General features: G+C 59.7%; 2 protein-coding genes and 1 long non-coding RNA gene across 3 annotated transcripts; 2 read left to right on the top strand and 1 right to left on the bottom strand.

The window, feature by feature from the left end:
* Positions 1–20,490: 20,490 nt before the first annotated feature.
* Positions 20,491–33,211, bottom strand: GRIFIN (galectin-related inter-fiber protein). Its single transcript, XM_041746969.1, has 5 exons — positions 31,969–33,211; positions 21,589–21,668; positions 21,333–21,492; positions 20,851–21,017; positions 20,491–20,631 (listed from the first exon to the last, which is right to left on the bottom strand). Exons 1-5 carry the CDS (start codon positions 32,053–32,055, stop codon positions 20,616–20,618), a joined length of 510 nt encoding a protein of 169 aa, XP_041602903.1. The 5' UTR covers positions 32,056–33,211; the 3' UTR covers positions 20,491–20,615.
* Positions 33,212–44,652: 11,441 nt separating this feature from the next.
* LOC121486182 lies at positions 44,653–53,610 on the top strand. The gene is made up of 3 exons (XR_005986564.1): positions 44,653–44,760; positions 51,163–51,367; positions 53,489–53,610. It is a non-coding gene; the product is annotated as an uncharacterized LOC121486182 (long non-coding RNA).
* An 850-nt stretch (positions 53,611–54,460) lies between these two features.
* Positions 54,461–63,102, top strand: LFNG (LFNG O-fucosylpeptide 3-beta-N-acetylglucosaminyltransferase). Its single transcript, XM_041750465.1, has 8 exons — positions 54,461–55,031; positions 59,451–59,499; positions 60,004–60,103; positions 60,227–60,380; positions 60,480–60,565; positions 61,033–61,198; positions 61,658–61,743; positions 61,954–63,102. Exons 1-8 carry the CDS (start codon positions 54,594–54,596, stop codon positions 62,018–62,020), a joined length of 1,146 nt encoding a protein of 381 aa, XP_041606399.1. The 5' UTR covers positions 54,461–54,593; the 3' UTR covers positions 62,021–63,102.
* Positions 63,103–68,599: the final 5,497 nt, after the last annotated feature.

Below are 68,599 nucleotides of genomic sequence, written 5' to 3'. Positions count from 1 at the left end.
TTTTCTGGGGTACCCACTGTGCCTCTCTCAACAGTCGTCAAGAGAATGAACACATTTAACATCCATACAGGTGAAGGAAATATTTGGGTGGGAGGAGCTCTTGGTGTCACCACGGAGTCCACGGCAGCCCCACCTTGCACACTTGCCATGGCAGGGGGCTCACTACTTCACTGCCCCTCCCTGGTGGGATAATCGGCTGTTTACAATCTTTGATTAATGCTGAGCCAGATCTGCCTCCACTGAAGTTGGCATCTGCGCAGAACAAAACAGTGGCTGCATCCACATTAGATGCGTTTGGATCTTGAAGACTGTGGCTGAGTCTTGTCTCCCTCAATTTCCCCAAGAAAAACTTGCACGAAGCTGGCAAGAGTGGAAGTCACGGCCTGGCCACCAATGCATCACTGCTCTGGGGGATCGACAGCCCCATGCCTCAGCCTCGGCCCCCACTTCCTGAAGAACTTTCCAGATGGGCAACAAGGGGTAGCCTTTCTGTGGGGGGCCTGAGCCCATCGGAGTCCCTCAGCCACTGAAGGCGCTGAAGTCTGCTCTGCTCAGCAGACGGGTCATGTTTTGAATGAAAATGTGTTCTGTCTTGACGGGACACTTTGTGTATTATATAAGAATTGGCCACTGGAAGCAGTTTTCCTAGCCTTTCCTGAGCCCTGTGTGCTAGCAGGGTGTGAAGTCAGCCCCTGGGCATGCAGCCTGGCCACAAAACTCAGGAGTATGTATGTGTGTGCGCATGAGTGTGTGTGTGGTGTGCATCTGTGCATGCATGTGTGTGCATGCATATGCATGGGTGCACCTGTGTGTGCAAGTGCGTGCATGCATGTGCACATATGCGTGTGTGGTGCATATGTGTGCATGCGTGTCTGCATGGATGTGCACATGAGTGTTGCATGGTGTGCATCTGTGTGTGTCCCTGCATACACATGGGTACCCCTGTGTGTCTGCATGTGTGCACGTGTGTTGGTGCGTGCATGGATGTGCACGTGTGAACATGTGTGTGCATGCAGGTACATGCATGATGCATGTGTGTGTGCATGCCTGTGTGCATGTGTGTGTGTGGTCCAGCTAGACAGAGGGGGGGCTAGTTGGCGGACTCCTGGAAGTGCAAGAAAACACAACCCCAGGTGGCAGCTGGTGCCTTATGCAGCTTGTGGTCAGGGAAACAGAGAGAGAGCAAGCAGATCCTTTCCTCAGGCACATGAATGAAGGCTTGGAGTGGACCGTGTGCCAAGGGGGGAGGTGCAGTGTCGAACACAGAGTGAAAAGGCAGCTAGAGAACAGGAGAAAATATTTGTAGGTCGTAGATCTGATAAGGGAGGCGTATACAGAACAGAGAACTGAGGTTCAAGAGAAAAACAAACAACCCCATTCAAAAATGGGCACAGGACTTGAATGGACATTTCTCCAAAGACAGAGTGGTCCACAAACACAAGAAAAGCTGCTCGGCATCACCAATTCGTCAGGGACCAGCAAACCGAGACCCCAGTGAGCCATCCCCTCACCCAGCAGGATGGCTGTCATCGGACCAGCAGGTGTGGGCGAGGTGTGTTGTGGGGGCCAGGACCATTGTGCGCTGTGGGTGGGAGTGTCTGAGGGTGCTGAGCTCAGCGGCCTGGCGTCCAGGGCTGGGACAGTTGGGTGTCCTCTGCGGCTCAGCCCCTTGGTTGGGGAGGATGCTCATCTCCGGCTTCCCTGGTGCCCGGCCTCCTCTGAAGTGTCTGGGGGGCTCAGCCAGTGGGAACAGGCGGGGTGCCCAGGGAGGAGGGCCTTAACCATGCAGGCCTGTCTGTGGAAGCTTGGAGTGTGTGGGGGAGCGGGGGCCCAGGGCAAGTCACCTTCTCCGGGATGGGGATATTGTCACCAGGCTGGCTGAGCTCACATTTGGCAGGGATGTTCCTGTGTGTGATGAAGGCTGGGGCTTGGGCAGGGCCCACCGGTTTGAGACCTCGCACTCACAGAGGCCATATGGCCTTGAGGTGTGCCCGACCCTCCCCACTGCCCCCGGCCACTAGCCCTGTCACCGACCCACAGATTCAAAGCAGGCACATCTTTCTCAGCTGGTGACTTTGATCCAAGTTTTGTTAAGAAAACATTTTGTTGGGACGCCTGGATGGCTCAGCGGTTGGGCGTCTGCCTTTGGCTCAGGGCGTGATCCCGCCGTCCCGGATGGAGTCCCACGTCGGGCTCCCTGCATGGAGCCTGCTTCTCCCTCTGCCTACGTCTCTGCCTCTCTCTCTCTCTGTGTCTCTCATGAATAGATAAATAAAATCTTAAAAAAAACACACACAAACATTTTGTTTTTCGTGAAAAGGAGCACAGATAGATTATAGAGGAGAATGCAAAATTACTATGAGTTTTTCAGATACAATTCCTCCTTTTAGCGATGACTCTGTGCTGGTAACAGCAGGATTGGCCTCCCTTTCTCACGCTTTACAGATCAAATCCTCCACAACGCTTTGAGCTACATGGTGATTTCATATTTGGGCGGGGGGTGCTGCCTTCAAAAGCAAAAAGCAAGAGGGGAAATTAATTTTGATTATGTACTTGACCCAGTATATCCAAAATATTGTCATTTCAACTTGTGAATCATATCAAAACTATCTGTGAGATATTTTATATTCTGGGTGGTTGGGGGTTTGGGTGCCCCAGGTGCATTTTACACTTGTAGCCCGTGCTGGGTGGGACCAGCACACCGCGAGGGCTCAGCGGCTGCGTGCCTCTGAGTTCTGTATGTGGAGACTGAGGCTTGGGTCACACAGTGAGGCCACTGTCCAGCACCTGCTCCAGGGTCTTGTCCTTTGCTGGGCCGCCCTTCCTGGGGACATAGTCCTGGTCCCTTTGGTTTCCCTGGGAATGACCTCCAGCGCTTCCACAGAGCCGATGCCCCCCTCCTGCTGGCCACTGGGGCCCCTGCGGCCTTGTGCACAAGGGAACATGACGAGGTGGGGCCCTCTGAATGGGGGGTGGTCAGCAGACCCGTGGCCTCGGTCCTGGGAGGGGCCTGTGGAGCTGGGCTGGCCGGTGTTGGCGCTCCCACCAGGGGGCAGCCTCGGGTCAGAAATGCGGCCAGTCAGGGGCTCTGCTGGGGTGCCCAGGGGCGCTTCCACAAGCACAAGCTGTGTGGGCTCGCTGGTCAAGGGCTGGGCAGTCACACCTCCTGGTGAGTCTTTCTGGAATGATGAGCTCAGGGCCTAGAGGCTCCCCTGGAGGAGCAGACCACAGCCTTCTGGGCGGAGAGCCTGTCGGGGGCCAGTGAGAGGTGCCCAGCCTGGCCCATAGAGCCCTGGGTGGCTGAGCGAGGACGGCCCGCACGGAGGGCAAGGCGTCGGTCACCCCGGGCCTGGAACACCCCCATGGCCACCATCTTCACAGTGGGCGCCCCAGGCCCCTTACCTACAGTGTGAAGCAAGCAGAGGGAGCCTCCCCCCAGGCCAGCCCCACACTGAAGGGCAGTGCAGGGCTCACACCCCAGGTTCAGCTCACTTGTCATCACTGAGGAAGGGCACTCTCTGCCCTGGGCTCCTCATGCGGGGGTGTCCAGGAGATGTGGGGCTCAGCCTCCACCAGGCTCTGAAGCCCTGCAGACGTGCCCCCTGGACCACCACCCCGAGTCTGTCTTTGGGCCTTCTATATCCTGGAGGTGGCCCTGGGTCATCCTGGACACATGTGGTTACAGACATGTGCTGTGTCCGCGCCGCCGCCCAAGTATGGCAGGACCCAGCCCCTGCCCAGCCTGGCTGGGGGGTTCGTGTCCACCCTCCAGCACACCCTTGTCCACCTAAGGGACCCCCAGGGGCAGATGCTATTGTACCTTCCCACGAGTTGCTGCCTCTGCCTGGCCTCTGACCCTCAAATCCCATTTTCACGCCCCAAGGAGCTGCTGCTAGAAGCCCCCTTTGGGGGATCCCTTTGATAAAGCAGAGGGTCCTTTTGTTGGGGGAACAAAGGCCTGTCCCAGCTTCCTGGGGCAAGGTCCTGCTGCACTTCAGGGCTATGGTCTTGGTGTGGACCTATCAGTTCTGTGTAAGCAGTGTCTTGTTTCTAGAATGTTCTGTCCTACTTCCCTGGGGCTTCAGCCCACTGGCTCCCAACCTGTTTTGCTCTCTCGCAGCCACGGGTCCTCTCCAGGCCCCCTCTTCCAGGCAGCCTTCCCTAAGCACCTCTAAACTCCTGCTACACTTGAACCTGGCCCAGTGGCTCTCCCACCCTGCATGAATTTATATTCACCTCTTGCCCGGGGCTATTTGCAGTATTGTCATTACTTTCCAATTGAAGGATCATGTCCATACAGTTCAGTGCAGAAATCCCAAATGCTCAGCCCAATAAGTTTTCACACACATGTCTACTGTGTAACCACCACCCAGACCAGGATACAGAACGTCCACAGCTCCTGGGTGGGGGTGTCTCCCCTGGGGTCTCCTGCCTCCTTCCTCTCCCCTCTGCACACATCATTTCACTTGCCTCTCCTATAGCTGGGTTCCGAGCACATGTTCCTTAGATTTGCAGAGACTCTTGGGTGCCTGCAGAGCCCCTGACATCCTCAGCCTGACTGCCAAGGCCTGGCCAGATTATGCCCACACAAGCTATCCCCTGCATACGCTGACCGTGCCAGGCACCACGCCACCGTCTGTGGGGTCTGCCCACCCCCTTACATCCATTTCAGCTCATCATTCAGGAGCAGCTCCCAGAACCAGGGACCAGCCCTTTCCTCGTGTGACCCACCCCAGCTCACCATCTGGACCTCCCCCTCCTGTGACATCTCTGCTTGTGTCCTTGGGCCTGGTGTGGAGTAAGTGCTCTCTGAGCTCCTGTTGGAAGAGCAGATGTGGGAATTTTGCCTGGATCAATCAAGGTTACAAACAACCCAAACTGACTGTAGCAAAATTTAATTAAAAAAAATTTTTTTTGATGTCTGGGGTACAGATGGTGATTGAACACGTGCACCTGTTCTCACTCCCTTTGCAGCTTCCCATGAATGACAGTAATAAGATATTTTTACAGGCATAAATCCACAGGTATCAGGGGACAGGAGAGGATGTGACAGCAAGCAAATGTTAGAAACCAGAGCAGAGGCGACAAATGGTAATGACACGCCCCCTCGACAGAAGCAAACCCTCAACAGCCGTGGGAACATCGAGACCAGCCTGACTTGTCCCCCAGATCCTCAGAGGGGCTGACAGGAGGTGTTGTCAGGGCATGCAGGGGGTGAGATTGTCCCCAGACGCCCCTCCCCAACCCCATGCAACCTCTTCCCCAGCCCAGCCCTGAGAGGGAAGGAACAGTGCTGTGTGCTCCTGAGGACCCCATGCCCCAGTGATGACAGACGGGAACAGGCTTCCTCCACGTCACCCAGCATCATCTCTGGGAACAGAGTAGCCCCAGAAGAGAGACCCAGCAAAAAGCCCGACAATAGAGCTCCCCGGTCAGCTGGTCCCTCCAGCCCCTCCCAGGGCTCAGAGCACCCTGCAGCCTGCTAGCCCCCCAGACAGTGGCTTCGTCCTTGCTCTCTCCCAGTCACTGACTCTAGGGGAAGCCAGCATATGTCAGGACACTCAAGTGGCCCTAAGGAGGGTCACCGGTCGAGGACCAGAGACCTTCACTAATAGCCAGCAGGAATCAGGGCCTCCTACCCCAGTTGGACCTTCAGATGACAGCAGCCCCAACCAACATTCACACCCTTGTAAGGGCAGCCTCATGAGAAACCCCAAGCCAGAGCCACCACGTGACATCACTAGAATTCCCGGGCCACAGAAACTGGGATAATCAGGGATTGCTTTGTCACTGTTGTTCTGATCTCTTATTTTGAAATAATTACAGATTCTCGGGAAGCTCCAAACACAGCACAGAGAGGTCCTGTGTTTTCCCCCAATGGCTACCTCTCATGTGTTCATAGTATCAGATCTAAACCAGCAGGTTGATGTTAGTACAACGGGTGGGTCTCCTTCCATGTCCTGTGATCGCACGTGTAAATCTGTGGAGACACCACCACAACCAAGACCCAGGACACTCCATCCCCGTGCGGACCTCCTTCGTGTTGCCACTCTGTTGTACAGCCAACCCCTCACCCTGGTGACCACAAGTCTGGCTTCCATTTCTGTGGTTTTGTCATTTCAAGAATGTTACCTAACTGGGATCATACAGTATGTCGCCTTTTGAGGTTAGCGTTTCTCACTCCACATAGTGCCATAATGCCAGGAAAAGATTCATCCTTTCTATCCCCAGGCTCTATTCCATGGGATGCCCCACGGCGGCATGGGTGCTGCTTGTGGTCACATGCTGCATTTCAGCTCTTGTAGTGGGTGCAGAAGCATGCTCTGGTGCTCTCCATCTGCGTTTGCCCAGTGGCTGGTGCTGTTTGCTTGCCATCCTGGCACCGTTTGCCACATCCTCTTCAGTGACACATCTCTACATGTTTTTTTTTGCCCATTTTGTAATTGGATTTTTTTCATTTGGGGTTTTGTGAGTTCTTATATATGAGTCATTTGTCAGATATGTGGTTTGCAAATGTTTGCTTCCAGCCTGTAACTTCAGGCGGGTCCTCTGCGGGGCAGCATGAAAGACAGAGAGAGAGAGAGAGAGAGAGAGAGAGAGGCAGAGACACAGGCAGAGGGAGAAGCAGGCTCCACGCAAGGAGCCTGACACAGGACTCGATCCCAGGACTCCAGGATAACGCCCTGGGCCGAAGGCAGGCACTAAACTGCTGAGCCACCTAGGGATCCCCTTGAGTTGGTTTTCTAATCAAGTTTGATGTGTGGATTGAAGTTTGCTTTTTGCCTGTGGGTATTCAATTGCTCCAGCACTGTTTATTGAAAAGACAATGTTCCCTCCACTGAATTGCTCTTGCACTTTTGTCAAGTCAGCTGGCCATACTTACACGGGGCTTTTTGTGAGTTCTCTATCCTGTCCCATCGGTCACTATGTCTGCCCTCTGCCAATCCCACACAGTGTTGGTCATTGCCACTCTCTAGTAAGGATTAAAATCAGGTAAAGGGGCTCATCTCACTTTTTTTGTTGACATTTGTGTTATCTCTTCAAGTCCTTTACCTTTCACTGTCAATTTTAGCATAATTGTGTCTGTATTTACAAAAAAAATATAGTATTTCCAGAATTTTTTATAGGAATTGCATTAAATCAGTTTTGGGAGAAGTGACATCTTCCCTACATTGAGCCTTCTAATCCATGAACATTGTATGTCTTTCCATTTATTTTATTTATTTCTTCACAGTTTGCAGTTTTTAGCATAGAAATCTGTACATGTTTTGTTAGATTCACATCTATGCATTTTGAGGGTTTTTTTTTTGAGTGATTGTAAATGGTATTTATATATTTTTTAGAGAAAGAGAGAGAGAGCACATGTGTGAGCAGGAGTGGGACGGAGGGGCAGAGGGAGAGAGAATCTTAAGCAGATTCCATGCTCAGGGTGCAGCCTGATGCAGGGCTCAATCTCATGACTCTGAGATCATGACCTGAGCCTAAATCGAACACTTAACTGACTGAACCACCCAGGTTCCCCTGGTATTGTATTTTTAACACAACAAAATGACACAACAAACAGATACAATAATACTACAAAAATAATCAATGTTTACTTTTTTAAAAACAGTTTTGTTGAAATGCAATTAACACAACATAAAATGTACCTGTTGTACATGACTTATACCAAATTTACAGGATTGTGCAACCACCGCCATAATCCAGTTTCAGAACATTTCCATCACACCAAAAGCTTACCCCACCCCATCTACAGCCAGCCTCTGCTTCCACTTGAGCCCCTGGCATTTGTGTCCATAAATCTGCCTTTTCTAAACATTTTTATATATGGAATCCTACAATAAGAAGTCCTCCATGTCCAGCTGCACTCAGCATCACGTTCTTGAGCCTCATCCATGTCACAAGGATCCATACTTCATTCTTTTCTTGTTGAATAGCATTCCATTGTGTGGATGGGCTGCATTTGGTGCATCCTTTCCCCAGTGATGGATATTTAGACGGTTTCCAGCTTGGGGCTGTTATATAGATACTGCTGTGAACATTCATATACTCGGTGTGTGGACATATGTTTTCATTTCTCTTGGGTAGATTCTTGAGGGTAGAATTGCTGGGTCATATGATTACTTCATGTTTAACTTTTTTAAAGAAGCTGCCAGGCTTCTTTCACAAAGTGACTGACTGTCTATGTTATGCTGGCAATGCATGAGGGTTCCAACTGCTCCCCATCCTGCACTGAATTATTGTCTTTCTTGACTATAGCCCTTCCAATTGGTGTGTCCTGGGATCTCATCATGGTTTTAATTTGCTTTTCTTTAATAAATGATTATTCTGAACATCTTGCTTTTATGCTTGTCAATTCATATATCTTCTCTGATGAACTATTTAGGTCTTCTGCCCATTTTTACATTAGGTTATTTTCTTACTGACTTGTGTTTGTTTTCTATTTATAAATGTGTATGTGGACACGAGTCTTTTATCAGATGTACACTTTACACATATTTCCCCATTTATAGCTCATCTGTTCTTTTTAGTAATGGTGTCATTTGAGGTGATTTTTTAAACTTATGTTGAAGTACAGCTTATCAATTTTTCTTTTATGGACTGTGCTTTTTTTGGTGGCATGTCTGACCCAAGATAATAGAGATTTCCTCTGTTTTCTTACAGAAGTTTTATAGTTTTCACTGTTACATGGAGCATTTTGAGTGATTTCTTTTGCTTGGTGTAAGGTTTATCCTCTCTGTTTGCAATACCCAATTGTTCTAGCTCCATTTGTTGAAAAGACTATCCTTTCTCCATTGAATTCTCTTGGTACTTTTGTTGAAAATCAACTAACCAGGGCCACTTGGGTAGTTCACTTGGTTAACCGTCTGACTTCGGCTCAGCTTATGAACTCAGGGTCCTGGGATCGAGTCCCGCATCAAGCTCTCTGTTCAGTGGGGAGTCTGCTTCTCCCTCTGTCCCATCACCTTGCTCATGCTCTCTCTCTCTTTCTCTCTATCTCAAATAAATAAGTAAAATCTTTAGAAAAAAAAAAGAAAATCAACTGACCATAAATACAATGGCTAATTTCTGGATTCTCAGTTCTGTTTCACCTATATACCTGTCTTTGTGCCAGTGTGATGCTGTCTTGATTCCTGTGGTTTTATCACAAGTTTGAAAGTTGTGTAGTGCCAGTTCTCCAGCTTTGCTCTTCTCTTTCAAAATTGTTTTGGCAATTATTCTAGGTCCTTTAAATTCCCATATAAACTTTGGGATCAGCTTCTCAATTCCTACCCCAAAAAGCCTCCTAGGATTTCTATAAAGATTGTGTTGAATCTATAGGTCGCTCCACGGAGAACTGAGTATAGAATGTCTTTCTATTTACTTAAATATTATTTAATTTGTGTCAGTGATGTTTTGTTCTTTTCAGTATGGGAGCCTTACTCTTCTTTTGTAACATTTATTCTTAAGCATTGTGTTATTCTTGTGCTATTGTGAATGGAACAATTACTTTCATTTTCAGAATGTTCACTGCTTGTATATAGAACTATAATTGATTTTTGTATATTAATCTTATATCCTGCTACCTTGCTAACCTGGTTTATTAGTTCTGGTAGCTCTTGGGGGGGGGGATTCCTTAGGATTTTCTACATTAAGGATTATCCCATCTGTGAATAAAGATAGTTTTACTTCTTCCTTTGAAATCTAGATTTATTTAGTTTCTTTTGTTTTAGTTCATTTTATTTGTTCCTTATTCCACTGGCTAGTGTCTTCAGCAAAATGTTGAACAACAAGGATGATGGATATCCTTGGTTTGTCCCTAGTGTTAGAGGGGGAAAATTTCAGTCTTTCATCATTACAATTACTAGCTATAGCTTCTCATAGATGCCTATATCCATTTGAGGAAATCCCCTTCTATTTCTAGTATGTTGTGAGTTTTTATTATCAATGATGTTAATCTTGGTCAGATGCTTTTCCTACATCTAGGAATATAGATGACATGATCATCTGGGGTTTTGTCTGTTATTCAATTAATGCAGTGATCACATTAATTGATTTTTTAATTTTTATTTATTTATTCATGAGAGACACACACAGAGAGAGGCAGAGACACAGGCTCCATGCAGGGAACCTGATGTGGGACTTGACCCTGGGACTCCAGGATCACGCCCCGAGCCGGAAGGCAGTCACTCAACCGCTGAGCTACCCAGGCGTCCCACATTAGTTGGCTTTTGAACACTAAGCCAACTTCGCATTCCTGGAACAAATTCCATCAGGTAATGGTATAGGATTTTTTACATGTTGCTGGATTCAGTTTGTAATATTTTGTTAAGGATTCTTACACCTGTGTTCCTAAGGACATAGATCTGCAGTTTTCTTGTGATGTTATTGTCTGACTTGAGAATCAGGGTAATGTTGCCCTCATTCTTTATCTTGTGATGGATATTATATTATTTCTTCTTTAATTATTTGGTAGAATTTACCTGTAAAGCCATCTGGGCTGGACTTGCATTTCAGGGATAATGTTAATGTAGTCATCCCAGCTGTTATCACAAGTTTGTGGCTGTTGTTTACATATCCATTTATCTTCATCTGTTTGTGTCTTTAGACAGCATAGAACTGGATCTTAATTTTTTTAAGTATTAAGAAAATATAGCCTGAAGTCATCTCCTTTTGATTGGGGTGGTTAAGCCCCAATTTACACTTAATGTAATTATTGACATAGTATCTATCAACCTAATTCTGTGATCCTCCAACACCAACTGAGTGTACTACAATTCAGTTCAGTTCTGACAGTAACTACCTGGAGTTAGTGCAGGCTCCATGGGTGAGGGGCTCATTCCCATAAGCTGCCCCCACTTCAGACATTAGCTTCAAATCCAGGGTCCCCAGGCTGCCTGCATGCCCATCTAAGTTGGCTGCACATTCACTGGCTCCCATGACCCCCTCAAGGTCAGTAATTCACTAGAATTACTCACAGAACTCAAGAAAGCACCATACTTAGGATTATAGTCATATTATAAAGAATACGACTTGGGAACAGCCAAATGGAGGGGATGCATGGGGCAAGATGTGTGGGTGGGAGGAGGGTAGCCCAAGGTTCCATGCCCCCTCTAGATGCACCACCCTCCCAGCACATCTATGTCACCACCTGGAAGCACCAGACCCCCTTGTTTAGGGGGTTTAGATGGGGTTTCACTAATTAGGCATGACCAATCAAATCATTGGCCAGTAATGATTAAACTCAGTAAAAACAAAACAAAAACAAAAAAAAACAACCAAACAAACCCAGTCTTGAGCCCTCTGTCTTCCATGAAGGCTGAAATTTCCAGCCCTCTAACCTGGGTTGGTTCCTCTGGGGACCACCCCTCTTGAGGTGTCCGGGGCACTCCCCCATCTGGAGTCCCCTCATTGGCATAGACCCAGGTGTGGGCCATAGGGGCTTATTATGAATTACAGAAGACATCAATCAGGAAATTCCAAAGGTTTTAGGAGCTCTATGCCAGCGACAAAGACCAAATATATACACTCGATTATTCCAGGTAGGTTTACATCTTTAATTTTGCTATTTGCTTTCTGTATGTCTCCCATCTATTTTCTTCCTCTGTTCCTCCTTCACTACCTCCTTTCATGTTATATAAATATTTTTTTAGTGTGCAACTTAAATTTCTCTGTTGATTTTTTAAAAACTGTTTTTGTTAATTTTTTCTTGTAGTAATGGCTCTGGGGATTGCACATGCCTCTTATCACAATCTCCTGACTAATACTGACTTAATTCCAGGAAAACATAGAAACTTTGCTGCTTCTACGTAACTCTGTCTCTCCCCACTGCCCTGTGCTGTTATTGTCAATATACAGCATCAGCAAGATGTGTGTGTGTGGTCTGGTACATTAACATATGCAGTCATCATCCCCAGAGCTTTCCATTTCTCTCCATGGACTCAATTTATCTATCACTTTGTATCAGTTCTTCACAGCTTGAAGGAATTTTTTTAGTATTTATTGTGAGACAGGTCTGCTAGCAACACATTCCCTTAGACTTTTTGCACCTGGAAATGGTTTTACTTCATCTTCATTTTTTGATGGATAGTTTTGCTGGATATAGGATTCTGAGAGTTGGCTTTTTTTCCTTTAGCACTTTGACCATTTCATTCCACTCTTTTTTTTTTTTAATTTTTATTTATTTATGATAGTCACAGAGAGAGGGAGAGGCGCAGAGTCACAGGCAGAGGGAGAAGCAGGCTCCATGCACCGGGAGCCCGATGTGGGACTCGATCCCGGGTCTCCAGGATCGCGCCCTGGGCCAAAGGCAGGCGCCAAACCGCTGCACCACCCAGGGATCCCTCATTCCACTCTTTATACCAGCTTCTCTTGTTTCTGATAAGAAGTGAGCTGCTGATCCCGTTGTTCTTGAATATGTGAAGGTTGTTTGCTGCCGCATGCTTTTCTCCCTGGTTTGATTATGACCTTGTGGTGCCCTCAAGCCAGCAGGTGTAAGCAATAGCCTCAACCTTACAAATTCTGTTCAAGACCCAAGTCTGGGAAGCAAATGCGTCAAGCAGCCTGTCCTTGATGATCTTGATCAGTGAGAAGAAGGGTCCAGCCAGAAGACCCTCCAGGTACCTCCAGGGTACGTCTCAGAGATGGGAGGGCAGATTCCAGGATCATCCATACCCCAGAAACACACTGTGCAAGAGGGCATGACAGGGTTCAAAGGGAAGTTGACATGTGCTTGGAAAGGGATGAATAAAACAGCGTCCCCTCCCACTAAATGGAAAGGAATTAAGGAAGGTGATGGTTTATAGGGAGAGAATCAAGAAAAGAGCATTTGGGCGGAGTGGTCAGTGGGGGAAAAGGTTTGGAGACTACAAAGTGCACAAGCAGCATGTGCTCGTCTCCCTGGGGACAGGAGCATGGAAGGGTGGGAGGACTGGTGAAGCCACCAGTATTGGCTCACATGTGTTCGTGATCCATGTCATAGTAATGCTGTCATCTCACCGGTGCTGCCCAGCAAAGGTTGGGCATCCCACCCATTATCTGGTTGTGGCAAGCCCTGACTTACAGCCTTATCCAAGGCTGGCCCTGACTCCCTAACACACTTCTTCTGCAGGCCTCAGTTTCTCCATCTACCAAAGCCAGGGTGCACTCACCTTCCCAGGACTGCTGAGAGGCCAGAGCGTGGGAAAGCACTCAGCGACACGTCCATGGCCAAAGACACTCCAAGGCCATTGTGCCAGCCCGGTCTCCTGGGTGCTTGCCACACTCTGGCGCCCAAACAATGCCTGCCTCTGAGTGGAACTGCGGGTGGGCTGTAACCATGGCGAAGGGCCCTGCAAGGCAGCAGTGCCAACTGCCTGTCCAGGGTCAGCCCGGCCTGTGGCCCTGGTTACGGCTTTGTCCCTCGGGCTGGAACTGGTCCCATGCTAGCAGGCTTAGAATGGCTGGCTGTCAGGGAGGGCAATGCTTACTGAAAAGGAATGGAGCTCTTGGCTGGAGAGGGGTTGAGGTTGAAATGAGGATGGGGGGCTGTTTCCAAGGTCCTGAAAGCACAGTCAGGTTTGGGTCAGAGTGCGGCCTGGGTCTCTGTACTGCTGGTGGTGCCTTCCCCATAGGGCATTAAGGAGCCTCTCCACCCCACCACACCCCCACCCTCTGTGCAAGGCCCCACAAGGTGCAGGGCCTCAGTGCTCCCGGAAGGAGGCTGCCTCTCCAAGTTCCGGGCTGTTCCAGGCAGCTGGCCAGAGTACATGGGGTCCCCTCCGGGCTTCCCCAGGCTCTCTCACAGCCTGGATGCCGCTCGGCCACTGGCTCTGCCCACTTCCTATGAAGCATTGGGCATGAGTGTGGGGCCTCTGCTACGTTCTGAGTGACCAACACCTCTCCAGGGATGGGGGGCAGAGTCTCCCCAAAATTTTTGGTTGCAAATCCATGTTTGCAAACCTAAGACCTCATTTTTTTTAAATAAGGAGAAAAACAATAAAAATGGGACTGAATATATGTATTTTTCCAACTGCAGCCACCCAGATATCTAAAAGATTCTGGAATCAGAGGGCCTGGGTTCCAATCCCAGCTCTGCCAGAGCTATGCTATGTGTGACCTCAGGCAGATGCCTCCCCTCTCTGTGTCTGAGTTCCCTCATCTATGAAGACATCCCCATAGGGCTCTTGTGAGAATAAGTGAGGTCATCACTGAGTGTCTAGAAAGGATACCTGCTCTCCTGAGCCCTCAAGGGCCAGGCCCCATTCCCCACTCCACTGTTCTAGCTCTCAGAGTTCCCTGACTGCCCTCCTCTCTGCCAGGTCTGCCTTTAGTCTCTGAAATCCTCATGAAGACTTCAACCAAGGAGGGGGAGAGAGCAGAGAGGAAAGTGGGTGTGGGAGTGGCCCACTTATGTCCTCTGGAGGACATAAGAAGTGCGTCCAGAGGAGGTAGGAAGGCACGGAGAGCCGCAGGGGGAGGAGGAGGGGCAGGGAGGTGTTCTTCTCCACCCAGACATCCTCACCCTTACTTGGAGCCCCCCGCCCCCTCTTCCACTATTCCTGACAGTTGGGCTCAGTCCTCTTTTTTTTTTTAAGTTTTTATTTATTCATGAGAGACCTACAGAGAGAGGCAGAGACATAAGCAGAGGGAGAAGCAGGCTTCCCATGGGGACTCCAATGAAGGACTTGATCCCAGGACCCCAGAATCACAAACTGAGCCAAAGGCAGATGCTCAACCACTGAGCCACTCAGGAATCCCCAGGCTCAGTCCTCTATGGAGCCCACCCTACATGGACCTCCCTGGCCTCACAAACCTTGTCCCCAGGACCCACCAGGCCACTGGGGGACAGAGGGAACAGTTCCAGGGTCAGGCACCCACACCAGTGCCACCTCAACCTCCTGAAAGAAGACCCAGGACTGGGGGATCCATGCCAACTTGAGGACTGTGCCCTCCCCCCCAGTCAGGGATCAGGGGGGATCAGGGTGCTTGGTTCCTCTGGTGACATATGTAGTGCACCAAAGCTGGACCTGAGGTGCCCTACAGAGAAAGGGTGCAAACAGGGGGTTCCATGCTTCCCTTTTTGCCCCCACTCCCACCCCCTAGCTTTCCTGGGGCCATGGAGATGGCAGAGAGGGAAAGCCTTTGGGTCTCATCAAGAGGAGTGCCCCCAAGGGGGAAGGACCCCACTGCCCAGGTGCAGAGAGAACATGATCCTCTGGCAGGTACTCCTATGTTGAGCTCCAAGCCCACCTTACTTGTCCCACTTTGTTTTTGTTTTTGTTTTTAAGATTTTATTTATTTATTCATGATAGAGAGAGAGAGAGAGGCAGAGACACAGGCAGAGGGAGAAGCAGGCTTCATGTCCGGAGCCTGACGTGGGACTCGATCCTGGGACTCCAGGATCATACCCTGGGCCAAAGGCAGGCGCCAAACCGCTGAGCCACCCAGGGATCCCCACTTGTCCCACTTTGATCTCTCTCTTAGGCACTAGGTATAAGCCACAACCCCTGCCCAAACCCCTCCTTCCAGGGGGTGCCCCTCCTGCCCAGGGTTCCTTCTCCAACCAGCCCCACCCCACAGGTGCCCAAGGCCCCCCAGCTCCCCAGGCACTAGCTGCTCCTGCCCAGTTCAGGGGTGGGGGTGGCCCTCAGGGTCATACTGGCCCGCCCTCTGGACTGGAGGGCTGCTCTGCGTGGTGCTGAAAAGACAGCTCCAGTCAGCAGCCTGCGGAGTCTGGAGGAAGCTCAGGAGGACCACCCTGTGCTCCAGGCTCTGGATGCAGGGTGACCAGTGACTGGGGGCAGGGTGGGGGTGCGAAGGGGGAGCTGAGACCAAAATCCAGGTCCCACCACTGCCCTGCTGGGCCCTCTCTGTGCCTGGCAGCCCCAGGGCCCCACAGCCCTCAGGCTCATGGAGAAAGCTATGACCCCATTTTATAGAAGAGGAAAATAGGCTTCTGAGAACAGCCATGAGAGGGCAGTGAATGCTAGTTAGGGACATGTCTGCTGGAGTATCCAGGTGCAGTTCTGATGTTGGCCACTTAGGTTGGAGGGAGGAAGCCATGGAGTGAAGTGTTACCCCCTGAATCTGGGGAGCTGGCTTAATAGGTGTTCCCTAAAAGGCATTTCCACTTTCTGAATGTCTGAAGTTTTTCATGAGAAAATATCCAGGGAGAAATACACACTTACTGAGAAGGGCGCTTCGCCTGCCGCCCCCTCCCCAGGTCTCAGTTGCTGCTCCAAGTCGCCCCTGCAGCCAGGTTCCCTGAGCCCTTCCAGAGACGGTCAGCAGTGGAGAGTCAGGTGTGTATGCATCTCTTCTTTATGTTCCACCTTGGGGCAGGCCTTGCTGCCTGTGGGCTGCCATCCCCACCACCGCAGCAACATCCCAGCTGGTGTGAGACCTCCAGCGTAGACACCTGCGGGAGCCCCCATGACAGGCAGACCCACACCCTGTCACAAGAATTGCCCTGGGGGCCTGAGATGGTGATAGGTTTTGCCACTCAAGTCCACCTGTGCCCTGAACAGAGAGAAAGCACACTGAGGCATCACTGTAGCCCTACACACATTGCCTTGGTGGCCCCAAGCCCTCCAGGGTCATGCTGAGATGGAGTCAGAGCAGCCCCTGCACACACGGCAACCTGCAGGAAGAGATGAATGAGCCGAGGCCCAGGACACTGGAGGTGGGTGAGTGTGGAGACATCCATGGGGCCTGGCAGGGAGCAGCTCTGGCCTGGCAGGGAAGGAGCAGGGGGGCTCATGTGGGCACCATTCTCCTGCGCTGAGCAGGTGCTATACGCTCCTCACAGCTGCCCCATCTACAGAGTTGGAAACTGAGGCTCAGAGAGGTGGTGAATTGTTCAGGCCCACGCAGCGTTTGTGCATCCCATCCTTCAGCCCAGCGCCAGGCCCTGGGTTCTGCAGTCAATTAGGTGGGGGCCTGGCCATTCCTGATGCTCCTCATCTCCACCTCGGGCCCAGGCTCTCATTCCCGGAAACGAAGAGTGGGTGTCTTTGCCGCCTGGATTTGGGGTGAGGGGAAACCCGTGTCTGGAGCGCCCTCTGCTGGGTGGTCTGTTTCTCATGGGGCCCCAGAGGTTTTAGAAAGGAGTTGGAATGGGGGGGGGCAGGAAGGCACTCCCCACCCTGGGGTGTCCAAGTGAGACAAAGCAGGGTGAAAGTTGGCTTTAGACCAGAGGTCTTGAACTGACTGCCCCTGGGGCAGTTTGCTTAGAGATTGATATTGGGTTCAGGTCTCACCATGGAGGCCAGTATTTAAAAACAGAGATATCAGATGCATTAACTTCAGATCTCTTAAAATCAGAAGATCTGCACACTTCCCTGTGATAGGAGGAAGGAGCTGAGCATGGTAGGCCAGGTACCTTCCTGTTAGCCACAGACTGCACCAGTCCCTATTGCCCTGCCTCATTTAGTCGTGTAGCCCCGTGGGCATTTGCTCTCCCTCCTCAGCTGTCCAGAGGGCCTGGTACCTTCGGCTGCCCAGTGGCATCATAAGCCTATAGACCTAACCGTGCAAGGGCTACTGCTTCCTGGCTGAGGCAGCTATGCTTCCCCAGATAGGCCCAGCCCAGTGGATCCTCTAGCATGCCCAGGTGCACGTGTGCACACACACACATACACACTCACAGGCACACACACACACATAACTGAGTGGGGAATCCAGCCTCTGATGGACTGGCTCAACTTGCCCGGAGCAGGGGGCTGTCCTGGTGGACCTCATTGGACTTCTCTGGCTAGAGCACCCCATCCTGCTGATTGATGTCTCAGGGTCTCTGAAGGGTATCGAGGAACGTGTGGCCTCCTTCCAAGGAGCTGCCGCTATGGCACAGAGAGAGATGGGAAGAGCAGATTTAAGCCGCCCTAGAATTTGCTTCCAATCACCAGGGAAATGGGTTACTGTGGTAGGTAGTGAACTGTTTGTCCCTAGAAGGGTATAAGCGGGGTCTGATGGCATTTATTCATTTATTTAGCAGATATTTATTGGTGGTAGGATGTGCCAGGCCCTGTCCCAGGTGTGAGGAATCCCGTGGTGAACGCCCTGGTCAGCCAGCGATGTCCTGGAGTGGACCGCCGGTGGGGACAGATGGCTGGCACACCTGTGACCTGGTAAATCCACAAACCACAACTGGCTCCTTGGGATGAGTAGTGGGAAGGTGCATGCCAGGCTGAGTGCTGGGGAAGAGCATCAGGGAGGTCCTGGTGCCAAGGCCCTGAGGCAGAGATGGCTCCATGAGATCTAGGGTTGGGAAGGAGGTGGACAAGCAATGGGACAGATGAAGCCAAAGGTGCAGGGCCTTTGGGCTGAGGCGGGGAGGAGGTTGGGCTCATTCCCATCTCTCAATTTCAGGGACCAGCTTATTAGAGTTGGAGCCCTTATGATTCTGTGGCCCCTGTTGGGGGTGATGTCTCTAGCTTGTTAAAAGCTCTGGGTGATTATCTTCAAGGCAGCCATTCGTTAGTTCACTTATTCATCAGCAAACATCTCCAGAGCCAGCTCTGCTGGGGGCTGGGTGAGGAAAGACCTGGTCCCCGACCTCCAGGAGGGGCAGTGTGATAGGGTTGGGGAATAGAGATAAGCAGAGGGTACAAAGCCCCACTGGAGGTCAGGGAGGGCTTCCTGGAGGAGGTATCATCTGAACAGAGCTGCACTGGGACACAGTTCCAGACAGGCCAGACAAGCAGCCACACGGTGTGCTGAGGGCAGGGGGAGTAAGGGAAAGGGTCCTAACAAGGCCTGCAGCCCCTACAGCAGGAGCCCCTGAACTCAAAGCTCCCTTTCACAAAGCCCCCTTTCACAGAAGGGGAGACAGAGGCCCAGGAATGCAGTGGGTCTGGCGCCCCTGTGGTCTGAATTGCCCCTGGCAGCTTGTAACCGGGAGCAGACCGAGGGCTGATTCGAAGCTGACTCAGCTCCGGGCTCACGTGCGCGGGTGCGTGCTTGTGCGTGGGATCTGTCAGCCCTGGGATTTGGGGCTCCCTCCCTCATTTGCTGAACAAGCCTCCTCAAGTTACTTAATCTCCCTGAGCCCCTTCACATCTGTAGGATGCGTGCTGCTCTCCATACCTGGCTGAGTTCTTGGAGGTGGTACAGGCCTGGCCCTTGCGTAGAGCGCAGGAGACTCAGAGGGAGTGTGTGACCCTGGGCCTCAGGCCGTCCCTGCTCTCCGTGCAGCCCACTCCCCACCCCAAGGGAAAGAACGCCTAGCATCTTCTCTTTTTTGCCCTCCCACCTTGCATGGCTATGGGGCAGACAGCACTTCACCATGAGGGAGCCTGAGGGACACTGAGGCCCAGAGATCGTGAGCTGCCAGCTTAGGTCACAGAGCAGGGGCCTGGCACCTTGAGCAGAGATGCCCCCATCACCGGGCTCAGAGTCCCTAGGAGCAGAGGCAGCCTGGCCGGATCGCAGATGCAGGCCAGGGTGTGGAAGGAAACTGCCCCACCCCCTGCCATCCCCTGCTACATAGGCGACCCCCCTCCCACCACCCCAGGCTTTCCCAGGGTCCAGGTCGGCTTGTCAGCCCCCAACCTCCCAGTGGACACAAAAGGCCAGGCCTCCCACAGGCGGGGGCGGGCGGGGGGGAGGGGGCAGGGGCTCCTGGGCCAGCTGGGCTGTGGACACAGGGAAATACAAGGAGACAGGAAGGAAGCCGCACTGCTGGAGTCTGGGGCCACCATTGTCTCACCTGGGGGGGTGGGGGTGCTGCGATGGCCCCTCAGCCTAGGAGGGCCGCGGGCCCCACCCTGCTGTTGACTTCTCCACCCTGGCCTCTGTCCCTGTCTGTACAGGGATGCGATCCCTCTCTGGAATTCTACAGCAGGTGACAAGTGCCTGAACCCACTCATCTGAGCCTCACGGTCCCCTAGGAGCTGAGGGCTGCAGGTGTCCCCAGAAGCTCAGGAACCGGCCCAAGGTCACATATCAGGGCAGCAGGGCTGGGACCCAGGCCCTCCAAATGCCTGACATAGATGCATGGATGGTAGTTACAGGGGTGGGGTGAAGCCAGTGAGGCTGCCAGCTGTGCTCACTGTCCCCAGACCACATTTCCAGTGCTCCTTCCCTTCCTCTGCACCCATCCTGCCCCCACTACTCACACATGCGTGCACACATGCACACACACACAGGCACAGCAGGGCTGGGAGCACGTCTCACATCCAGGTGGGACAAGGAGAAACAGGAAAGGCTCCTTCCTTCCAGCCCACAGGAAGCAGGGCCAGGAGGCTTCGGGACCTCCCAGCAGACAGTCCTGCACTGGGCAGGATGCTCCCCCAAGGGCTGAGCCAGAGGGGTGTGTATCCAAGGATCTTGCAAGGGCCGCTGGCCAGGAGCCCTCCATCATCTAGTGTCATCTGACACTGCTCCCCTCCCATGGAACCAGGGAAAGAGACCACCTTTGGGGCACGCAGGTCTCAGGGAGAACCCCACCCCATCTCTGGTAGGGGGTCTAGGACTGCATCCATCACCCCATCTCGCCCCATTCGGTCCCCCCATAGCAGCTGAGCCCCTGCAGCCTGCTCAAACTTTATTGAAGGTAGAGTGAGAACCACAGCCCCCTCCCCTCAGCTCCCTGGTGGGCTCCACTGGACAAGGAATGGTTGATGGCCCAGGCTTCCTCTGGGGACTTCGGGCACAGCTCAGTGGCCCCCGTCCCTGCAAACATCCAAGACACCTGCCTGAGCCCCAGAACCCGCCCCAGACCCCAGCCCAGCCTCGGGGGTGGGATGCCGGCAGTGGGCTCTGCTTCCTTGGGCTTGCAGAGGTCCAAGCCTGTGGTCTCCCTCCCAGGCTGCTTGGGCCTGTGGGGTCCCAGGGTTGAGGATGCCCAGCCAAGTCCCCTGTGCGGCCGGGGGAGGGGGACAGATACATTACCACCAGCTCAGGTCCCTTCTGGCCAGCTCCACCTGGGCCAGGCGGTGGTCACTCAGCACCTGCACCCGGGTGATGGCAGCCAGCGGCCTGTGGCGGTGCGCAAACTGTAGCACCTTGTGCTCCTGGGCGTGGACGTGGAAGTGCTCTGCATCTGAGCTGACCTCCATCTGGGGACGGGAGGCCGGTGACCCACGGCCCGCCATGGAGCCCGGCGCCCCTCACCGTGTGGAACCCGCCGCATCATGCAGGTCGGCCCCAGATGGGAGCTCTGAGCCCCAGCCGGAGGTCCTTTCCCTCTCTCTGAGGGGTGTGCCCACCCACACCCAGCAGGGAGGCTTTAGGCTGGTCTTTACCTGAAACACGCACAGTAAAGCCGGGGACACAGCATCCTTCCCAGAGAGCGGCAGGATAACCCTGACACCTCTGCAGGTACCCCTCAGCCCCCTCACCCCCAAGGGCCTCCCCTCCCCTGCCCCCAGCACCTCAAAGGGCTCCCCCAGCACCAGTGGGAAGACGCTGGACACCTCCTCCTGGCCCCAACGGCCACCCTGGAAGGTGTTGCCCACCACGGTGGCGCTGGAGAACCGGGGCTTGAGGTGGAAGGCGATGTCCCCCGCCTCGGACAGGAAGTTGATCTCAAACCTGGGGGGCGTCACGGGGGTTGTGAGACAGCAGATGGGCGGGTAGTCACCCCGCCCAAGGCTGAGAGGGGGCCCCAGGGAGGGCGGTGACCCTTACTTGTCCTCTCCAGAGTCAGAGTGTCCCTGGACCAACAGGCTCCAGCCAGGGGCCAGGCCGCCCGCACAGAAGGCTTCAAACTGCATGCAAAAGGGGGACACAGTGTAAGCCACTTGTCCAGGGGGTCCCAGCCAATCTCACCCCCAGCGCATGCTCCTCCCCAGGACCCTAGCCCTCAGAGCAGGGTGGTAGGGATGCCAGCGCAGTAGGGGTTCTCCACCCCATGCCCCCTCAGCCCGCAGGTATGGGGAAGGAGCACTGGGGATTTGGGGAGTCAGTCCCCCGACTGGGCCTGCTCCCTTCTTACCCACCTGCAGCGCCATCCTGCCAGCTCCTGAGGGCAGGGAGCCTGAGCCAGGGCATATAGGCAGGTGGGCCGGGCTGGCTGGGCGGGGTGCAAGAGCCCCACCCCGGGGGCAGTAGGCAGGCGGATCCGCCCCCCACCCACCCCGAACCGCCCCCCCCCCTGCTTCTCTCCTCATTATCAGCAGGTGCACCATTCAAACACCAGAGACAGGGGGGCCGGCCCTGGCCCCTTCCCCACCCCCACTTCACTTTTTAGAGTCCTGGGAAAGCACTATTGCCTCCCACCGCCAGCCACTTCCTCTGGGCTCCCAGGGACCCAAACCCTCATCGCTGCTCAAGTGGCGGGGGCAAGCCTACCAACACTGCCTGGGCCTTCTGGGGGCCAAGCTTGTGTCCCCCCCCAGCCCAGCCCCACACCCACACCCCCACCCCTGCCCTGCTCCAGCCAGCTCAGCTGGCCCCATGGGGCTCTGTGCTGGGATTAGGCTGGGGCTGTGGTCAGCACATTCCAGGGCTCTGGCTGTTGGAGTGGGGGAGGGCCTTTCCCACACCCCAACGCCCCTCCTGGCCTGGTGCCTCAGCCCCTCTCAGCTGGGCTGAGGAGGAGGCCAGGGTGGGGTCCCCGTGGAGTGTGTAGGAGAGATGGGCCGGGTCTCCCCAGGCTTTGGGGCCAGCTGTGGTCCTGCCTGGCTGAACTGTCCAGGGAGCTGGCCCAAGGGAGAGCCAGTCTGGGCCCGTGGAGCACCAGGGCTGCTACGTGCGGTGAGTGCTGTGGGCGTCTGGGCATGTGGTGAGTGCGGGATCCTGTGGACAAGCAAGTGTCTGTGGACATGTGAGCCTATGCGTCTGTGAGGTGTCGTGTGCAAGTGCATGTATATGTGGCTCCGGCACCCCTGCTGTTTCCCTGCCCAGGGCATCTCAGGTGGACGGGCCCTCATCTGGATGCCCAGGCCTCGGGGGTAACCCAGATGCATGTAACCCCATCATTCCCTCGGCCCCTGCAAATCCTGCTTGGCTTTCCCCCGTGCGGGGCAGTCTGGGCCGAGGAGGGGCGGGCATGGGGGGGGCGGTGGGGTTCGGGGGATGATGCTAAGGCTGGGAAGGGACACCCTTTGGTGCTGCAGGGCGCTGCTGTCCTCCTGGGCCTGCAGGGGGCAGTCCTGAGCAGCAGAGGTGCTGCCCCATGAGCCTTCCTGCTGTGGTGCCTTGGCTCCAGCACATGGCCTGCCTTACAGAGCAGAGTCCCAACCCAGCCCCGCCATCCTGGAGTTCGGGAGCTGCAGACCCCTCACACCTACCTCCCCACAAGGGCACAGGGAAGGGAGGCCCTGCCATGGTGGGCCAGCAGGAGGATGATGCTTAGCCCTGCCCCCTGTCCCCAGGGTGCTGGACCTGGGCAGTTAAGGGGTCCCGAGAAGGCTTGAGCTAGCAGCCTCTGGACCTCGGTCTTCCCAGCTGTGCACTGGGCTCAGCCGTCCCACTCTGCAGTGCTGACCTCTGCCGCCCATGCCTGTCCCCTCAGTGGGGGAGGGTGGCTCAGGGCAGCCACAGCCCTGGTTGGGCACAGGAACCTTGCTTTGCGGTCAGCAGGGGCCACTGGTGGAGGGATCTTGGGAGTCAGCTGCCTAGAGCCCCAGCCAGGCATCAGGGAGCCTGCGAGAGGGGCTTGTCCCCCATACTTCCTGGACAGAAGGTCCAAGTCTTCTTCCTGGTCTGGGGTGAGGAGGCCTGAGGGGCCCCTGATTCGGGCAGGCTTGTCTCTGAGTCTCGGCCTCCCCAGTTGGGCAATGGCAGTTTGCGGAGGGGGCTTCCAGGGGGCAGGGGGTGAGCCTGGTCCCTTCAGCGCCAGCCTGGAGACCCCAGAAAGGCCCACCTGGATGAAGCAGGCTCTGGGCCTCCACACGCATGTGTGCCTGGCACGAGCATACACCTGGCCAGGATGTGGTCTTCCCCTGCCTGGGCTTTGGAACCTGTCCCACGAGGGGTGGGAGCCAGAAGCAGCCAAAGCTCTCAGCGGCAGGGCCCCAAAAGGCCTAGATGGGGCTGGGGAAATGGAGAGAGGGACAGTAAGGCCCCGTGTGGCTGACCCATCCCTGCAGGCCCACACACCCCCCCCCCCAGTGTCACGGAGTCCAGGTTGGACCCCAGCCAGGCCTCAGGGGTCGGGGGCAGCAGTGGGCAGTGCCCCCCTTCCCTGGGGTTGCTGGTCGAACAGGGCTGGGTGTCGTGGCCTGGACCCTGGGAGCAAACAGACCTGCTTGTCCAGGTGCCACTCCTGACCCCCTCCCGGATGTGCGGTTTTGCCCTGGGCTGTTGACTTTTGCAGCTGAGAGCAGATAGCAGGGTCTCCACCCAGGAAGGCTGAGGATCTTCACCCAGCCGGACAGGGGGAGGGGGCGTGTCAGGGTTGGCTTCCTGGAGGAGGCGGCACCTCTAGCAGGTCTTGAAGAATGAGTAGGAATCGGAATGGTGCTGGAGGGTGAGGTCACAGTATGAACGGGGCCTGGCCCAGCCCTGGGGCACGGAGATGAGCCCAGGAAGGATCTGACACATCTTCAGGACAATTTGTGAGGACCCGTGGCCTCCCGTTGTGGGGAGGCAGCCCAACGTCCCCGGGGTCCCTGGAGCCAGGCATCAGGACACCAGCTGTCTAGGACAGAAGGAAGCCACCAGAGCCTAAGGTGAGGTGTGGTGATGCCCGAACGCGGGTGCCCAGCCCAGTGCTCTTCTCAGCCCCCCATCGCTCGTGTCCTGCCCCCCACCCCAGCGCCAGCGCCCAGCAGGGCCCTGCAGTGGGCGGTTGATTCTAGGTCGCTGGGGGGCTCGAGCCAGACCAGGCTGCCCTCAGAGCCCTCCCGTGACCCCCCGCCATCCCCAGCCCACATCTGGAACCACTCTGGGATGGCGAGGTCCTCACAGAAATTCTCGGCCCCCGTCTGGCAAGGGGGCAGGGGCAGTGCCGGAACCCGGACACATGGACTCGCTGGCCCTTGGCACGTAGCGGCTGGCTCTTTCCCTCCCAGCTGGGACTGTGACCTGAGTGTGCATTCTGGGTCAGCAGGGAAACCATCGTGGGGAGCGAAGGCAGTCAGGAGGCACCGTGCCACCGTTGCACAGATGGGGAAACCGAGGCCCAGGGGCCTGCATGGGCAGCAGCGGAGGTGGGGGTGGGCACCTAGCTGCCCCATGGAGGCTCCTCGTAGGGCCTCGCAAAAGCCAGGAAGGGCTGATTTGGGGCTGACCAGGACCCTAGGGCTCCAGGGAGACCATAGCAGGGTCCCCCACTCCCTGGTGCTCCCTCGCCTGTCCCTCTGAATCCCCAGCCAGCTATGTCCGGCCACCACACGCTCACAGCTCAGCTCTGGCTCCAGAAACCGCTCCTGGCTCTCTCCATCCTCTGAATGCCCTCTCACTCAGGCGGAGGTCATTTTAACCCCAGGCCATTCATGGAGGCCCTGCTGTGTGCCAGGAGCTGCCCAGTTCCCTCTGGGGTCAGTAGGGAGGAGGCGGGTCTGAGCCCGACCCATGGGGCCCCTTCTCTGGCTCCGTGTGGATGGAGGCCCCCTGCCCAGGGCAGGGAGGTGGGGGACTGATTGGGGAGCTCGGCTCATCATGGCTATGATGGCTGTCATGCTTAGCGCCACTCTGGGTGCCTGCCACTTGTGCCTCTGCCGAGAGGGAAGCAACCCGCTGCTCATCTGCTTGCTCAGCGCGTGTTTGTTGTGCACCGGTCATGTGGCAGGTCCTGAGCGGGTTCACAGGCAGATAGGCAGACATGGTCCGTGCCCTTGCAGAGCTCCCAGTGTCTGAGGGAGGAGGGCAGACATTAAATGACAAATCCAACATCACATTATCCAATTATCAGGTTCTGAAGCTGAATCTGGGGAGTGACAGTGGTATAAGGGGATCCTGACCTGATACCAGGGGATCAGGGAGACTTCCTGGAGGTGACTTTGAACTGAACCAAGGAGAGGAAGGGCTCACCAGAAGGGGTGGGGGGGGGGGGAAGAGTGTGGCCAGCAAAGGAAACAGCATGTGCAAAGGCCCTGGGGAGGGCAGAGCTATGGGAGTACGAAGGGCCAGGATAGGGCGGAGGAAGGCATGTCCCCATCCCACCTTTGCTGCCTGGCTGGGTTCCAGCCCTCCCCAGCCTCTCCTGCCAGGCGCCACCCGCCCCTCCCCTAATTTGGCCCAGCATTGTTCCTGGCCAAGCTGCCCACCCAGTGCCTGGCCATTGTCCCTGTGTCTCTTGCCTCCCGCCCTTGAGTCTCTTATCACCCAGAGAATCTGCTCTCCTGGGGGCATTTGGGGGCTGATAAGATTTTACTGGAGCCAAAGCCATGCAGTGACGCCACCCTTCTCGCTGGCATGGCCTGGCCAGTGGTGGCCGAAGGACACTCAGCAGACGTGGCCTGGCCTCCTTCAGCAGGGACCTGCAGGGCTGCCCCTCCTGCACCACACCAGTCCCTCCTCGCCCTACAAATCAAAGCAGACCCACGTGCTTCTGACAGGCCCCCTTCTGGGCCTCAGTTTCTCTATCTGGGGTTACCACGTGGGGAAATGAGCATGGCCCATATGCTCGGCCAGAGGACAGAAGCAAGGCTGCCCTTGGCCCAAAGGGGGAGCACAAAGGTGGGGCTCTGGGCAGTCTGGGCCACTGGGATGCCACACTGTGCAGGCGAGGCTGGACTCTCTCCCTCCCTGGTGGAGCCTGAGCCTCTGGCCGCAAGTGGAGGCTGCCACCCATAGAGAGGCTCTCCTGGAGGGGGGGCAGGACCCAAGTCTACCAAGAGCCGCCCCCCCCCCGCCAACCAGGCCTTAACCTCCTAGTTCTCATGAACCCCTGGGAGAGAAGCACTACCCCCTTATTTTGTGTCACATTCCATTTTGTAGATGTGACAACTGAGGCTCAAAGGGAGGTGCATGTGCCCAGGTCCATGCAGCCAGAGCACTGTAGGGGTGGGCCCAGGACTCGGGGGCTGGACAGAGCCTCCCACAGGGTCCCCCACTCCTTTTCCCGGCTCCCACGGTGAGGCTCTTTGGCTCTGCCCGGTCTTCAGAGGGCGTGCACTGTTCAGAGCCCTACTGGGTGAGCATCTCCATTCCCATTTCATGGATGGGGAAACCGAGACCACTGGGCATGTGTCCCTGGTGGGTCGTTGTCGCCAGCAATCCTCCAGGGGTCATGAGGGAGCCTAGTCCCAAGGATGTGCCTGAGAGGCCATAGGAGCCCCTAGTGGGCTGCTCAGAGGCCCCGGGGTCAGGGTGAGGGCGAGGGCTCCCCGATGGCCCTGGGTGGGGCAGGTTGGGGTCCAACTGGCACTGGGGGAACCTCTTGGGCCTTGGCTGGACAGCAGCAGCAAGTCAACTATGATGGCAGCCATCTCCAAGGGGGCTCAACCTGTCCAGACGGGCCACCCGCAGGGCTGTCTGGGTCCTGGGGCCCTCAGCCAGGCACGGGAGCCCGTGGGTAGGGCAGGGGCCGGGGGCCAGCTGTGAGGGCAGGGCGGGGTTGAGGGTGGACATCTGGCCTGGAGGGGGGGCCATGATGATTTCTCCAGATGGGCGCTAGGCTGTCCAGCCTCCAGGGATGCAGGCTGCGCCAGGTTTAAAAACACGCAGCAGCAGCAGCCGCCTGGATTCGAGGAAGGGGGAGGCGGGAATCCGATTAGATCAGAAACAGCTGGGTGGGGCCCCTGGGGCTAGGCTGCAGATGGCCTGAAGATGGGGTGCTGGAGCCTTGGGGACCCCAGGGTCCTCCCCCGGCAGCAGGCCAGAGTCAGGGACACCAGGTGTGGGTTCAAGCCCCTACTTTGTAGAGAGAGAGTGAGCCTCGGCGTGCTGCCGTGTGACCTGGAGGCTCAGCCCCTCCTGGGTGGGGGTGAGGCGTGGGGAGGGGGCAGACTGCACACACCTCCCATTGGCCACATGGCCTTGTTGGGGGCAAGACAGACATATGTTGCAGCGGGAGAGATGGATAATAAATAGCTCGGCAAGTGCATGGAACATTCTAAATGGTGTACAGGCGAAACAGAAGATGTGTACAGAAGAAAGTTTCCCCACAGATCTGGGGGGGAGTCCAGTTTGGTAGCTACTGACCCCATGTACCCACTGAGCAGCTGAAATGGGTTTACAAGACTCAGTGAAAAAAAAAAACCTCATCAATAATTTTTATATTGATTACTTGTTAAATGAAATTATTTTTGGATATAGTGGATTAAATAAAATATTAAAATTAATTCCACCTGTTCTAAACCCCCCCCTTTTTTTTAAAGTAGGCTGCATACCCAGCATGGAGCCCCACACAGGGCTTGAACTCACAACTCTGAGATCAAGACCTGAGCTGAGACCAAGAATTGGATGCTTGACCGACTGAGCCCCCCAGGTGCCCCTTATAAACTTTTTTTTAAACGTGGCCACTAGAAAATGTCAAATTACATCTGTGGCTTGCATTCTGCTTCTATGGAACAGTGCAGAATGGAGACGGTAGGCGGGGACTGGTGGGGGCACTGGGGCCAGAGCTGGAGGGGGCTCTCAGGGGAGGTGACTGCTGCCCTGAGACCTCACGTTGAAAAAGGAGATTGAGGAAGAATGAGCCAGGCAGGTGCAAAGGTCCTGAGGTGGGAGCAGCCAGCAGGCCGCTGTGGCTGGAGTATGAGAGTGTGGGGCAGGGGTAGTGTGAGGCGAGGTTGTGGAGGTGAGCTGAGTCCACATCTATGAGACCGACAGCCTGGGGCCACGTGAAGAGCCTCCAGTGTCCCCCCCCCAGGGCAGGGCCAACTGGGTCTGCCCCCACTCCAGAGCCCTCTCAGGTGGGCGCAGGCCCAGCACAGCCAGGGAGCCCCCGAGGCCTGCCCTCGTCTCCCCCAGACACCAGGAGGTCGGGGCTGTGCGCTGTGTCCTCACAGCCCAGTCCAGGCCAGCCGCCACACGCCCCCTCCCGCTCAGCCTGACCCCCGTTGGCTTCCAGCGCTCCCGCCAAGGCTCTCGGGAAAGGCCCAGGGGAGCCGCCAGCTCCCAAAATAACCTCACACCAGTTCCAGGACATCTGCAGCGGGGCGGAGTGCCGGAACCCAGAGCTGTGAGCACCACGGAGCCCCCGCGGGCTGGGGGCTGGGAATGAGGACGGGGGAGAGGAGAGGAACACGCAGAGACTGTGTGCAGACGTGGGGTCAGGGGCGGTGCGGGGAGGGCGGGGGCAGCGAGCCCCGGCCCTGTCAATGCCCCTGGCCAGGGGCCTCCAGAGGACGGAGGCTGCAGCCCGGAGTTGGCGTCTGGCGGGTGGTGGCCTGGGTGGAAGATCGGGACCAGGCAGCGGCCCCGCGTGACCAGGTTGGGCCCTGCAGCGCTCAGAGGTCCGCGGGGCTTGTCTCCTCCACGAGCCTCCCCCTCCCTCTTTGCCCAGGTGTTGCAGAGAGACCCCGGCACGTGAGTGGCCGGTGAGGACTCAGCTGACCAGGCGCCATCCCCTCCGTGTCCTTCACACGCTTGGCCACCGCCCTCCCGCCTGGCCAGCAGGCTGACACAATGTTCTCCCTCTGCGCTGGGTCCCCAGGGGGCTGGGGCTGTCGTCCGACCAGCGTGGCTTGCAGTGGCCAGGCCTGTGGAATTTCCACACCCTAAGGAGCCCTGGGGCCTGGGAGAGATGTGCTGGGTTGGCACCTGCAGAGGCGAGATTGGGAGGTGAAACTGAGGCACAGAGGGGCTGCCTGGGGAGCCTGGCCCTCCTCAACACAGGGCCCAACCTGGGATTCTGGGACAAGGAACTAAGGGGTGCTCTTTTGAGATGAAAGGGTCTGTCCTACAAGCCCCCACCCAGGTCCTGGTGATCCACCTATCCATTCAACAGACACTTCCCAGACAACTCGCTGCATGCTGGGTGCTGGGAGGCCACAGGGGACACAGGGAACCATCCAGAGGGAACACCAAGGCCACCTGGGCAGAAGGGAGGTGGCCAGCCCCGGACCGGTGCTGAGTCTGCATGGTCAGGGCCAGGACTCTGCAGAGTCTGTCCCAGAGAAGAGAGGCCTCTCCTACTGAAGACCTAGCACGGCTTTCCAGGGCCCCATGGTGGTCAGCACCCGCACCCCCTCACCCCAGCCCCCATCAGGCCATGGTGGGAATTTTGCATAAACCACTTGCATGATAACTCCTGGGCCTTCCATGGGATGCCCAGGAGAGGGCCAAAGTCAAGGAGGGGCTGCCTGCAAGGTGCCCTCAGGGAACCATGGAACATGGGAGGGCAGGCCTCGCAGGCCCCCACCTGGCTGGAGGACACCTGACCCCTGGGGACCAGGGACCTGTCTTGGAGGAAGGCCAGGGTTGGAGGACACAGCCTGGGGTGCCTCAGGGGGCAGCAGAGGGCCCAGTGGAGAGGGAAGATGGGGGTGCATGGCCAGCAGGGAGCAGACACAGACCAGAGGAGCCAATTCCCCCAGTGAAGGGGTGCAGTAGGGCCCCCAGCTCAGCAGTGGGGCGGCCTGGGGCAGGCAGAGGACAAAGAGCGGGCGGGAAGACGTGGAGACCCTCTGCCCACCTTGCCCTTGGCCTCCCCACCCCACACAGGCTCAGGGCCAGCTTGCCAGCTCGCTCTGGCCACTCGGGCCCCCCCGGGCCACCCCTACCCATGCCCCCCTCTGAGCTCTGACTGCTGCTGCCACTTCCCCAGCCTGGGATAGACACGAGATTCTTTCAAAAACATTTCCTTTGCAAAATAATCCTTCGAAATATGTTTTTGGAAACTGTCTCCTGATCTGAACAGGAAGAAGTTAATTACAGTCCCTCCCCAGAGGGGCGCGGGGGAGGAAGCCTGATGGTTAGAAACATGAGCGAGGGCCAGGACGGACGCCCCCCCCCACCCCACGCCTGGCCTCAGCTCCCCTTCCCTATGACCGCCGGGGCCCGCCCACCGCTCCCATGTTGGCCCTCCAAGGGCCCAAGCTCCTCAGCCCACAGATGGGGAGACAAAGACCAGGGAGGACCAGGGACTCGGCCAAGGTCAGAGGTTCAAGGCAGAGCAAGGCGGAGCCCCTCCCCTGCATGGCGTCCAACTGGATGTGTGGGTGAGCGGGGGCGCACGCAGGTGCGAATGCTCCCTCAAGGGGGCTGAATGAGGCCCGTGGGGTCTGTGGCATTGGCTCGGCTGGAGGGAGGCCTGTGACTTTCCCACCTACCAGGCCGCCTTCCCAAGCGCAGAGGTACTGGTTGAATTAGGTCCCAGGAGGGAGAAGGTGGAGGCTCCCTTCATGCCCATGCCCTCAACACCCCCGACCACCGTCCACATGAGGGCCACCTGGGTCCCCGCAGGCCTAGACTGGGTGCCCTGTAGACTCTCTCTGGACGTCTCTGGACACCTCTGCTCAGGTTCTGGGTCATGGGTCTTACAGGTCCAAGGGCTTGTGGTTATCTTGGAAGTCGGGGTTTCTAAACTCCCATCCAGCCTGCAGCACCGAGGTCCATCTGGGTGTAAAGACACAGGAGGAGCCCCAGGGGCACCCCTCCACCTGTCTGTAGGTCCTAGATCCTTCTGTCCATCTGTGCTATTTCCTATCACTGCTGTATTAAAGCACCACACACGTGGTGGCTTCAGAAAGCACCCGGGCACCGTATAGATGTGGTCTCTATAGCTCTGTGGGTCGTAGCGGGGGCTGACGGGCAGAGATCAAGGCACCAGCAGGCTTGCGTTCCTTCCAGAGAGGCAGCTTTTTCCCCCGCTTCTAGGAGCCGCCTGCACTGTCAGCTCAGGCCTGGCCACAGGGTCAGAGGCCACAAGAGAACCTCCCCCGACTCCCCACCTGCTGCGTTGGCGGCTAGTGGCACTTGTCCCCTGGCTCCCCTTCGAAAGACCCTTGTGAATGCACTGGGGGGGGACACCTGCAGGACCCCAAATCATCTCTCCCTCTCTAGTGTTACTGAAACACATCTTCAACTTCCCTTTCACCATGGAACGAGACATCATCACAGGTCCCAGGGATGGGGACCCAGACATCTTAGGGGGGGCTCTGTTTCACCTGCCACATCCTCCTCCTGTGTGTCTGTCCATCTGCTCATGCATTTCTCCAACCTTAGACCCACCTGTATATTGTTTTCCCCTCTGTCCAGCCAGCCAGGCATAGCTTTTCCATCCATTCTTCCCAGCTGTCCATTCGTCTGTCTGTCCATTTGGGCAGAACGCTAAGGGAGGGGGGATCAGAAATTCACGGTGGGTGTGGGGGGCCCAGGCTGGGGTGCCAAGCCTCCACTCTGCCCGGCTCAATCTTCCCGTCCCTCTCGCCTCTTTCCTGAAACCGCAGTTGTCACCACGCCCCACACAGACGAGTGGCTTCCTCGGTTCAGAGCAAGGCTCTGGCCCTGCCCTGTGGGGCCCGGAGGCATTTGTTCAGTGGGCTCAGACCCAGCGTCAGCCCCAGGGGCTGCCCTGCTGGACGGATGACGGGCCGGCTGACCCGCACACGCTCTCTCTTTGCCCCTCCTGAGCTCAGCGCGGGGGCGAGCCCTGGGTCCCAGAGGGAGGCTGTGGGAAAGGCCCCAGCAGACCCCTCGCTGGCTTCAGGGCGTCTTGTGGGGGAGTGTTGGTCATCAGGGCTTGGGGAGAGGGCCCTGGACCAAGCCCAGGATGATTTGATGAGGAAAAAATGCCCCCAAGAGGAGGATCTCGCCTCAGCTGCCAAGACAACCACGCTTGTCACAGCCTCGTCCCCTTTATCTCCCCAGTGGGATGAGCAAGGGGACTCCAGGCTTCCTGGCTCCTCGAGGGGGCCCCAAACCAGAGGCTGGGATCCTCCGCACACACTCTCGCTGACTCTCACTGTTTCCATGTCTCACTGTCTCCCTGTCTCTGTCTCTCACTGTGTATCTCTCGCTGTCTCTGTCTCTCACTATCTCTGTGTCTCACTGTCTCTGTCTCTCAGTGTCTCTGTGTCACACTGTGCATCTGTCTGTGTGTCTCACTGTCTCTCTATCTTCATCTCTGGCTCCCTCAACTCCCTCTCTTGCCACATCTTCCTTCTCGGAGCCTCAGAGACACAGAGCCCCTGCCGTGCAGCGTGACAGCCCGGGATGCTGCCCTCATGCCCCTCCCCTGGCCTCAGGGACCTCTTCCCAAAGTGGCATCCTGGTGTCCAGTAGGAGTGAGCTCAGGGCAGGCAGTGACCCCCATGGGTGCCCCCCAGGACCTGCATTCCTCCCTCTGTGTGCCTGGGGGTTGAGGGGTGGCCAGACTGAGGTCCTAGAACAGGACGCGCTGTGATAGGGCCTGTGACTCAGCATCGCCCAGGGTCAGCAGAGCCGCTGGCACTCAGGAGAAGTGCTGAGCGTGTGGGTGTGGGGCAGATAGCTGTGGGTGAGTGTGTCGGGGGGGTGTGTCTGTGGACGGCTGGGGGTGGGGTGAGCGGTGGGTGCGTAGATCTGCGCACAGGTGGGTGGGTGGGTGTGAGTCTCAGCTGGGCTGAGACAGATGCTCCCCGTCCCCGGCGTCCCAGCAGGGCAGCGGTGGTCACCCGTGCCCAGAGCCCGCCCCGCAGCCGCTGGCCAGGGCGGCGCCCCTGCAGCCTCCCCACGTGGCCTCCAGCGGCGCAGGCCGGAGAGGCCGCCACGGGCCCTGGCGCGTGGCCTCTGAGAGGCAGGCAGGAACGGGTGTGCCCCCTCGTGGGCCGGGGCTGCCGGAGGGACAGGAAGGGAGGCGGGCTGTGGCGGCGGGCATCCTAGAGGTCACTGGGGGCCGGGGCGGGCAGGGCGGGCGGGCAGCGGCCCAAGAACCCTGGCCCAGGCACCCCTGCATCTACGCCGGTCACACGGCTGAGGGGTCCTGCTCCAGGGGAGCCGCCCAGCCCCAGACCTGGTGGGGGAAGGACACAGCATTGCGATCTGACCCCTGGCCCTGAGCCCCGTGTGTGCCTGACCCTGGGCCTCACCTCTGCCCCAAGCTCGTCAAGAGGGTGCAAATCTGCCGTTTCCATCCCCACCCACATCCACGCAGATGCTGATGAAGCCTGGGGGTTCTAGCCCTCCCCAGCCCCCCGCCCCCTGCCCTCGGTGCAGGGCCTGAGGTCCCTCACCTGCCATCTCATCAACCGCACCCCCAGAACCCGGGGAGGCCGGAGGGGCAGCTGTTGAATGAGGAAGGGGAGTGATGCGCTATCCTGTGCCCAGGCCAGGCCCTAGCACCCCTGCCCCAGCTGGCCTGCAGCTCCCAGGGGAGCAGGGTGGGTCTCCCGTCTCGCTCCCTGATGCCGAAGCAGCCCCCACACCCCCCACACCTACGAGGCGGTGGAGGGTGAGGTCTCCTCTGCACATATGGGGCATTGTCTAGTGTGGCCCGTGGAGGGGGCTGGGGTCCAGAAAGGAGAGAGGCTGGTGGGTAAGGATGGGGGGGCTGGCAAGGAGGGTTACAGGTCCCCTCTGTCCCCAGGCTGCTCCTTCTAGGCCCCCTGCCCATCACACACACGTACACACACACACACACACACACACACACACACGTGTGCATGCACGCGCGTGCAGACACTTGTGCCCGGCATGCGTGGTGAGAGCAAGCCCTGGGGCCGTGTTGGGCCCTCATCAGCTCCTTCCTCCCCCAGACAGCAGCCCCCCTCAGCCACCAGGGCCTGGCTGCCGCACGAGGGGCCAGCAGTGTGGGCCACCCGACCACCCCGGCTTTTCCATGTGGGCAGGGGGTCGGGTCCTGAATCTCAAAGGCTGGCCCCTGCATCCGCTCTCCCTGTTCATGCTCAGATGCCAATTGTCTTTGTAGCAGGGGCAGGGGGTGGGGGATAGAGGCCCAAAGTGCTGGGCGGGCTTGCGGGGGGGGGGGGGGGGGGGTCGGGCTGGGAGGCAGGACCAGGGCTCAGGCCGGGCTTCCCGCGCGATCGGGATCATCCACTCAGGCTGTGCCCAGGGTGGGGGCTGCCGCGTCCTCTCTGCCTGTCCATTGTTCCCAGCCGCCCGGAGGGGAGGGGAGGGGAGGGGTGTGGGAGGGCGGGTGTAGGAGCAGGGGTGGGACGGAGAGGGCCAGACCTGTGAGCAAGCTTCTTCCCAGCCCCCACCCCTCCTCACCTCCCCAGGCCCTTCCCAGGCGGAAAATTCAATTAGTTTCGAGCAACTGCTTTGCTGAAGAGCCAGAGAAAGGGGTGATGAGGGAAGGGGGTCTGCCTGGTGGCTGGGGTGTGTGCTGGGAGACGTGGGAGAGGGGTCGTGGGAGGCCCACAGCCTGCTTATGTGTGTGTGTCCCTGGCCCAGTGAGCCTATGTCACATGACTTTGTATGTGACTGTGTGACCCTGGGTCCATGTGTGCCGCTGTCTGTTCCTGGTATAAACGCGGCCCTCACAGCCCCCATCCTGGATCAACTCCAGGCTCAGGGTTGTCAAGAATGGGTGCCTGGTTGTGGGCGGGGGTGTGCACACAGAGGGGAAAGACCACCTCCCACCACCTGCAGCAGGTCACCACCCACCCTTCCCAGGCTGGGTATTGCTCCTCTGTTCCACACCAGCCCCCTAATCTACTGTTCATACACTCTAGCCTTCTGGCCACAGGGCCTTTGCACATACCCTCCCCCCATCCCTGCAACCTTCCCCTTGAAGAACCTTGCCCCAGCATGGCTCAGTCCTTGTTTTCACTCTCCTGTCATCCCTGGGCTTCACAGCAAGCAGCTAAAAGCCTCTCTCTGGGAGGAAGTAGGGGTAGTCTTGTGTGAACTACTCTCTGTCCCTGTGCCCTGGCTCATGGTCTGCCGTCATGCCCGCCCCCCCACACACCGTTACCCTGATCCAGCAAGTGCATGATCCCCTTCCTGATGCGATCACACTCAGGACCCACACACAGGACCTGTGGCCTCTTCATGGAAGGCCTTCCTGCCACCCAGGGTGCAGGTCCTCTGACCTGGTCCTCTGACCTGGTCCTCTGTCCTGGCACTTGTGCCCCTGCTGCCCAGCTGGCCTTCCTCCTTGACCCCCCTCCTGCCCCCTTCCCAGTTCCAGGGTCTCTCTGAGGTTGTGAGGAGTGGAGGGGCGGCACCTGAGCCAGCGCATGGTGGGAGCCCAGGACAGGACCCCAGGATGCAGACTGGGTGAAGGTGCACACAGACTCACAGGGAGACCAGGCAGGGGTGGTGGGGGGTGGAGCCAGCTGCCGCTCTGAGTGCAGGGAGGGGCTGCAGCCTGCCTGAGGGACCCCTCCCAGCAGGTACAGGGCCTGCTGTTGAGGGGGCGGGGGGGAGAAGGTTTGGGAAGGCCAGATGCAGGGTGGGCAGTGTGCAGAGGAATGTGAGCCAGCCCCTCCTCTTTCCCCCCTGAGGAGGGACAGAGGCAGATGGCATCAGGGGTTGTGGGGGGAGACAAGGGGGAGGCCTGGCCAGCCCAGCCGGAGACTCCTGAGGGCGCCTATGGCCCCTCCTCGGTAGCTCTGGGGGCACATCCTTCTCAAGTTCCTGGCCCCCAGGCCTGCACCAGCTGTGTGCAGCTGGAGCCTCGCCTCCAGGAAACCCAACACTGCAGGGGGGTCGGGGGTGGGGGCCAGGGCGCCAGCCAGTTCCCCACCACTGTGCATGGGCTTCCCCCCACCACTTGTGACCTGCTGTGCTGCTCATCAGCAGAGGGAGATGCATGTGAGCACCCGAGCCGGGGCCTGGGGGTGACAGCACCGCAGAGGAGCCAGAGGACATGGTGTCAGGGTGGGTGCCCATGAGGGGCAGGAGCGAGAAGCTGCCCAGGGGCCCCACACCCTCCCGGGCCCATATTCCCTGGCTGCCCTGGCAGCTACTTGCTCCCTTGGGAGCCTCCCCGCTCCCCAGAGTGGACAGGGCAGAAACCAGGACTCTGCCTGTGTCCAGGATCAGGGACTGAGGCTTGCAGACTCAGCCACGAGGAGCAGGCTTCACCCCTGGGGGCTGACCGGTGGGCCTGCCTTCTCCCCATCCCCTGCCCAACGTTCTCCACATGCCCCCCCCACCAGGGCCCATGCATGCCACCACCCCACTTCGCAGACGGGGACACCGACACTCTGCCCAGGCTGCCAGCTGCCTGCCCACCCCCGCCACCCCAGCTCCCTGGGTCCTGCCCAGAGCCCAGAGGGTGGAGACTTGCATCGAGGGGGCTTCCAGATGGCTGTAATCCCGTGTCAGTGGGGCTTAGACACCTGCCCAGCCTCTTCCCACCCTCCCCTCCGCCTGCCCAAGCATATCTGCACATCTCAGCTTGCAAGGGGCTCCCCCTCCTCAGCCACAGCCTGGGCCTCCTGCTCTGGGGTGGGCAGCACTGTCTCCACACCCCATCCTAGGCCACACTTCACCACTCCCAAGCACAGACAAGTCCCAAAGGCCAGACACATTGCTGTCCCTGCGTCCAGCCGAAGGCTGTCCCCACAGATCACTCTGGCACATTTTCTGGGCATGTGTGAGGCCTGGAGACACTGGTGTTGGGAGCAGCCAGTATGCGGTAGCAGGAGGGAGGCCAGAGCACTGTGGAAGGAGCCCAGCGGGCAGGACGCCCCAGGGAGAGAGCCAGGGAGGCCAGAGGGCAAGGCTCCCATAGCCCAGGTCCTGCCTAGGGCGACCACATGGCCAGGGACAGGTCACTTCTAGGGCTTGGGGTCGAAGCCAAAGGTGGAGCCAGCAGGAACGGTCGGCCTGGCAGGGGGGGCAGCTTCCAGTGCTCTGCCCAGGCTCCACGGTCCCCACTCTGTGGCCCTCAGGCGTGGCATGCCCCCAGCACCTGCAGGTCTGCCCCTGGGGTCCCAGTAACAGCCCCTGTCCAGTGGGTGTCTGGCTGGGTAACTCTCAGCCCCTCTCAAGCCGGGGTGTCCCCCTGCCAGGACCACACACACCTGGGCCACAGGGCCAGAGGCTCCACTCTGCAGGCCTGGGGGGATGCAGGGAAGAAGGTGGGACCCAGCACCTGCAGTCCAGTGGGCCCCCTCCTCCTCCACTGGCTCTTTTCAGGGTCCGACAGGCCTTTTCAGGGCTGACGGATGGCAGGTCTGGATTTCCATGTCAATGGGCCGGGCGCCGCCTGGTAAGCTGGTTAACAAGCCCCCAGCCCCACTGGGGAGGCTGTGGGTGTTAACACAGGCCCCTTTCTCCCAGGGCTCCGTGGCCTCGTGGTTGCCATGGCGCCCTGCGTGGCCTTTTGGGCCACGGCTAATCCTTTCTCTGGGGCTTTCATCCTGGCCGTCCCACCCCCAGGCTGGTTGCGGGTAACTCGGCCTTGCCCAACAAGGCTGGTTTCTCTGTGGAGGTCAGAGGAGGCCGTAAATCCAGCCCCCAGCCTGGCCCTTTGGCCCAGCATTGTCCCCAGGTCCGCAGAACTCCCCTTCTGGGAGCTCCAGTGGCGGGAAGCGACCCTTTGCCAAGGGGTCAGTCAGCTCATGTCCTGACTGAGTGGGGGGCCCTGTCCTCTGCTTGTCTGTCCACCCTTGAGCGGGATCCTCATCTCTGCTTTCTCCTGTTCCCTCAACTTCCGCTATGACCTCCGTGCTGTTCCAGGAATGGGCCTCTTCCCACCACAGTGCCTTTGCTCTAGCTGTTTGTGCTCTTCTCTGGAACATTCTTCCCCAGACATCACCCCAGCTGACCCCCTTCAAATCTCCATTAGCCTGTCACCTTCCCCACGAGGCCACACACAGGCCCTATGTCTCCCACTCCTGCCCTGGCTCTGTTTTCCCTGCTGTGAGGACCCCGTGTGCTGGCCCTCCTTCCATGCAGACAGACTGCCAGCCTCCAGGGACACTGCGGGTGGCCTGTGGTAGGCAGCGGGCACTCTGCATGAAAGCACAGACAGCTCTCAGTTCAGAGAAGGGGCACCTGAGCTCCAAGGACACACAGCATCGAGAGGCAGAGGAGGACCCAAGTCTGGGTTGGTCTGACTTTCCACTTGAGGTTTTCACTGAGCCCAGAATGTCACCGCAGTGTCCTCAGGAGCCAGAATCCCAGGACTCCATGAGCCTGGCCTCCAGTGGCTCTCCACTGCTCTTCTCCTGCTTGCCTGCGTCCAGCGATGGAGAGCTCACCACCTGGGGGTGCCGCCCGGGAGAAAATGCCCCGTTGTGGGCTCCGGCTCAGATGGAAGGGAAGCTTAGCTCCGATGGACACTGCCTGGGGCTCCTGATCTGGGGGCGAGCATCCCTTGAAACTGGCTCACGGGGAGACCTGGCCTGTCTCTCCTCGCCATCCCTGCACAGGTGCCCATGCTTACCGTGCTCTCTGGAGGCAAGCTGCAATTGCATGAGGTAGGAAGGCCAGGCACTGGCTCCACATTACAGCTGTGGAAACCATCTTAGGAGGAGCGGGCTGGAGCCTCCTGGAGGGAGGCAGAGACTCACATCTGATCCCAAGACCTCCCCCAGGTTACCTGGGAAAGCTGCAACAGCCAAGCCTTGCCACCTGTGGTTGCCGGACCCACCGCTGCCACGACAGCTTTCTGAGTCTCAGTGCACCCAGTAGAGTGGATGCAGGGGGTGCTTGGGGGGCCCGTGACCCAGGCCAAGCCTACCTACTCCCACGGCAAGGGCTCTCGGCTCCCAGGGCCACGGGGGGCTGCCCAGATTCCTGCCCCACGTGGGCCTGGCCCCGGGAAGCCCCTGACGGTGGGAGCTATCTGGAGCAGGCCTGAGCCATGCTGGGGGTGAGCGGAAGCAGGGCAAGGCCCCTGAAAAGGCAGGCATGGAGGAGCACTGGGGGGCGCAGCCAGAGAGGCCAGCTGGGAGAGGGCGGGCAGGGGCCCTGCCGGCCTGCTTCTTCATCTGTCACGGGTACGGAGGGGGGGCAGCCCTGCCTCACAGGGCAGCATGGGGCCCCTCAATGTGGGGAAGGGACTGTCAGGGGTCCTGAGAGAAGGAAAGGAAGAGGAGGGGGAGGACAGGCGGGGAAGCCTCCCTCCACCATGTGCGTGGGCGAGAGCAAGATTCCAGAACTCCCCAGGGAGGCTGAGGAAGATCCAACCTTGCAGCTGCCATTGGCTGGACTGTCAGGGACTGTGGCTGTCCCCACCCTGTACTTCCTGGCCCCCACTCCTCCCAGAGGCCTTCAGCTGACCCGCGCGAGGTTCGGGCACCTCTGGCCCTCTGTGACACATCACAGCCCAGAGAGGGCAAGAAACTTGCCCAGTGCCATCCAGAGAGAACCTGTGACTGTCTGCAGAATGAATGAGTGAGTGCGGGAATGAATGAAAGTCCTGCTGGAGCGCCATGGAAGCAGCCTCTTCCAAGCAGGAGAGCCCTGATGGAGGGCAAGGGGCGGGCATGAGCAGACTTTCCTGCTGCCCTGGCAGCTGTGCTGGGGGGTGCAGGCACCAGCTGCGGTGGCCTCCCCCCCATCAAGTCCAGGCTTGGGCGGAGGTGGCACAGACGGCCGTTCCATCTGTCCCCGCCCTGTGGGGCCTCTCATGGAGGCTGGCACGGGCCCCTCGGGGGGCACACTGGTCTGCCGTTGTGTGGGCGCCTGGGCCCGGAGCAGTGCCGGTCGGCGCGAGTCGGGGCAGGCCCGCCCACCTGGGAGCAGGTTCAGCTCCGTGCCTGCAGGGGCTGGAGGCCCCCCGCCCCCACCCTTTCTTCCTGTCTTCCAAACCCCAGCTTCAGCCTCCCCACCCAGCCCACCCGAAGCTCCTTGGCACCAACCGAACCTGGGGTGCCTCTGTTCTGAGGGTTTGCCCTCCCTGGCCTCAGTGTCCTGACTGGCATCCTGCAGGTCCAGACAACCCCCTTAGAGCACCCCTGTGGACCCAGAGAGAAAGCCCACGAGTGGTGCAGAGCTGGTGGAGGGCATCTCGCTGGAGAACCAGAGTTGGAGAGGCCACAGCTCTGGAACGAGGCAGGTCTGGGCTCAAACTTCCGCTCACGACTTAGGAACTTTCCCTGAGCATTAACTCCAGGCCTGGGCCAGCGATCTGGTGCTGAATGAGACACGATTGGGGCGCTGGAGTCCATGGCACAGCAGGAAAGGCCGGCAGTGACAGTGGCCATCGTGGCAAGGACGCCAGGCTGGATGCAGTGGCTCATGTGGTCCTCACAACACCCTGTGGAGCAGGCCTTCTGATCATTCCCATTTACAGCAGAAAAAACTGAGGTGCAGAGAGGTCATGTGACTCACCACAGGTCACCCAGTTAATAACCAGCACAGCCGAGATTTAAACCCCTTGTAGCTGGCTCCCAGGCACTGATGAACAAGCTGAGTCACCTTGAACAAAGCAACCTAGTCCCACTCAGCCTCAGTTTCCCCAAACCAGGCAGCCTGAGATAAGCTGAGAGCAGATATGATGTAGATGGACTTGGGAAGTGACAGGTGGAGCACCGAGTGGGCTGCGGCAGCCCCCACTTCATGGAGCCTCCCTTCAAGTTCCTGCAAAATGGGGTCTGGATCCTAACCCCCCAGAAAAGACCCGGCAGCTAAGGAGGGCAGGCCCCTCACAGGGGGGTGTTTCCAGCACGCATCTGGCCAGCTGCAGTCTGCAGCCTACACCCCTTGCCTGAGCCAGTGGACCCGAACCACAGAAGGCTGGGGGCTGCAGGGCTGGCCCGGGGGAGGGGGTGGGCCCAGGGGTCCTGGGAAGGGGCAGTGGAGGGGTCACTGCGGACACACTGCAGCCCAGCCTCCTGGGAGATGCAGGAGATGGCATCAGAGCTGGCCCGGCCCACCTGCAGCCAGATGGCCACCCTGCCTGCCTGCCATCCTCACTGGTGGCCCCTGGGGAGTGACCCTCCCTCTGGCTCCACAGAGGCGAGGACGGGAAGAGGCAGAGGAACCGGCTGTGCGGGACACCTGAGCCCAATGACCAGGTCTCCCAGGGGGCAGCCGTCTGGGGGCTGGGAGGCAGAGCCGAGGCCGGTTCCCACCGCCTGCCCCCAGAGGGCCTGGGAGGAAGCAGGTCAGCAGGTGGTAGGCCAGCTGGAGCCTGGGTCAGCCCCGACCTGCTTTTGCTAGGCACAGAGACTAGCTCGGCACCTTCTGGCCTCAGTTTCTGAATCTGTGATTAGGGACACGGTCCCCTCCCCAGCTCCTAGGAGCAAGGTGGGCATGCAGGACCATCATCCCACTTCACACATGGGCAGCTGAGATTGGGAGCAGCGCTCACAAGAGACAGTGGTGGTCCCGGCTCACTGCTGTGGGGCCAGTGCTCAGGGAGGAGGCCACCCTCTGTGTGGGGCCTGCAGACCCTGCTTTGGTCCTGTCTCTGCTACCTGGCGGCTGAGGTCACTCCAGCCTTCCACATAGTGTAAAAGATGCGTTGGAGGATCAGCTGAGCCTGTGTCTTGGCACAGGTGATTGCCAGACAGAAGGCGCCTTCCGGTCGTTGGGGCAATCACAGGGGGCAGGTACTGGGCCCTGCTGGCCTGGGGCCTGGTGGCCACTTGCCCGGCGCTCATGCCCAGACCTGAGGCTGAGACAGAAATGTGCTACTAGTGAGAAGGCCCAACAGAGCACTGGGTATTGAGGGCTTGCCAGACCCCCATCTTTGTGCCAGGCAGGTACCTGGGGCCCCCAGAATGGGCAGAGAGGCAGGCCACCTGAATGTCCACCTGTGCAGAGGAGAGGACCACGGGCTGCCTGCCCACTCTCAATGTGGCCACCCCTGCCTCCACCATCAAGCAGGCTCTCTGCCCCTCCTAACTCACCTGTGTCAGGGGATCCCCATGGCCTGAGGCTCTCTGATGAACGGCAGAGGCTTGGGCTTGGCAGTGAGGGAAGGTGCAGCCTCCCAGGCCCTTGGCATTTAAGGGGTCCTAGGTTGAATGGTGGCCCCCCAAAAAGATAGGCTCCAGTCCTACCCCCTAGAACCTGTGAATGGATCATCTTTGGAAAAGGGATCTTTGCAGACATAATTAAGTGAAGGATCTCGAAATGGGGCCATGCTGGGTTGAGGGTGGGTCCTAAAAGCAATGACAGGTGTCCTTCTAAGAAGAGGGGTAGACACAGAGACATGGGGGAATGTGGCTGCGTGAGCAGAAGGCAGGGGCAGGCGGAGCAGGCGTGAGCCAGGGAACACCAGCAGTGGCCAGCAGCCACCAGAGCCCGGGAGGGGGGCCTCCAGGGGGAGCACCCCTGCCCACACCTTGATCTGAGACTTCTGGCCTCCAGAACTGGAAGACAATAAATATCAGTTTTAAGGCAAGTTTGCAGTAATTTGTTACAGCAGCCCCAGGACACTAACTTGGGGGCAGGGGGATCTGAAAAGGTTCATCTCCCAAACCTGGGTGGCTCGGGTAGAAGCAGGGGCCTGGGAGAGGGGACAGTTTGGGCCGGCCTTCCCCCCACAACCTCCAGGGATACAAGTCCCACAGACTCCTGCCCCAGCTTGGGCCCATAGCCCATTGGTCCAGGTGAGTTGTAGGGGTGAGCTCACAGCAGCCCAGGCCACTGGAACCCCACAGGACCAGCTACCAGCTTCTCCTGCAGCCTGACCACGGGTCCCTCCTAGTGGCCACCTTCCTGCCAACTGGTCCCCCTGATAGGGAGCCTTCTTCCCTCTCTCAGGATCCAGCTCATCCAGGAAGGACATCCCCCTGTGGTCAGCCCAGGCCTCACCCATACACCCCAGACAGGCTCTGCCTAAGGCAACCTTCCTCTGAGATCCCATCCATTGCCCACACAGCCCTGGCTCATGGGACATGCCGTGTAAATGTTCTGTGAGGGGCGAGCAAGTGTTCAGGGAGCCTTGGCCGACCCCAGTGCCTTTGCACCTGTCCACATGTTGCCTCCCCCATTCTCTCCTTGTGTGTCCAGAACACAGGCTGACTGTGTTCCCTGGTCAGCTCAGTCTCCGTCCCTTTCCTTTATTTTACCCTGCCGATCCTGACCTGAGCTACATCTGTTTGCTTACAGTCTGCTGGTCCCCAGGATACCATGAGCTGTTGTGCTCCCGTTCCATCTCCAGGGTCCACCATAGGGCCTGCAGCCTCCATATGCTGCCAGCTACATGAGGGGAAGGTTTGGTGGCTGCTCAGGAGGACTCTGAAGGCAGGGTGACCTGAGGATTCCCCAGCAGGAGCCCCCAGCCACCTGCACAAACCTCAGTATGGGCTAGCTCTGGGCCCCTAACCTCTCTCTTTGTATCTGGAGGGGGTGGCCAGGCCACGCCCAACCTGGAGGGCACACCCAGCCCCAAATCCCCTCCGTTCCCAGAACCAAACTCAGCAGGGCCCGGAGTCACTGCCCAGACAGAAGGACGTTGTGGAATCCACGGTCCAGCAAGGGTTTGTGGCTGCCACAGTCATGAGGTCCCCTGAACAGGAGGAAAGTTCCCCGGCGTCCAGCCCTATCTCCCCAAGGCTGGCTGGGCGCCCCTAAGCACAGCCTGCTGTCTCGCCCCCAGCCCCTCCGTAGGGCAATGAGAATGTGGGGAGTATGTCTCTGGGGGAAGTAGGGATCCAGCCTGGGGGTGCTGCGAGCCCCACGCAGGCCCGGGGGCAGGTGGAGGTGGCTCCATACCATCAGCTGGGTCTGGGGAATAGCAGGAGCAGCAGAGGTCAGGGAAGGCTCCGGAGGAAGAGCTGGGAGAGGATTGGGATGCACTCGGGGGGAAGCTGACTCAGCCTCCACAAGCCCCACTTCTCCGGCAGCGCCTTCCTGGTGGGGCCAACCTTCCGTCCAAATTGCCGCCACTGCTGGACAGGAAGCGCGTGGCGGGGCCGCGCCCTGGCCTCAGCCTCCCACCTTGGCCTGGCTGCCTCTCTAGGGAGCAAGGCTGAGGCAGCCCGGCCGTCTCCCAATTTCCAGGTGGCAGCTGGGCCGGAGGGAAGGAGCCGGGGCGGGGCCGCGGGGGCCACTCCGCCTGCTGTATCCACGTGCTCACCACGCGTCCCTGGACCAGGCTCACGCAGGCCCTCCGGCCCCGGGGCAGTACCGCACGCTCTGCACACGGGCTCACCCGCACGTGTGAAGGTAGGCACGTGCCTGTGCACTTGAGGACTGGCATCTGGGGCCCCAGGACAGCGCTGGGCCTCTCTGCAGGGCTGGGCACAGTGGCCGCCGAACCACATGCCATGTCGCTGCCAAGGGAAGGTGAGGGTGATGAGGAGGGGGGCGTGCTCAGGCCCTGGTGGCCGAGGCATCCCACCCTCTCTCCAGGGTCCTACTCGTGCCCACACCTGTTCTCTGGGAAGGCCGCGGGCCTGGCGCTCAGCTCCTGAGAGTGGCAGCCCCTCCCCATCCCCCTCTGCTTTCTCATCACACCAGCAGGGACTGGCCTGTGGCTCTGGCAGCAGCAGCAGCAGCAGCAGAGGACAGCCTTGCAATCTGAGCTGGGAGCTGGGGAGGACTTTCCAAAGGGAGTAGAAGAGGCTGAAGAAAGCCTCCAGAGAGGTGGGGAGGAGCTGAGGGCCGAGGGAGGATGGCTGTGCATGTGTGTACAGACCCAGGAGAAGCACCTGAACTCGGCCCACACCCCGCTTTCCAGGCCTTGGAGGAGAAGGACGCCTTCCCCCAGGCAGGGCCTGAGGACCCAGTGTGTGTGCATGCTGGCCTGCCCAGCCCGAGTCCCTGCTTCCCCAGGACCCCCTGTTGATGCGTAGCTGTGTGTGCATGTGTACACGTGCCTGCATGTGCTCCAACCCTGGAGGATGCCGGGCCGGCCCCCAGGCTGGGGCTCCTGTGGGCAGGGAGGTGCATCCCTGTCTGGCCCAGAATGCCTCCGTTCCCACGCCATCACAATGGCCACACAACAGGGCCCCCAGGGACGGAACCTAATCCTGGGCTATTGAAGACCTGAAAGCCGTGGCCCTTGCCCCTAGCCAGCAGACAGCCCCGCCCGGGACATCTGATCCACCGCCGCCCTCGTCTCAAAGGGGGACACTGTCTCCCCAGGGCCCCCCGCCCCACTGGCATAGACAAGGAGGGAAACTGGGTCACTGGGATAGAGTGACAGCAGTGGCCAGCAGGGATGACACTGGAGTGGGGGCGGTCACTACAGGCGGGGCCAGGCCCTGAGGATGCTCCAGGCCTGAATATCTGCTCCAGGGTACCCTCAGAGCCCCACAGAGGGCCTGCAGTTTGGGGCATCAGCTGAGATGAGAAACTACCTGCCTTCGCCCAGCACGCTGTATTGGGGACAGAGCTGAGACTCCTTCGCCACCTAGAGAAATGCCCCTAGGTCCCCCTGTCCCCCTCACCTCCTGGAGCAGACCTGCCAGCCCACAGGTCCTCCCCCTGAGTATGCCCCACTCCTGCTTGGTTTCCTGGCCCTCAAAGAGCATTCTGGGGCAGCCAGGAAGAGTCAGGCCCAGGAGTGGCTTCTGGGAGCAGAGACCCAACACTTCTCTGTCTGCAGCCCGTTCACCATCGCCACCCTGCCTCTGAGCCTGAGCACTCCACCCTCCTGCAGACCCCGCGTGGGGGTCCTGGAGCTCAGCAGCCCCTGGGCCGCTGGGAACCCATAGGAGGTTTGATCCCACAGATTCTTGCTCTCCCAGGTGGCTGGAGACACATGCTCACCGCTGCATGGCCTTGGGCAGGACCCTGCCTTCTACCTATGAAACAATCTCAGCCCTTACTGCCCCTTTGTAGGTCCAGCAAGTTGTTAGCTCTGGGCTCGGAACGGACCTGGAATTATGATCCACCTTCTGCCTCGGCGGCCAGGGAATCTGTGGCCTTCAAGATGGTCCAGAGGGCCCACTGGCTTTAGCCCCACCTGCTGGACCTTAGTCCCACGGAGTGAGCTGCCCAGGGAAGAGAAAGGGGCTGCTAGGCTCTAGGCTCTTGCTTTGCCTGCTTGACTTTGCCGTCGCCGAAGTGGCTGCCCAGAATTACCCCAGAGCTGCCTGGGGCATGCCCACCCTGCCCCTTCGTTCCTGCAGCTTCCTCTGGCAGCCGGGAGATTTACGGCCTCGGCAGCAGCTGCAGCCCAAAGCCAGGTCCTCCTCACCCTGGGTACTCCAGGGAGGGGGTGCCAGATGGGAGGGCACTGGGGAGTCCACTTGGGCCGGGCTTCTCTGCTTGTTGGCACTGAGCCCAGCATGTTCCAGAACTGGGGTGGGGGTACTTGGGGCAGATAACCCCCCCCACCCGAACGCTGTATGACCCAGGCCAGCTCACTTCCCTCCCTGAGCCTCAACTTCCTCATTTGCAAAATGAGAGCAGGAGACGCCCTGCTAAGCCTGTCACCCTGGGCCCCCCCTTCCCCTCTACTTTCCTGACACCAACCCCCCTCCGCCGTTGGCAGAGCCAGCTGGGGTGCCCCCCCTCCTAGGCCTGGTTGGCATAGGGTGGCACAGCTTAGGGGCTGTGGGAGGGGGTGGGAGCGTTTGCACAGGAGGGCAGGGTCTGTGGGGGGGCCCCCCCAGTGTGGGGGCAGGAGGTGGGGGACGGGAGCTCAACCTGGCGGGCGCTTCGGCAGTTCCGTCCGCTGCTTCTGTCAATATGAGCCTTCCTGTTTTGGAGATTAAACCTCGGCTGAGCAAACAGCTTTCAAGGAGGCCCCTCCCTGTCACCTTCCCAAACCCAGCCTGGCCTTGGCTACAACCACCTGGTGGCTGTCCAGGGTGACCAGGCCAGGCTGGCTCTGCTGTCCTTACCCCCAACCCCATCAAGCCCCAGACTGCAGCGCAGGCGGTCCGGCCCGGCCCCAGCCCCCACTGACCGCCACCACTGCCGCTGAGGCCACCGCCCCAAAAGCCCCCGTGTCATCCTTCCGGGCTGGCGCACTGTCCCAGCAGCCCTGCCCACTGCATCCTCTGCCCTCATGTAACCCTCCTGCGGGAAGCGAGGAGCAAGTGGAGCCTTGGGCCCTCATTGCCAGCACAGGCCTACCTGGTGGGGACCCTGGGCATGGCAGGAGAGCCCCGCCCCCAGTGCCCCACAGAGGCCCATCATCTGGCTGCTGATTTTTCCACTTGGGTCACCTGACGTGGCAAGCTGGGAAATTGCCTGGGGCCTGTCTTCTCAGTTGTAGGACATTTAGCAGCATCCCTGGCTTCTGCTGACTCGATGTACTAGTTCTGACTTACCCGCAGGTATGACGACCAAAAATGTCTCCAGGCATTGCCAAATACCCCCCAGAGCCCCAGTCACTCTGGGGTTGAGAAGCCCAGGGCTAGTCCCTGCAGACCATGTGCATACAAGGAAACCAGGGCTGCAGAGAGAGGCCAGGCCTTCCCGCTGGTGCCGGCCTCCGCCCAGTCTCTGTCCCGTGCTCCCTGCCTCCCTCATCCCTTCCCACCAGGGCCTACCTACCTCTGAGGAGCCTGGCCCTGCCCTCCTCCAAAAACCCTCCCTGGACTAAGCTTCACTGCTGCTGGGGCCACCCAATGAAGGCAGGAGGGAAAGTAAAGGCCTGGCCACAAGGACACAAGGCCCAGAAGGACAGACAGGTATGGAGGCTCAGGGTTGACTCCTGGTGTCTGAGCCGGACTGGAGTCGAGTCCCCTTCTATAATGCAATTCAAACCACATCCCTTTTACTCACAGACCTTCTGTGGCTCCCTATTGCCTCCCAAGCCTGACCCTGAGCCTGGCCTTAGAGGCCCCTGCTTACCTCCTCAGCATCATGTCCCACCGTTCTCTACCCACACCCCCACTGAAGTGTACAACCTCTCCAGACACCCCTGGGCGGCACCCCTTCCCTGCCTTCCCTGCCCAAACTTCTGAGCTACTGGTTAATGGTCACCATCTTTCCCTGAAAGACTTGCATGAAGCCCCCTTCTCCCAACCCTGGCACATAGCGGATTACCCCTCACCCAGGCCCCAGACACACTTGGGCTTGACCCAACTTCCAACCCCGACCATGCTCTACCTGTTTGAAGGACACCTGAGAGCCCCACGAATCCTCCCCACAAGACTATGAGCTGCCTGGGGCCAGGGGCTGTGTCTGAGTCACCTCCTTCACTATCCCAGAGTCAAGCAGAGCCAGGTGTGGAGTAAGTGCCGAGGGATCCTATTGAATGGTTGGGTGAGTGGACAGATGGATGGACGGACAGACAGGTGGATGAAGCGTTTCCATGGTGGTGGCTCATCTCTTTGTGGGTATGATGGCCACTCCTGAGCATATAACCTCTCCCAGCCCTCACTTCCAGGACAGCCTGAAATAGATACCAATGCCATATCCTCCTCCATCCCCATGAGTGAGGGGACTTACTCAACCCCACTCCTGTTGCAGAGGAGCCTGAGGTCAGGGAGTTACAGAGATAAAGTCAGGATCACATGGTGAGCAAGGCCCCCTTTGAGCCAAGACTCTGATCCCTACTACCTCCATCCGGCCAGGAGCCCCTCCTTCCACTGCCCCCAGGGTCTGGCCCCATTGACATGGGCACTGGGTCATGCCTGGGGCAAGGGGTCATGCCTGGGGCCTGCCAGGCACCAGGACAGCCACGCCCCACCCTGTGGCCACAGCACAAGCTAGTCATTCTTGGTAAGACAAAGGCGGGCTGGGGCAGAGTGGCTCTGGTGGCTCCCCGGTGGGTGTCTGGCCTCTGTAGGACGTCAGTAATGTGTTCTCACAGCCAGGGCTCTACTCCTGGGGGCCTGCAAATCAGATTAGCCCAGTCTGGCCTCCACACAGAGCCCCCAGGAAGAGATGCAGCTGCCAGGCAGAGGCCTGTCTCCCTCCTGGTGTGTAGAAACCCTGCCCCATGGCTGACAGGCTCCTTCTCCCCGACTTGCTGTGGGGTCAGGGGCATGCCTCTTCTCCTCTCTGGATCTCCCATGTCCCATCTGCAAGAACAACAGTTTAAGTGAGACCTTTAGAAGCCTTCTGACTGCGGTGTTCAGAAACGCTGCCGGTGCAGGGTGGGCCCACAGTATATGGTCATTGGGGCATCTAGGGGCTTTAGCCCCTGCCACCCACCTTAGATCTGCCCTCAGGCCTCATCCCTGGTGCCAATCCAGAGTTCAGTGGGCAGCCATGCCTCCTTACCCGGAAACCCACATTCCCTGGGGCTGGTGCCTGGGGGAAAGAGGCAGGAGGTGCTCCCTTGAGCCTGTATGTCCATATATCTACATCCAGCCAGCCACCCACCCAGCCTCTTCATCCACCCATCCATCCATCCATCCATCCATCCATCCATCCATCCATCCATCCACCCATTCACCCACCTACCCAGCCAGCCAGCCAGCCACCCACCCAGTCTGTTCATCCACTCATCCACCCAGTCTGTTCATCCACTCATCCACCCATTCATCCAGCCACATCTGTTCATCCATCCACCCATCTATCCATCCACCCATTCACCCAGTCAGCCAGCCAGCTACCCACCCACCCAGTCTGTTCATCCACCCATCCACCCATCCATCCACTATCTAACAAATGTTTCTTTAATACCTAATACATGCCATGTATTGTTCTAAGCACTGGGGCACAGCCACGAATGATAGTGTTTCTGCGGTCATGTAGCCAGCATCCAGCATCTTCCCAGCCATCCATCTCTCTTTTTGTGTCTCCATCCATCTATCCATTCCCTTACTCATCTGTTCAGGCATTGTTTACTGAGTACCTAATTTGGGGAAGGCACTGATGAGGATCACAATGTGGCCCCTGTCCTCACATAGTTCCCAGGCTAGCTGGGGAGGCAGGCAGGGAAATGGGCAGTTATAATCTCATGCGGTCAGTACTAGGATGGGGTTGGGTACCACAGGGGGTTGGGGAAGACTTCCTGGAAGAAGTAGCATTTAGTTGGCCTTGAAGGGTATCCCCTGAAGCTTTACTCAGCCACCTAGGCTGAGTCACCTGGCCACTCTGACCATGCCAGGCCCCAGGGTTCAGGCCAAAGGGCCATACCACCAGTGCTCATTGCCACTACAGCTGCAGAGGACCAGCCTGGGGTGGGGAGGGCAGGAAAGGCAGCAGCCACATTACTTTACAGAGTCCAGTAAAATCCTGAGATGCACGGGGGAGAGAACTGGCCCAAGACCACACAAAGCACGGCCTGGGGGTGAGGGGCTCTGGGCAGAGTGGGTGTGCAGGCAGGCTGGGCCGGGCCAGGGGCTCCATTCACAGCTGTAGGCTGGCTATTCTTCTCGTGGGGGCAGTGCTTACCCCAGCTGCAGTAATGGGAATCAGCTGCCGCCCGCCTGCTGTGCCCTCTCCCTCCTGCCACAGAGCTGGCTGCACTGGGCTTCTGAGCCAATCCCTCTTCATTATCTCCCCTCCTGCCAGCAGGACTCTTTCTCCAGAAGCTTCTGGGCTGGGGCCCTCCCTGAGCCCCTGTGGCCAGGTGACTCATTGTCCTTTAGGGGGCCCACATGCGCCCTGGCATCTCGAAGCCTCCCTAACTCCCAGGTATCTTCTGATGCCCTCACAGCAGCACGAGGCATGGGGGGGGATGGGCAGGAACCCTCATGTCTGTCTGTCCAACAGGGTGCATGATGCCCAGCTCCATCTTCCTGCTGCCAGATCTCAGAGGCAGTGCCTTCTGTCTCTGGGCCCTGCTGCTGGGTTGGAGAAGGCTTGCTCCGGTGACATGGAACAGGCCTCCCATTGATGATTTCTTGCGAGTTATCCACCGGCTATGTCCCCTGGATCTTCCCAGGAAAGAGACAATCCACAGGAAGCCAGCTCCAAGGTAGGTCCCCAGGAGCCTGTGGAGAAGGGGCTTCCAGAACCTGGTGGGACTGACTCCATCCACAGAAGGCCACAGGCTGAGCCCCAGCAGGGGAGGCAGGCCTGAACTCAAGTGGGGGCACCGTACTGCCTCTGAGCCTGATTGGGGGTGGGGAGAGTAGAGCCCCAATGAGACTTCGTGGTGACATTTTCCTTGGGCACCTCTCTGTACCCCTTTAATGGGGAGTTCTGAAGCCATTCAGCCACCTGCTGCCCAGGAGCCCCATGCAGGGGCTGGTGGAGACACCATGAGGTCAGCTGCCCAGAAGGTATGTACACCATGTCCCTGGGCGAGAGGGCCAGACTGCCTGCTTGTCTGACGTTTTGCCAATAAGCACCTTATAAAACGCAAAGTAGTGTTATCCTCAGGCCATGGGAGGAGACCTGAAGTTCAGAGCAGAAACGTCCTAGGTCCCAGGCTTGGAGCTGAGAAAGGACCTGGGTTTTCGAGGCAAGCCCTCTGGCTCCAGAGGGGCCCCCAGCCCCTGGGCTGTGCTTGTGCCTATGCCTGCAGCAGGGTCCTGGAGCAGCCCCAGCCCCCTTCCCCAGGTGGGGGCCTCCTGGCGACCTGGTCGCCCCCCTCCCCTCTCAGGCTCCCCATTTCCTGTCCCGAGCCCAGCACCTCCCATGGCTGTTTAGCTCAGTGGGTCCCTGGTGGGAGCATTTGGGCCTTGGGCAAGGGCAGGGAGGAGAGCGCCTCAGGCTGGGGAAGGGGCGGGGTAGCGAAGCCGGCCACCCCCTTATGGTTTTTAGACCTCAAGGAGTCACCATGAAATTCCATTCTCCTGACAGCAAAGAAACTGAATCACTCTTGCCAAAGCCCACGGCCCCCACAAGAATGCTATAAGGCTTTGTCCTGTGTTCCCAGACAGACAGCCGCACCCGGGGGCCCCCACTCCCGGAGCCTGGCTGCAAGGGGGTGCAGGAAAGCCCCTGCCGGGCGTAGGCCATCCCCCCCACCAGGCTGGACCAGTCCCTCTCTCAGTACCTTGCTTCCTCTCCTCCCTCCCTGAGTGCAAGACAGCAGTCCACTGAGCTTCACCTTGTTTTCTGTACAATGGGCACAGCGCGCCCACTGTCTGGTGCGTCAAAGGGCCCTGTAGCCAGGGCACACGTCAGAGAAAGCAGGGAGTGCCATCTCCTCAGCAACCTGGTCAGGTGGGCGTATGGGGCAACACGGCTGTGTGCTGCGCTCCCTCTACCTCTTACAGAACGCTCCACATCTATAGGGTACCAAGCAAGGATGCTACCGACCTGACTCCCGGGTACAGGGCACAGCTCATGCAAAAATTTTGGGGCTCCATGGTGCTTGGGCTGTATCAGAATGGGAAGGATTGTAGGGTGCAACAAGAAATGGGGTTGGGAATGAGTCCCAAGGCAAGCAGACACCAGGTCAGGATTTGAACTCAGAGGCACTGAGGAGCCATGGAAGATTCGGATCTGCTTGTGCATGTGTATGTGTGTGCTGGCGGGGGGTGGGGGGGGTGGGGGGGTGAGATGATCAGAGGGGCCTGGTTGCTGAGTGCAGAATAAATACAGCAGGGAGACCCGGGACAGGGAGACCAGGGCAGAGAATGCCCAAGAGGAGAGATGAAGGTGGTGGAGAGGACTCTTTCTCAAAATAGCCCAGACTGGGGATAGATGGGAGTTGGTGGTAGGGCAAGGGCCATGGGGACTTCAGACCTGAGGCTGGGCGGAGCTCAGCTGGCTATGTGGGGACAGCCCATGCAGTCACAGGGTCCTTTTTCCCCCTGCCCACCCCCACCTCTCCAGCTGCCTAGAGGTTCCAAGGCTGGGCTCTGGCTGATGGGGGAGGGGTTTATGGCAGGAGGTGACACCACGGGGGAGGCTTGTCACTAGGGCATGGCCAGCACCATCTGCTCAGGCATCTGCCTGCCTGAGGTGGCGCCCCGCTAATTACCTGGGGTAGGGGGGCAGGAAGACGCCTGGGAACCACTATCCCCCATCACACCCCAGGACAGAGGCGCCAAGAGCAAATGGGCCACAGGCTCCCCGCCCGGGGTGGGGACAGGAATCTGGTACCGGGGCCTGACTTTTACCCAGTCAATCCTACTGCCTTCAGGCCCTGCCCTTGACGTCCAGGTGGAGGAGGAGGGCTAAGCGCTGTGAAGGTAACTAGCCGGTGGGCCGAGCGAGCGCTCCCTGGGGCCCGGGGCTCCGGGGGTCGCAGGGGGCCTCCCGACGAGGGGATGCCAGAGATGGGAGGGAGGGGACCGAGGCGCAGCCAAGCGCAGAGCCGCCCCCAGCTGCGCCTCCGGAAGATGCGGGGGGCAGGGAGCTCGGACCCCCGCCCCCCGCCCCTTCCGGGCCCCTGGCCCCTCGCGCTCACCCCGGGCTGCCGCGCATTCCTGCCGCCCCTGCTCGTGCGGTGGGCGGGCCCGGCCCGTGGGAAGGCGGGGGGGGGGGGGGGGGGGGGGGGCCGTGTGCCGGGGGCGGGGCGCGGCGCAGCTGGGCCGCAGCTGGCCCGAGCAGGGAGGGACCAAACGGGACGGAGGGGGCCCGGCGGGTTTCGGGGACCGGCCCCACCCCCCGCCGCTGGGCTGGGATTCGGGGAAGTCAGCTCGGGGGGGCGGGGGGGGGCGTAGAGGGTGGAATTAAGTACAGGTGCTTTCTCGCCGGAAGCTTGGGTCATCCCGGACGCTCCACCTGGGCGCCGCCCCGGGGAGGCTGCGGGGTCCGGTGCAGTGCCCTGCGGGGACGGCCGGGGCGGGGCGGGCCGCGCACGTGCTCGCGGGGGTGGCGGCGGGGGCCGGGGCGGGGGCGGGGGCGGGGGCGGGGGTGGGGGCGGGGGCGGGGGCGGGGGCGGGGGGGGCGCGCCTGCCCGGCCTTTCCCAGACCCCCGCCGCGGCCCCACGTGGGCGCTGCGAGTCTCGGGGGCGACCGCGCGCGGCCCCGCCCAGGGCCCGGGGGCCAGTGAGCGCGGGCCGGGCCGGGCCGGGGCGGGGCGGGGCGGGGCGGGGCGGGGCCGGGCCGGGCGGGGAGGCTTAAGAGCGCGGGCGGCGGGCCGGGGCGGCTGGACGCGCGGCGGGACCCGGGCTGCTCGGCGTGGCGGCGCGGGGCGGGCCGGGGCGCGGGCCGGGGCGCGGGGCAGGGCGCGGGGCAGGGCGCGGGCCGGGGCCGGGGCCGGGGCCGGGGCCGGGGCCGGGGCCGGGGGCCGCCAGCCCACCATGCTCAAGCGCTGCGGCCGACGCCTGCTGCTGGCGCTGGCGGGCGCGCTGCTCGCCTGCCTGCTGGTGCTCACGGCCGACCCGCCGCCGCCCCCGGTGCCCGCCGAGCGCGGCCGGCGCGCGCTGCGCAGCCTGGCGGGCCCCGCGGGGTTGGCCCCGGCGCCCGGGCTGGAGGCGGCCCCGGCGCCCGCGGCGCTCGCCCGCGAGGTGCAGAGCCTGTCCGAGTACTTCGGGCTGCTGACCCGCGCGCGCACAGACGCGGGCCCGCCGGCCGGGGGCGCCCCCCGCCCCGCCGCCGGCCGCCCCCCGCCGCCGCCGCCCCCGGCCGAGCCGCTGGCGCCCCGCGACGTCTTCATCGCCGTCAAGACCACCAGGAAGTTCCACCGCGCGCGCCTCGACCTGCTGCTGGACACCTGGGTCTCGCGCCACAAGGAGATGGTGAGCCCTGCGGCCGTGCGGTGCAGCCGGCGGGGCCGTCCCGCTGCCGGGAGCGCCGGGGTCGCGACGCCAGAGCATCTCTTCCCAGCCGGGTGTGCCTGCGGGCCGCTCTCCCCGCCGACCCCATCCAACTGCCGGAGCCCTGGGTGGTGTGCCCTGACTCTACGCCGGCGGCCAGTGTTTGGGGTCGGCGCCCTGCGGTGCCTCCTGACCCCACAAACGGTGCTGTCGTCTCCAAATCCCCCCAAAGCCGATTCTTCTTCGTGGGGCACCCGCACCGGGCGCAGACCCTTCCCTGGGGAGGAAGACTTGTTCTTAGGGGCGGAGTGGGGAATTAGAACCTCCAGCATAGGGCTGGTCCCCCCCCCCCCCGAGTCTTTGCTGTAGGATGGGGGACAAGTCATCGTTCAAGGTAACCTGGGGTTAGAGTGTGCGTTGGTGAGCCCCGGAGAATCCATCTTCAAAGAGAGCTGTTTTTCGGGGGTGTGTGCGGAGACCCTGTCCCCACAGCACAGGAGTCTCTGGAGTTTGGAACCTTGTGCTTAACTGTACGCTCATTGCACATTGGCAACCTACACATAATCAAGACACACCCCACTTTGAAAATCTCCCTCGAGGCTGCAGCAGGACGGTTGGGTTGGGGCGGGCAGTGTGGGCCCTGCCAGGGGAGGGGCAGCGGGAAGGGGGGGTAGCCCTGGGCTAGGAGATTCAAAGGCTTGAGTGGGCATTTGGGATGAAGCTGAGAGACCCTTGACTAGGGTGAGGGCTCAGAGAAGATGCCACCCCCCTTCCTTCCTATTTAAAACTCACGATGAAGTCCTGGGATCTTCTGGAGTGGCTGCGCCCTGTTTTGGGACTGGGTTCTGGTGAGGTCATGATGGGGGCCAGGGTGGGGGTGGGAAGGGTCCTCTCTGGTTCCAGTTTGGGGAGGGGGCCCCCTGGGAGCCCCGTGGCAGCCTCCTGGGAAAGCAGCATCCCCTTTCCCAGGGGCTCAGCGGGCCAGCAGGAGGGGGCGGCGGGGGCCGGGCGGTTTTGTTTGGCCGCCGGGCCGTTAGGATTCCCAGCGCCCGGCGGCTCTCACGCCGGCCGCTTGGGCAAGGTAACAAAGCCCCTTTCTCCAACGGAGAAAGGCGTCCGGCCTCTTGTGTGCAGCTATGCGCTCCATGGGAACCGCCGCTGGCGTGCTGGCCACTCAGGTTGCCTGGCGATGAGGGGGCCGACGGCCCCCCCCAATCCCTGACTGACAGCCCTTGTGGGGCACCATCCTTGAGCCAGGCACCCTACCCCCCCCAGGACTCTGCCTCCCTGCTGTGTGACCTTTGGCAGCATTCGGCTTCTCCTGGGCTGCCACCAGCTCTGAGTACAGACCCTAGGGGATTTCTCCAGCAGAGGGGGTGGTCGAGGGGTCTTGGGTACCAGTGCCAGCCGAGGTGGGTAATGTTGGGCAAGACCTGAGGCCTTTCTGACCCTCAGTCTCCTCATCTCTGAAATGGGGAAAGTCATGTTCTTCTAGTATGGTGTTGTAAGAGGAATGGCAAAACGTGGAGGTGGAGGGAATGAGTCAGGGTGGGGGCTGTCACTGCCCTGGGCCCCGAGGTCCCTGCTGAAGGGGCCACTCAGGTTTCCTTCTGAACCCACCCAGGAAAGGCTGCATCTGCCCCAGCATCAGCTCGTGTGTCACGGCGTGCCAGAGGGCTTCACATCGCCTTGTTGGGCGAGGGGGTGCTTGAAACTATCCCGACCAGGGTCCTCCTCTCCCAGTCCTGTGCCTGGTGATTCAGACTCAGTGTGATGGGGGAAGACTCTGAGAAGTCCAGGCTTTGGTGGGGGAAACCCAGAGAGGCTGTGCAAGCTGAGAGTGGGCATCTAACTGATGTGGAGGGTTGGGGGACTTCCTGGAGGAGGTGCCATTTGAGCTAGACAGCGCAAGTACAGAGCATGTGTAAGAAACTTCCAGCACTTGGCATGATAGTCAGGGGGTTGGGGGTAGGTGGGGGGCAGGGGCGGTCAGCAGGGGCCACACTGTGACAGTGCTCAATGAGTCCAGGATGAGGGGCTGGACCTTTGGCCCCCATGACCCCCCTCATAGGAGTGGGCCAGGCTTCTGCGGCTGCCACCACAGCGGCCACAATTGCTGGGGGAGAGCTTGGCATCCTGTGTTTCTTTGAATCGCAGCTCCAGGAACAATGCCGCTTCCTGTGGGTGTCCTCCCGCCCGCGCTGGGCCAGCCTTGCCGCCCCTGCTGCCCTGCTCTTCCTCCTCCAGCCCCATCGTTGGGGAAGTGGGGAGGTGGCCTGCGGGGGTGGGGGTGGGGTGGGGTGTGGGGGTGGTCTCGGTCTCTGGAAGGCTCTTGGGGCTAGACCAGCACCCCCTCTGCCCCAGGGCATGACCACAGGCTGGAGGCTGCCCCTCTCTGGTCCTCCTTGTCCCTGGTGTACGTTAGGGAGTAATGGAGCCCACCTCTCAGGGCTGCTAGGGAGACCGAAGAAGAGTCCTGGGCGGCCCAGGACTCTGTTTCCGTGCTTTGCTCTGGCTACAGGGGAGCTCTTGTTATGCCCATTTGACAGAGGGGGATACTGAGGCTCTTAACTGGCAGACAGCCCATCCCCTCCTCTGCTGGTTGCTCTGAAGTAGGGAGACCGGAGGCCTGGCACACTCACAGCCCCACCCTCCCGGGTACCCTCTCCAGGCCGCCTGCCTCGCTCTCCCCACAGCTGAACAAAGGTGACTTTAATCTCCGTAGCCTTGGGCTGGGTTTTTAGGGCACCACCAAAGCGCGGGAGAACAAGCCCCGCTTGATCTCATTAAGAAAGCATTTTCCTTTTAATCCAGCGACGGCAGTGGCGCGTCTGCACTGGCCGGTCTCAGCCTCCCACAGCATTCCTGGGCTGAGATGCTGGGGAGTGGGTGGGGGGCTGGGTGCAGGTCTGTGCGTGCGGGCTGCCTTGGGGTGCCTGCTGGGCTCTGGAAAGAGTGTATGGAGAGGAACTACGTGGGGTCTGCCCCGGCTCTCAGCCTGTGATCAGCAGCTAGTGGCCTCACCTGAGTATGTGCTCTAGTCTGAGGTCAGGCCAGGCAAGGGGTGGGGGGCTGCCCAGAGGACCACCTCGAGGTGGGTCCCCCAGGTTCTTGGATGTGTACTGTGCTCCAGGCTTGCACGTGCTAGATCTCTCTTGGACCCACAGAAGGAAACAGGTCCGGTGGGCATGGAGGTGGGGGTCTTCTGCTGCCTTCTTAGGCTCAGAGCACCCCCCTCACCAGCACCGGCCCCGGCTTTGCATTCAGCCATGCCTGGGTGCGCTGGACGGCACGCGCTGGGCGGGCCAGGCAGAGGAAGGAACATTCCTCCCCGTGTGCCGACGGGCCCAGGCGGGTGCCGGCAGCTCCTGGCCCCGCCCCGCTGCCCCCTCCCCCTTCCTCGGAGTGATCCTGGCAGGGGTGGCCCGAGCTGGCACAGGTGGAGCCTTGATGTGGCCTTGGGCGAGGCCTGTCTGCCAGCCTGGATTTCCTTGCCTGAGCAGTGGGAGGGGGGCTGCCGGGCCTCGTGGGGGCTGGGGGTACTGATCTTGGGGTTGGGGCACATGCGGTTTCCTGCCTCAACCCTCCTGATGATCAGCGTCTCCAGAGAACAACGGTGCCTTCTTAGGCTCAGAGAAGGTGACCTGCCTGGCTAGTCACCCTGCCCAGGGTGTTGGGCGGGGGGGGGGCAGACTTGAAGGCCCAGCCCAGAAGGCTGTAGTGCTGTGGCTGCACCCCTGCCCATTGGACCTCTCGCCCAGCCCGGCCCAGTTAACCAGGCCAGCTGTATGGTAATGGGCAGCTCGGCCACTCCTGCTTAACGCGGCCGAGTTAAGGCCAGCCCGGCGAGGGGCGCCGCGCGGCCCAGGACAAAGCTGGCGGACAATGCCTGGTGATTCATCCTCCCTCCGGGCCCTTTGTCCGCCAGGGCTTGGCAGCCGCCCAGCAAAGGCCTTTGTCCCTGATTGAGACTTGGCTTCCCAAAGCCGACCTCCTCCGCCTGTCCCCCCCCCCCCCCAGCCCCTCTGCCCCCTCCTGCAGGCTGGGCGCTGTGTCAATAAGGGTGTGTGTCCCGCCAGGTGTGCGGGGCAGGCAGGGAGCCGGTTACCTGGCGGGTGGGCGGGGCGCCCTACCTGGCTCGTGCCGGCACAGCCGCCCAGCGACCTGGGGGCCCAGCTGCTGACATGGGGGGTGGGGTCTGCAGGAGTCCCAGCCCTGCTTCTGCCTAGGTTGGGCATTGGAGACCCACTCTGTGCACGTGGGGAAACAGGCCGACTGAAGGGTGGGCGTGACTGAGCTGTGGCTGCTGGAGCCCTGGGGTATCCAGCTCCGCACTCCCACAGTGGCCCCGGGGTTGGGGGACACAGAGCTGCCTGTTCAAGGCCACGTTTCTCCTTCCAGACGTTCATTTTCACCGATGGGGAAGATGAAGCCCTGGCCAGGCGCACGGGTGAGCCCTGGGCTTGGGGAGGCCAGGGGGACTCCATTCCTGGGAGGAACTGTCCCCTCCACCCGCCCTCCTCCCCTCCAGAGAGGTCACAGAGGCCACGGGCCAGAGAGGGCAGTTTACTCAACTGGTTTGCTCAATGCCCCGCCCCACCACTCGGAGGGGGGGGGACACTCAATTCTCATGCAAATGAGGTCCTTTCAGCTCCCGAGGCCCTTTGAGCTGATGTGGCGGCAACAGGTGGCCGGTGCTGGGAAAAAGCCGCCTGAATGGGCAGGGGCGGGCCGGGTTTGCCCTGAAGGGGGCTGGGGGGGTGGGGGGGGGCTTGATCACTGGGCCGTGAGCCCTGTGCTGGGGAGGGGGCCGAGGGGGGAGCCCGCTACAGGGCACAGCTTGAACCCAGGGCACCCTGGGACAACCCCCGCTCTCCCTGCTCTGCTCTCACAGGGCTCGGTCCTCTCTGAGCCGGCTCGAACCTGCTAACGGCCCCCCTTCCCTTGTTCACAGGCAACGTGGTCAACACCAACTGCTCGGCTGCCCACAGCCGCCAGGCCCTGTCCTGCAAGATGGCCGTGGAGTATGACCACTTCATCGAATCGGGGAGGAAGTGAGTGTTGGCCTCAGGCTGCCACCCAAGGATTGTGCCCCATCCCCTCCAGGTCCCTGCCCTGGCCTTCTGCACCCCTTGACGCCCTGCCCTCTGTCCCCTTTGCTGCCCGCTTCTCTGCAGGTGGTTCTGTCATGTGGACGATGACAACTATGTCAACGTCAGGGCTTTGCTGCGACTGCTGGCCAGCTACCCGCACACGCAGGATGTGTACATCGGCAAGCCCAGTCTGGACAGGCCCATCCAGGCCACAGAGAGGGTCAGCGAGAACAAGGTGGTGAGTGCCCTGCTCTCTCGGGCCTGCGCTGAGCGGGGAGGAGGCCAAAGGTGTCCCTGGAGCCTGGGGCGAGGGTCTCACCACGCTCCCTTCCCACAGCGCCCTGTCCACTTCTGGTTTGCCACTGGTGGGGCTGGCTTCTGCATCAGCCGTGGGCTGGCCCTGAAGATGAGCCCCTGGGCCAGGTGAGTGCCCTTGGTGTCCCCCCGCCCCCGCAACCCCCCCCCCCCATGAACCTACCCTGGGTCCCAAGGTTCCCCCTCTGGGTGCCTGGCCTCCTTCATCTTCCCAGCAGCAGGTGTCCCTAACCTCACTTACGGGGCGGGCTGTGTCATGAATTCCCACCCCCACCCCCACCTCCGCCCCCAACTGGTCACTTCCTGCCTACTGGGCAGCAGGGGCTGGTCAGCGCCAGACCCAGGCACCACTGGGCAGGACTCCTTTCTGCACCTAGTAACCTCCAATTCAGAATTGTCAGGCTGGTTCAGAGCAGGGTGCTGCACTGGGAGGGGATCTGCATCCAGCTCCCCAGGGGCATGTTCCCTCCTCTCCCCAGTCTGGCTTCTTCGTTCCCTGCTGGGTCCTACCAAGCTCCTGATGGGCAACCAGCTCCTGCCTTTTTGTTCAGTGGTTGGGTCCTTTCCTCCTGCAGCAGGGGCCACTTCATGAGCACGGCCGAGCGGATCCGCCTGCCAGATGACTGCACCGTAGGCTACATCGTGGAGGCCCTGCTGGGTGTGCCCCTCATCCGCAGCGGCCTCTTTCACTCCCACCTGGAGAACCTGCAGCAGGTGCCAGTGTCGGAGCTCCGGGAGCAGGTGTGCTGCCCTGGCCTTGGCAGAGGAGAGCTGCTGGGCTGGGAGGGAAGGGGAAAACCAGAGGAGGAACCAGGTGGTGTGGGGGGAATGGGGAGTCACTGTTGTAAGCAGGGACGTCAAGAAGGGCCCCACTCTTGGCTGCCCCTCGGACACCCCCACCCCCGGCAGGACCCTGCTCCTCTCCTGCGCGACATGCCTAGTCTGTGCTGTTTGGGGGCTCTTCCTATATATAGCAGCAGAGGACTCTTGGCCTCCGCTGAAGCCCCCACTCTAGACTTCATCCTGGGTCGTGCAGGGCAGGTGGGGCGAGGTACAGTGTGACTCGTGGGCCTTCCTTCTTGGTCCAAGGGAGGGCAGAAGGCACAGCTGTCCCCCTGGATTAAAACCACAGGGCCCACCACCGACAGAGCCCAGGGCATGGGGGCCCCTCCCAGCTTCACTCTGTGCCTCCTCCCATAGGTGACCCTCAGCTATGGCATGTTCGAGAACAAGCGGAACGCAATCCACATGAAGGGGCCCTTCTCAGTGGAGGCTGACCCGTCCAGGTGAGGAAGCAGGTCCAGATAGAGGTTGGGATGTGCGGCAGGTCCCCTGAGGGTGCGGTGGGGGTAGGGGGTCTGCAGGAGCTGGTCCTGGGAAGCCCCCCCAGGAGCCTTGCTCAGGGTATAATAGGCCCCCCTCTGCGGCGGTGGGTCTGAAGATGGGTCTCAGTACCCACTCCCCACACAGACCAGCCCCCTACTCCATCCCTACAGGTTCCGCTCCATCCACTGCCACCTGTACCCGGACACACCCTGGTGTCCCCGCACCACCGTCTTCTAGCAGCCATGGTTGAGACCCCGTCCTCGGGCGCCCCTGGTATCCAAAGGGCCCGGGGACCTGTGTTGTGCCGCCCTGGCCTTGGCATTCGAGGCTCCCTCAGGGCCGTGCCTGCGTGTGTGTGCTCTGTGCCTGTGTGCAGCAGGCTGCTGGGCAGTTCTGCTCTGCCAAGGAACAGGCCAAAGTGCCACTTGTCTGCCTTTCCATGCCCCGTGGGCCAGCAGGCTCTGGCGCCCCATCCCAGGATGTGTGTCAGAGGTCACTCTGTGGGCCTTTTTATTATTTTGGGGTCTTTCGACAGCATGAGGACCAGGGGCTGCTCTGCAGGGATATGCAGGTGCCTCTCCCTTCCTGTCGGGTGCAGGCTCTGTGCCAGGGGGCCCCTGCCTCTGAGCCCCTTTTCCCACACACTGCGCTCAGAGGAACAGCAGCCAGCACCTGGGCGCAGCCACCCCATGAAGCCCCTTGCGACCATGTGGCCAGGTGAATAGCAGCTCCCCTCACAACCATCCTGGGTGGGGTGTCTTTCCAGTCCTTGCAGAGGTCTTCTCTTTGTCTCCCCATGATGGGGAGACAGAGCTGAGCATATTATCACCTCTCTGAAGTAGAGAGAAAGTCGCCCATAATGGGCGTGTCTGTAAATATTGTGACAGTATTTTTTTACTGTGCTTGTTTTTTCATAAGGGGGTGGGTAAAAGGTAAGGTGTTCTTGTTTTGGGGGGTGGGTGGGGTGGGTGTTATTTTATCTTTTCTGTGGATCAGAAAAAGCAGAAGCCAAACTTGAGATGATCTTTGTTGTTCAAGCTGATGGAAATGTCTACTGCTCCATATATTTATATGTCCCAGCATCTGGACCACCCTCGCCCCCTCCTGCACCGTACCTGTCCCCTGCAGGCCCAGCTTGGCACACCTGGCCCGTGGGGTGTGTTTTGTCTTCTGTTTTTCTTTCTGCAAAGACATAGCTAGGAAATCCACCGATAATGGAAAAGTTCTCAGGGAATTGAAGTGTGGTTACTATGGTGACGTCCTTTGCTGTGAATAAAGTGCTCTTTGGGGCAACCCTGGGGTTCTGATCTTGCTGGAAATTGGGCCTGAGGTGCAAGTCCATGGGAGATGGATCCAGGGGACCTGGGGGCTTGTTTGCTGTCAAGGAGGGGGGGAGAGAGATAGAAGGGAAGTGGAGCAGTCACTGGCAGGTGCGTGGGAGGCACGGCCAGCCCCAGGCACCCTGGATAGGGTCAGGGGTGGCGGAGTGGCCCTAAGGCTCCATCCTGTGTCAGGCCTGGTTCTGGAGGCTGCAGGGAGCCTTGCCTTCCCTGCGGGAGGGATGGGGGCTTGAGATGGCGCAGCCTGGGACCTTCTTACCTGGCTTCATCCCCATCACACACTCACGGATGCCATATCCTTGTCCCACTTTGGAAATGCCAGAACTAAGGCTCGGAGCCAGGGACCGCCAAGGTCAGGCACCTAGGCTGGCGGGGTGGTAAAGAGCTCAAACGCAGAGGCCTGGTGGTCTTGGGTCCTGGCCTCCCCTTCATTCACTTCTCAACACAGAATGGAGACAGTCATTTGAAAAGTGCCACATTTCCCCAGCCCTGACCTGCCGGGGGGACTCAAAGCCAGTCCCATGCCTGGGTGGCTCAGCAGTCGCGTGTCTGCCTTTGGCTCAGGGTGTGATCCCAGGGTCCCGGGATCGAGTCCTGCATCAGGCTTCCTGCATGGAGCCTGCTTCTCCCTCTGCCTATGTCTCTGCCTCTCTCTTTGTCTCTCATGAATAAATAAAATCTTAGAAAAAAAAAAACTTAAAAAAGCCAGTCCCATCCCCACCAGCCATGTGCTTGCATACTCAGCACCCCCAAATGGAGGGCATGGGCCAGGACATCCTCCCTTCCTCACAACCCTTGCTGGTGGTGGCTCCTCGGGCCTGGGGGCACCTGGCCAGGGCCTGACCCCATCTGGGCCTGTATAGCCCTGAGTCAGCAGAGTGGCTTCCGGAAGGGCTGTGGGCAATGTCTGGGACAGAGGGAGGGGAGGAGGACCCCTGAGCATCACAGCCTGATCCCCTGTCCAGGGTGCCCCCTCTGTGGTACAAGGGGCCATCCTAACTAATCACCAAGGAGAGGGAGCAGAGGGCGGCCACCGGCAGAGGAGCCTGCTGCCTGCCTGAGTACAGAGCCAGGGCCCAGGCCGCTGGCCGCAGCCCCACAGAGCTGAGAGAGCCCTTGCTGAGACAGGTAGTGCTGGCCTCAGAGCTGGGGTCGTGGGGAGGAGGCCCTGGGTCCTCGTCTGAGAGCAGGGGTAAATGAGTCCCCAGGGCTCTGGGTGTGGGGGGCTGCCACCCAGGGGCACAGACACCTAGCCCTTCCCTCTTCTCAAGAAATGGAGGGTGGGCAGTTCCTCCTGAGAAGGGGAAGCAGGTCCAGGAGGGGCCTGACGGGAACCAGCAGACTGATTTCTTCCATCTGCTGCCCTCAGGGGTGTGGGGAAGGGGCCCTCCCCCAGGAAGATGAGTCACAGAGTTGACCTCACTTCTCCCCCCCGCAGCAGGCCTGAGGGTGTCATGCTCTCCCCTCCACCCCCCTGCACTGGGCTAGTGGCTGGTTGCCACACAGGGTCCCGGCTGTCCCATGGGGGTGCCCATCCCCCAGCCTGGCCCCTCCCACACTGCCTGTCTTTTGGGGGCTTTCAAAATAAGTAACCATGCAGCCATGGGGGCAGCTGGGTGCTCCCCACCCCCACCCCCTGGGGCTTCCTTGCTGCCAGGCGGCTGAGCACGCTGCTGCGCCAGGTCCAGGCTGGGGGGCCCCTCCCTGCTCGGTTTAAACAAACTTCCCTTCACCTGGGGCCATCACAGCCGACTAGACTTCCTGAGAGGCAGTGGCGCATCTGAGCTCCAGGCTTCACTGGGGTGCGGGGTGGGGGGGGGGGAGGTCCGGGTCTCCGCATAGCCCGGGAAGAGGTGCGGAGGTGGCGCGACTGGGTCCCCACCACCCTTCCCCAACCTGGCCCACCCCCCTGTGGTCAACCCCGGGACTGCCTGGAGGCTTCCTTTCCTGCTGGGGGCTTCCTCCAATTCCGGCCTCTCTGGGCCTGGGGTGGAGCGGGTGGGGAATGACCAGGGACGGTTTGTCAGACGGACAAGCCCTTCCTGCTGCTGCCCCAGGCCCATCTGCCCCCGCCCCCCCCCCAGCCCCAGCCTGGCCAAATGTTGTTGGAGGTGACCCCTTCCTGAGCCCAGGGTGGGACACAAACACACAAGGCCCCTGGGGCATCACTAGGAGAAACCCAGGGACCTGGGGGCTCCTGTCTGCACCCCTGGAGGTGGTCGGGCTTATGTTAGCATTCTGGGTTGGGAGCTTAGAGCTGTGGCTGCCCCTCCCGTGTCCCCTACCTGCTCTGGTGCAGGTTTGTGGGGACCCTCCCCCTACTGCCGTGTGCAGTCCACTTTGGTCCTTGGGTGCCAGCTGCTGAGGAGAGCTGCTGCTCTCTCCCTACCCAAATCAGCCTTCCCCAGGACCCACCAGAATCCCCGGGCACGCCCCATTCTTGCCCTTAAAAGTTCATATCGCGAACCTGAAAGTTTTTACCAGTATGTGGTCAAGAAGAAAGCTCCAGCCGGCTGCAGCAGGCCACTCAGGCCACCCCCGCCACCATCCTGCCCACCCCCCAGCTCTGATGCGGGGCTGGCCGTGCCACATCCTCGAGGCCCGTCCTGGTGGGATCCTTGGGGCCTCCACCCGGCAGAGCCACGGTGAGCCCCAGACTAGCAGCGTTGCGGGAATGCAGGAGTGTCCTGAGCTCCAGGATGGGTCCCGCAGTCCTGGGACCGGCCCTGCCCGGAGTCTCCCGTCCTCTGAGGCCCCAGCGCCCCCTGCTGGCCATCTATCTGCCTGACTCCTGGAGATGCTCTTTCCACCACTTACAGACCCTGCTCCTTCTTGACCTCCCAGGGCTGGGATCCAAACACCTGCCGCCCCCCAGCCCGCCCTGGGGCTCCGAAGTCCCCTCCTTCCTGGAAACCTTGCCTCCTGGCTCCCAAGCTCGCTCGCCCACCCTGCTCCTGTGTCCATACCAGGTTGCTTTGGCCTCCCCTCCCCCAGCCCTGCTCCCTTGGTCCCCACTACATGGTCACTCCCCAGATCTTACCTGCCCCAACACCCCACTCTGCGTCCACCTCCTGTCTGTGCCACTCCCTCCCTCCATTTCCTGACCCTGGTGGACCCCCAGCCCCCCTCACACCTCATGGGCTCATCCTTCCCTTCCCCAGGTTCAGTCATAACCTTGAGCTCACCTCTACCTCTCCTGGCTCTTGCTTCTTTGTCCTCTCTCAGCCAAGCCTGTCCTCTGCGCCTGGGCAGCTGAAGGGAAACACTGCCCTCCGAGTTCCAGAAGGAGCCTCTGGCCGTGGTGAGTCCCCTGTGCCCGCATTGTCCCCACCTGCTCTCTGGTTCCCCTGCAGTCTCTGCCCCCACCCTCCACCACTTCCTCAGCCCCCCTACTTCATGAGATCCACCCCCCATCCGCCCCCCACTGCTGCCCAAACAGCTGACAGCCAGGCCAGCAGGGAGTCCACCCTCCCATCTCTGGTCAGCCCTCCACTGTGACTTGGGTCCCACCCTTCTTGGTGACTGAAGGCCACTCCATAATGAGCTGTCCCCTCTTCCCTCTGCAGCCATGCCGTGTCAGTCTGTCCCATGTGCTGTTATCTGTCCTAAAACACACACGCAGGCTGGCACACACACACTCCTCGGGGCCACACTCCCTCCAGGTGTGGCACTGTTTTTCTACGTTGCAGCTAAACTCAAAGAGGAGGAGTCACATCTTGCTGTCCCCGCGTCCTCTCCGGTGCTCTCCAGAGCCAGCTGTTAGGCTTGTCCAAGGCTCCCGTGGTGTCCAGGTGGCTGAGCCCACTGGTCTCTTCTGGTGCTCCTGGAAGGAACCTGGCCATTAGCAGCACACAACATGGTCCCTCATCTCTCCTCCACACTGTCCTCATGTGGCTGCCGGGACACCCCCCCCCCCATCCTGGGCTCCTTCTGCCCTGCTGGCTGCTCCTCCCCACTCTCAGACCCCAAACACTGGCTCTCGGTCTCCTCTTCTGCACCCATTCCCTGAGGGATGTTACCCAGGATCGTGGCTTTCAACAGTGTTCAAGCCAAAGACTCCAGCTGACTGTTGCCACCTAGTGCTCTCCCCTGACTCTCAGACTCATTGTTCCACCCCTCCCTGCGCCACCTCTGGAGGAACTAATAGGCATCTTAGGCTCAACATGTCCAAAATAGGACCTCTGACCTTCTGATCCCAAACCTGCTCCCTCCCCAGCTGCCTGTCTTATTTTATGACAACACAGACCCCTACCTGCAACGGATCGACCTGAACCCCACACCCACACACAGTGTGGGGGAAGTGCTGTTGGCCTGCCTTCCAGAACCCACTCCTTTCTCACCACTCCTCAGCTGGCCAGCACCGGCCGGGCTGCCCTCTGCTCTGGCCTGCACCATTGCCATTGCCTCCTACCTGCTCTCCTGCTTCTGCCCCTCCTCCCTTCCCAACTTGCCAGCTAGGGCCATCCTGTTAAAATGAATGTCAGGTCGTGTCAGATGCTCCACGGCATCCTCCTCCTGCAGAGTCAGCCTCCCAAATCCTTAGGAGACCCACTGGCTCTTTGCAATCCTCACACCTGTGCTTCATCTCTGACCACTCTTCTCTGCCCCTCCATTCCAGTGACCCTCGCTTCTTTTCGTGAACACACCAGCCTCAGGACCTTTGCACAGGCTGTTCTCTCTGCCCGGAATATTCTTTCCCCAGATATTCTCCACACTAGCTTCCCCTGTGGGCAGAAGGGTAGTCCCCAAAGATGTTCACATCTTAATCTCCATAACTGGTGAGTATTCTAACCTCACAGCAAAGGGAACTTTGTAGATGTGAGTAAATTAAGGACCTTGAGATGGGGAGATTATTATCCTGGATTATCCAGGTGGGTCCCATGCAATCACAAAGGTCCTCATGAAAGGAGGCAGGAGTGTCAGGGTCAGACCAAGGGATCTGAAGGTCCACCACTGCTGGCTTTGAGGATGGAGGAGCCGTGAATCAAGGAATGTGACAGCTTCTAGGACTAAGATGTCACTGTGCCTTCTTTGACACACAGACAGGGAAACTGAGGTCCCAGAGGGTCAGGAAGTGCCTGGACTCTTTCCTTTGTGGGGCTCTCTTGCCTTTTGGGCTCCTTGGCCTGATGTCCCCAGTTCACTCTGGGGGGCCTCAATTCACCCTGAGGCCCCCAGTTCACCCTGGAGGCCTCAAATGTCTCCACCCCTGGGTGCTGGGTGTCCTCAGGAGCCAAACTGGGGTCAGCTGTCCAGGCAGCTGGGGTGTGCTGTAGCTCCGCCTGGTGTCTTCCACTGAGCCTTGCAGGTGCTTCGGCCACCTGTGCCCCAGGCATGGGAGACCAATGCTGTCTGGTGAAAGGGTGTGTCCCCCAATGCCCGGGGCTCTGAGCCCTCCTGGGAGGTGGGTGGTATTACCTTCAGGCGAGGAAAGTGAGCCGACCAGCGCCCCTCCAGAGCTCCGTGCTGGATTATG

Source organism: Vulpes lagopus, chromosome 3 (assembly GCF_018345385.1).
Source record: "Vulpes lagopus strain Blue_001 chromosome 3, ASM1834538v1, whole genome shotgun sequence".
Taxonomy (NCBI): domain Eukaryota; kingdom Metazoa; phylum Chordata; class Mammalia; order Carnivora; family Canidae; genus Vulpes; species Vulpes lagopus.
This window is presented reverse-complemented; position numbering and strand designations above follow the sequence as displayed.

Bases quoted from the DNA above. Each gene is read 5' to 3' on its own strand.
- GRIFIN (XM_041746969.1), bottom strand. From the start codon at position 32,055: ATGGACAGACAGACGAATGGACAGCTGGGAAGAATGGATGGAAAAGCT. The intron at 21,669-31,968 runs GTGGGTCTAAGG...TTTTGCATGCAG, and splicing joins GAGGGGAAAACAATATACAG to TTTGAAGCCTTCTGTGCGGG. The intron at 21,493-21,588 runs GTAAGGGTCACC...GACGCCCCCCAG, and splicing joins TCTGACTCTGGAGAGGACAA to GTTTGAGATCAACTTCCTGT.
- LFNG (XM_041750465.1), top strand. From the start codon at position 54,594: ATGCTCAAGCGCTGCGGCCGACGCCTGCTGCTGGCGCTGGCGGGCGCG. The intron at 55,032-59,450 runs GTGAGCCCTGCG...TTCTCCTTCCAG, and splicing joins TCTCGCGCCACAAGGAGATG to ACGTTCATTTTCACCGATGG. The intron at 61,199-61,657 runs GTGTGCTGCCCT...CTCCTCCCATAG, and splicing joins TGTCGGAGCTCCGGGAGCAG to GTGACCCTCAGCTATGGCAT.